The sequence below is a fragment of the Calidris pugnax genome, unplaced genomic scaffold (assembly GCF_001431845.1).
Source record: "Calidris pugnax isolate Ruff unplaced genomic scaffold, ASM143184v1 scaffold21, whole genome shotgun sequence".
NCBI lineage: Eukaryota > Metazoa > Chordata > Aves > Charadriiformes > Scolopacidae > Calidris > Calidris pugnax.
The window spans coordinates 2020116-2089200 of record NW_015090770.1 but is presented as its reverse complement, the minus strand read 5'-3'; the positions used below and the strand labels follow the sequence as shown (position 1 = coordinate 2089200).

Sequence of the window (69085 nt, the reverse complement as noted above, 5' to 3'; positions counted from 1 at the left end):
GCGGCCGCCGAGGGGAGGTCCGTCCGCAGGAGAGGCGGCAGTGGTTATGCGTGACACCTCCGCTGCTGGCAGGTGGAGGTGCGAGGGGCAGGGCCGTAAAGGCCGTGGCCCGCCCTGGACGGGGCGGCGGGGCGGGGGGGGGGGGGGGGGGCGGTCAGCGGGGGAGGGGAGGGGAGGCCGAGGGGAAGTTGGTCGGCGGCGGCGGCGGCTTCTTCCTGCTCCGGCGGGGCGAGCGGCGCCTTCCCTCAGCCTCCTGCTGGCGGTGACAGCGACAGCCCGGCCAGAGCGCCGCCGCGCCGCGGTGCAGCATGGGAAACACGCCCGGAGGACCGGCGGGCGCCCGGGCGCGGCGGGCCGGGCAGGGGAAGCGGGGAGAAGGGGGAAACCGGGCCGGGGCGGGCGGTACCGGGTTATGCGGGGGTCAAGGGGCAGGCGCTGCCCCCCGTGCCGGCGCTGAGGGGAGGTGAGGTGGGGCGGGCAGGGGGCCGTGGTGCCGGCTGAGGGGCCTCCTCGTCCCGCTGTCCCTCCGGCGGCTCCATCGCCAGGTCGGGCCTGGGTGCCGGGGAGGAGGCTGAAGGAACCCCCGGTCCCCCGCACTGGGCCCGGTTCCCCTCTCGCCGGTCCCCTCACGGACCCTTCTTCCCCCCCTCGGTGAGGCCGGGGCGGAGGGGTGCGGGCCCGCTGCAGGAGGCCCCAGGACACCCGTGTGCCCACGGAGGTGGTGGCTGTGGGACCCCGAGGGCCTCCCGGTCCATCCAGGAGTCCCGAGATGGAGGTTTCCGCCGTGTCATCGCCACGGTCGTGATGTCCTCCGCGACCCCACCATTTGGAGGATCGCTGGGGACCAAGTCTGGTTCCTTGGAGCAGCCTCTCCACCCAAACCGCGCCTTGACAGCTTGGGCTGTGCCTCTCGCATCCCTCCGCTGCACCTCTCTGAGGGGTTACCAACATGTCCACCTCTCTTCTAAATAAAGCCTGGCGCCCAGCAGCGCGCTGAAACACGTGCTTCACCAAATTGCTTTGTGTATGTCACTTGCGTATAATTAAGCACGTGCTGAAGTGCTCGGCTGGATCGAAGCCAAAATCTGCCTAAGTTCTATCGGTGTAAAATTTACCAGCTTCATGGGGCTTGGCTTTGTGAGTCATTCCAGCAGCAGCAGCAGCCCAAAGCCTTGTGCGACGGGCTCAGTTGTTCCCAGGTTGTCCTACGGGATCACCCTGTCTCCACGACAAGGCTTATGCCCTTCGCTCGGGACCTGCTAGAAGTAAGATGCATCTGCCTGGTGAGTCAGCTTCACCTAGGGTTTCTAGTTCCCTTAATGAGATGCATTAATAAGGTTCTGCATCCTTATGCGGGTCACAGATTGTGCCATCCAGTTACAGTGTAATAAATTGCACTAAGAAGAAAATATTAATGACATTAAGACCCGGTTTCAAGGCCTGCCCTGACCTTATGCAATGTGTGTATTTCAAAATAATTGCATTGAGTGCTTGATCTGTATGAACAGAGGAAGGAGTTAATAAAATGTGGCTGCATTTCATGCAGTCATCTACAGTTTTACATACATACAAGAAGTGTCATTAACCTGCCTGCTGAATAAAATGGGAAACTTTTATTTTCCAAAAATAGAGTTTTAGAAACTGAAGGAAGATGTACATTTATGCAGCTTTGATATTTTTTTTTTTCCTTCAAAGACAATTAATTTGGTGACTCTATTCATTTTTACCTGTCAAAAAAAAAAATCTTTTGAATTTCATTAAGTCTGAGTCAGGAAGCTCAGCACTAAAACCTTATTTTAAAATACACTGAGGAATTAAAGCTTTCTGCAGGGTGAGCACAAGTCTTTCTCCAAGGACACATCAATTGGAACCTGCTTTTCGAAAAATTTTGTTTGGCAATTAACAGTGTAATATGAAGAAAGATTGTCTTGTGTTTAAAGCAAAGAAGTAAGACTCAGCATATTTGGGCTCTGTTCGTTAGTCTCCTACCATTCTTCTGTGACCTGAATCAAGGCATGCTCCAGTTTTCAAATGTCAGTTTGGGTTAGGGTGGAGGTTTCTGTTGTTGTTTTAAGAGGAACTCAGCACCTACAAATTGTCAAGTTCACTGAGGATCTTGCAGGGCTTTGTTCCTCTGGAAGTCTCCCCCAACGGTGGCACGAGTAGTAAAGGAACACGTCAGACCTTGGGCCTTTACCTCTTTGCCACCCGTATTTTCAAAGGATGGTAATTCCTCACCGAGTCACAGAGCTCCAGCACCGTCATCATTCCTATTAGTGTTTTGACACACATTTAATACTGCAGTGTTTATTTATTAATATTAGTGTTTTGACATAGCAAAATATAAAAGTAGTATGTAAAGTCAGTAGCTTGAGAAGCTTAAAAGAGCACTTGCATTTTGACCTATTTTTTTTTTCCTTACGCTGCTCTGTAAATAGCAGACAAACTCTGCTTTTCCCTAGGGACAAAATTTAATAGTCTTTAATATAGTCTTCCCTCTCCCTTCTGAATTCCAGAAGTTGCCCACCCATGAGAAACCCTCTAAAAGGCAACATATGCACAGCGTGGAGCTGAGTATGTTTCAGTTTTCTTTTTTTAGAAGGGCTAAATAATGGAAAGTAAAGGCACCTTTTTTTCCCCCTCCTTTTTCTGTATAAATCCAGAAAATGAGAAAAGCAGGAAGCACAAGCGGGCTATATATTGAAACAAGTGGCTTTGGGGAATTGTTGGAGAATATATGTGTGTTTTAAAAGTTCTTAAACAGGACATGGCCTCAGAAATAACTGTGCAGCACAAGCAGAACTGTCTTATTTGGTGTCCTGTATGAGAAACTCAAGGACTTCATTCAAGAGTTTCTGCGTCAGGCCCGTAACCTCTAGTCAAGCAGCAGCTTGATCTGGAAAAATTCAAGATCAAGCTGGAATTGATCTCAAATCTTGGAATTTGAGAGAGAAGTGCACAAGTTAGGTAGGTTTTTGAGATGGCCTCTTAGCCTAATTCTTAAAGTTACGCCTTTGTATTTGTCTGAATTCATCTGGCCTCAGCTTAGTATTCTTAGTTCTTCAAAAACACACAATTGACTTTTCTAGAGTTAAAAAAAATAATAATCTGTTGAACTATTCACGTCTGTATGTGGTTACAGGATCAGGCCAAAGGAAATGTGAAAAGCAATCAGCACATCAAGTATCAGTATTTTTACTGAGTGTTTTATAACAATGCTTCATCTTAAAAGAAACACACTTGAAAACTATCAGTGAAGAATTCATGACAGTAATGTATAGATAGAGAACACTGCCTGAAAAATCTTTATGTTCTCAAAAAAAGGTATTTACAAACAGAAAGTTCAAACCCAAGGTAAATCCAAGAGAAAGCATGGGGCATTAAGGTGTGAAAATACACAATTCATCTTCCCAAACAATGCTCAACCACCATTTTTTGTGCCTGTGGAATCATCAAATAATCAAAGTTAGTAACTTTGGTGCAGGGTGAGATTTAACTTGATTTTCAGAGATAACAGATGTGTTCTCCCCCACCCACTTGAGTTACTCTTCTCTCGTGAATGTTAGTTTAAGTTTCATTATCCATGTGTCTCACCAGGCTACACACTGGGCATCACCTGCAATTTTGCCTGGAAACCCTGTGACAAAAATGAGCACCAAATTACAACTGCATAAAGGAACGGTAATCATCATTGGGACTAAGCCCAGGATGGAGAGTGAGAAATAAATATAAACTGGTTTATGGTAAATGGCTTGTCGCCACAGAAGTGGAAATAAACACTACTTAGTCCTCGTAGCAGATTTATGTCTCATTCCCTGTTCAGCAACAGAGCCAAACACATTTGTAGCTTCAAAAATGCAAATACCCCATTGAATTAAATGGAGCCATCAGATATTGAATCAGAAAAAAACCTAAATGCCTTCTTCAATTTCTCTCCTCCCCTCCTTTCTGGGACCACTGAGATCGCTGTAAGCATCGTTAATACTAGTACGTGCCAGTGATACAATGAACGATGGTTCAGAAATGCCTAGATGAATGCCTGGCATTTCAACAGTGGATGCAGTCGGGGAATGATTGCTATGGAAAGCTAGAAAATCTCCTTCCATCCATTTTTCTTCCCAATTCAACTATTTCACCAGGGCTTTAACAAGCACAAATATTCAATGCAGAAAATTAAATGAGTCCATTGTCTGAGCACCCACACACATTGTCTGTAAATTGCTCCTCTTCATTTCAGCATCCCTGATTGAATTTGTGTTTTAATTATATTTTTTTTCCCTCTCATAGCAGGCTTTCAATTCATGGTCCCACATAAGCCCTGCTCGATTGAGTCTGCGTTGCCCTGAAGTGAATTAATCATAATGCTCTCAGTCACGTCGTACGGTACGCTTGTCCTGACACTAACTGATGTAGGGAAGTGTGATGTTATGGTATGTCTCAAAATACCCATGCATCTGATGCATGGAAACAAAAAGAATTAATTATGGAAAATATCGGTCAGAAGGAGAGGGTGCGTGAGCTCTGTTCCAAAATCTTTTCCGCTCCCAAATCTATTTAGAGGAGAACACTGTTCAGCTTCCACCTGAGCCCTGAAGAAGTCTTCTTATCAGATTAGTTTCTAATGCCACAAACGCGCCTGACTTGACTCATTCATTTATTTTTTACAATAATACAGTAGCTTGAAGTGCTTTAAAACTTGAGCTGAAGACATCACAAAAATCCCAGAGAAAATGAGAAGTAATGGCTTGATGAGAGATATACCTGTCTGAAAAAAAAAAAAGAAAGATAGCAAGTCAGTGTCAGTCAAGACAGCTTTGTGTAGACACAAGACATTCAGATATCTGTAATATGTTTGACTCAGTCCCACACAGCATTCCTATAAAATTAGCATTATAAATCTTCAGATTAGAAGAAAAGAGGATGTTTAATGTCCCATGCTGAGATGCCTAATAGGCAGAAAAAGCAACAAAAATGATGATAATGTAGTACTCTAAGATAAATTGTCAAATGTCACAATGAGCCAGAATTTAGAGAACCAGTTCTCTGCTTTAAAACACAAGCAGAGCAGCAAAACATCCCCTCACTCTTACCTTAGATTGGCTGCCTACCTAAGACATTTAAGTTGAATTAACTGCAGATGAGAATGTAAGAGGGCCTTAAACCCCAGCATGAACATTTTAGAATTAGGAATTTCAGAATTCAGTGTAAAGGAAACTAGGGATATTTTCTCTGTAAAAGAGAAAGCATCCAACAGGGATTTGGTGGGCTTTAACTAATGCAATTTAATGTCACACCTTCACTTAATTCGTCTTAATCTTTCCCGAGTGTCCCACTGCAGCTGAGCTCTTTCTTTTGAAGTATTACGGTGGATCTAATTTGAAGGATAACATTGGCGGAACCATTAGCTAAAGGTTTGTCCATACAGGGAGGTTACTCAGTGCAGAGTAACCAGCTACTTCACAGCTGCTTTGTGTCAATGCTCTTAGTTTCCATCCAAGTGCTACATCACACCACCTAATATGCACGGAGAGGTTGTTCAAAGCAACTACTGTATTTTAAGTTCAGATTCACACCTCTTCATGAGTTTGACTTGTACCAGATTAAAAACCAGACTCAAACTTTTGAAGAGCAGGTAGGACACCAAACTGGGATGCAGTGATAATGATGGGAGACTGATATTAACCAAAAGTTCAAAGTTAAAACAAGAACACTTAAAAAAAAAAAAAAAAAAGGATTTGAAAAAAAAAAAAAAGCCTTTTGGATAGGACATTCATACTGCTGAAAACAACGAAGCCCAGGAGGATGCACATTCCCAGGGTGACAAGGATCAAGCCATTATGCTAAATGGGACGTTTCCATATGTTATTTGGGCCAATAGGAAAGCCAACAGAGTATAGAAATCTGAATCTATGAAAGCCAGTAAAAAAGAAAATCTCAAATTTCAGTTGGCAGAGAAGACAGGGAAAATGAGAAGAGTACAAATGGACCTTGAAGACTAAACAGGGAAAGATTATTGAAGTGAAGAAATAAAAAAATCCTTAAAAGGTTGGAATTTGAACTCTATAAATAAATCACACAATGCAACAAAAAATGAAGTGTTTAGGGTTTTGCAGTCGCATAATAAAAAACTTCATAGAACTGCCCTCCATTTGCTGGTCTCCTCTGGTAGCATTCTCAAAAATTACATCAAAATAATAAATTTTGGAACAGGATGGGCTGTTAACCCTTCTCCAAATGACATAAGAGGGCATCTATAACTCTTGGAAACTGACACAACCGGGCTGCCAGTGAAACCGTGCAGCCACACATCTTCACCTGCAAACCGGTCAGAATGGTCTTTCAAAACATCGGTAAGACCATGTCTTGGCAAGTAAGGTTTTGTAAATGAGAGTCAGACCTCACTAATCTCTTAGAATTATAGATTGTATCACTAATCTCTTAGAATTATAGATTGTATCAGTAACGAATAAGGAAAAACATACGTTTACTTTCTTTTCCAAAATATATTGAACAGTTTCTGATGTCAGAATTTGCCCAGGAGACAGCAAGCAGAGAGGAGGGTTAGGTGGTCACTTTTCGTCAGGTCAACAGCAAAGGCCTCAGCCTTCCATCCTAAATCCATTTCACGATTAGGAAAAGATGAACGCTCAATATGTGATAGGTATAAATAGAAAACCTATGTGTGAATTTATTAAGTTAACCAGGCCCCACAGAGGACTAAAGGCAACTTCAGAGACCTTCCAAAAAGCTAGGTGAACAGAGAGCATAATGGCCAAGGATTTCATTATATCTGCATGCAGTTATGCATTTAGGAGAAAAGGCAAACCACTAAAATACCTTGCAAATGAAAAATGGCTAAGGTACAGCTTCAGGTGGGGGATTCTTCCTGGCAGAGAAAGGCAAGAAGGTAAAGCTGTTGATAAGTAATTTTCTCACACGCCTCAGCCTTCTCATAACAGGAGAAGTGGACTAGCTGGAATTTCTCTAAGGCCAGTGCAAAGCTAATTAGTAAACCTGTCTTGAAAGCTGTTATAACATTGAAAGGAACTGCTCGGGACTTGTACCAGACTATTCAGTGCTTCAGCTGGAGGATGAAGACTGCTAAATTTTCAGATTGCACCAAGCTGGAGATGGCTGCAAGAACAGGTTTTTCCTCCCTTCGGGTTCACCCTCCCCTTGGTAATCTCAGAGTAAGCTGGAGAAGATGGACCTCAGCTCAGTAAGGACAGAGGAAATGACTTGCACTGAATCTACAGCCGAGCTACAGGACAGCACTGTTTCAGAAGATGGTTCAGTAGAGCAGGATGGTTGTTCACAAGCTGGACAGGAACTGATACCATGCAGTTATAAAAAAATGTGTACATCATGCTGCCAGGTATGAAACTGCCTGATGCCTTGTAAGTCTACACAGCGTTGTTAAAATTTCGGCTAGAAGTATTGTGTCTGGTTTGGGAAAGACACAGGCCAGTCAGAGAGGACAGTGAGAATGATGAGATGTAGAAAACATGACCAAAAAGGCCTAAAGGAACTGCATTTGTTCCTGAGGTGAACGGCGAAGGGGAAACATGATGAGAGCTTTCAAATATGTAAGAGGCCACTGCACAGAGAAGTGGAAAAAGCTGTTTTCCTTGCCCATGGGAAATATACAAGATGCAAATTGCAGCAAGGAAGCTTTAGGTTAGGTATTTTTTTGCATTACTAATAGCAAAGGTCACAAAACACTGGGATGGTCTATAGGGCTGTGGATTCACTAAAGGTCGTTAGGAACAGTTGGAACATACATACAAGGTAGGCTTCAAGAAGTAACCTGGATCATTGCCTTGGCCCAAAGTGCCACCCAGCCTTGTTTTCTGCTCTGCAACAGAAAGTTCAACAACTCCATCTTTTTAGTGGGCAGCTAAAATAAGCAAGCAGATAAAACAGGGTGCAGAACAAAAGAAAAATGGAATATCTTGACATAGATCTGTGGTACAACCTCAAGCAGACTGCTCTGGTCCAGCCATCTCAAAGAGACTGGGAACTTCAGAGGATTCAAAGAGGAGCAACAAGTACAATCAAGGGCATGGCAATTCACAGAAGATTGAAAAGATCTGGATTATTATCTTCAGAGAAAAACAAGGGAGACAGAATAAAAGTACATGAAGTAATGTCTGGTACGGACTGATCAGGAACTTCTGTTCTTCCTGTCTTATACTGCAGAATAAAGGGACCTTCTCTGAACTATCAAACTAAAGGTGGGACATTCAAAACTGAAAAAAATCCAAACCAAAACAACCTAAAAAAGAAACAAAGAAAGTACACAACAGGAGATGAAAATGGGGAACTTCTCTGCTATGGTATATACTAAGCATTGATGCTAAAACCAAAACGGTTCAGAAAGGAAATGGCTCACCACCATAGGTATAGGAGACACTTTAAAATCTATGAAAAAAAGGCTGCTTCAGCTTGCCTGACATCAACACTTTGCACCCCTCTGTGCTGTCCCCCATGGGCCCTTTACAGCTGCGCTCCATCCCTCTAGAGCTGTTCCTTCACAAAACCAGACGAGTCACTGAAGGAAGGACACGAGGACTTCTGTCACCAGCTGCAGTGCTCCCACCAGCCCAAGGACCGAGGCAAGAACCACCAAACCCACCCTGGGTTTGCAGCCCCTAAACCACAGGGAAGCCACATCAGAAGCTCAGCATGCAATGAGGGAAAGCAGCCAAAAAGCCTAAGTTTCAGATATTGCTCTTTTAAAAGACAGAAAAAAACCCAAGCAGTCCTCCTTTACGGCTCTTTAAGAGGATTCTGTTGGTCCCAGTAGGCTAAGGACTGGCTGGTCATACTTGTACATCGCTGAAGGAATGGAGGACAGGTCTGATCCAAGCACTGTCTGTCTGAGATACATAACGCATCCTGAGCCAAAAAGACTGCTTTGCCCCAAAAGCAGTAACTTGAACAGAGTTTGCAAACAGAGAACAGAGTCTGTGGCCTTCTTATTATCCTAAGAAAACTGAGCGTGTGTATCAAGGAGGTGTATCCAGCTGTTTCTGTGTGTCTGGTTTATCTAACAATGAACAAACAGTGACAAATGGTCTCCAACCCGGATGAACAGCATTGACAGAACCTATAAACTAAAGGGCAAAGGTCTACTTTGCAAAGTCTTACCCAAAGTTAACTTAACAAACCTATTTATTACTGAATAACTCCAACCATTAAATTTTCAATTATTTATACATTTCAGCCAGTGCCTATGAAGGACTGAACTTGAAGGGAGATCAATTTAGGAACACGTCTCAGAGACATACCAGACATTTTGCCAGAAATTTGTTTGAAACACAAAGCAAACATCAAGAGACCAATTCTTGGACGGGATGTGGTGCTGTGTGTGGGCATTAAGAAAAATGTGATATTTTTTTTAATGCTGATACATCACAGTATTTCACACAGGGAGAAGGTCCCTCCTCAGCTTCTCTCAGTGGGTCCACTTTGGTAAGGAAGGGGTGCTGTATATGGAATGATCTCTCCATAGATGATCTCACTAGTGGCAGCAGTTGTTTTTTAACATTTAACATTTTTTAACATTTTATCATTAACATTTTTCACATTTAACACCAGACTGTTTTCAGCTAACAGCACTGATGTGGTTTTTCAAACCATACACAACTTCCAACGGGCTTGATGGAAGAGCACCACCTCTCCTGGTGTCCTAGAGCTTACAGGCTCTAGAGCATCACACTTGGGACAGCATTTGTGAAGTCCCTTTCACCCTGGCATAAGCCTCTAGAAGGCTTTGTTGAGGAGTAAGGAGGGCCAACTGCTTCCTGCGGGTGAGACCCTGGGGAAGGACAGCATACCTTCACATTTCATGCCCAAGCAGGTTCAAAAAGCCTCAGAGGTCGGTCAGGAGGCTGGACCATATGACACCAGCTCAGGAAGACTCCAGAATACCAGCTACCACCTGCCTGGGAAATCCAGGGAGCCTGGCTGAGCTTTAGGGAGACAAAGTAAAATGAAAGAGGTCAGAAGAACATCAAAACAGTTTGACTGTGGGCTGGGGATATCCCAGACAATAAAGGCTCTTTGGGAAGTGTTGTTTTCCATCTGCAAAGCAGATGAGGGTTCAATGCTGAGAGAATAATTTAAAAGTCAAATAAATGATTTAAAATGGCTTGTAAAAAATAAAACCGTGTTTCTTTGTAAATTGAACTGGCCTTGTTTGCTGGCTGGATGCGTGCACACCAAACCAGACAAGCAGATGAAGAGAAACCAGTCCCTGGGTGGAAGGAGGGACTCTTGCCCAGCCTGAGAGGAGCTGCAGTAAATGGTGGAAGAAAATACCCCAGCACTGCTACAAAGGGGAGGAGGAAAAGGAGCTGGTTGGGGGTGAAAGCACATAACTGGAGAGGACAAATGGTGACAGTAGACTGAAAAGTTACAGACTAGACTTTTTTCTGGGTCAAAGCTTAGGGAAAAGCCTCTTCCCAAGGTAAGAGGCAGCTTCCTTTTCCTGCAGCCCCTCTGGTGGGCTGAGGAGCATTGTGGAGCTGCCAGCAGTTGAGCAGTTGGTCTTAACTTCCAGGCAAAGTTAACTCTCCATTTACAGAAGCCAGGGGCAGGGAGATAACAGACTCTGATAAAATATCTAGCTGATAAGCTTGCCAAAATGGCACAAAAAATAAAAAAAATAGGGGCATGAAATTTTGGGCCACTCACTGAATACAAAAGGGCAAACCCAACAAGGTGACCCAAAATCCATATATCTCTGGGGGGGAAAAGTAGCTTTATTTTAAAAAAATATTTAAAAAAAAAAAAATCAACATATTATCAAAGACTCCTTATCAACACCAGAAGATGCAAGCAGACAGGATGAAATCAATGCCAGCTATTGGAATATGAAAGCACGATAAGCTATGACTTCCTTTGAAAAAAATGTATATTTAGATGTAGATCAAGGATACTTTCATTTCGTCAGCTTGGCCATTTTTTATCCACTCACTTAACATATTTAATTAAAGATACGGTAGTCAATCTCATTCCTAATTGCATGCAAAGTGGCAATATTTTGCAGATTGGTTTCTGCTTGGGAAATGTGTCTGTTTGTAGTACAGCCCACTTATGTACTAAAATGGCTGCTTTTTCCCCACAGTTTACAGAGAAGTTTACAAAGCTGGAGCTGTCAAAAAATAAAACATCCTGTGCTATAGCTGTGCATACTAATGAGTAGTCTTAATGCTAGTGAATTTTTCATGTAGAAATTAGTAAGTCAATGTCTTTAAAAAGGGAGAAAAGCAGGTCTTATTTAGTGCCAAAGCTGAGAAATAAAGTCATTTGCGGTGAGGATGGTGAAAAAACACAAAATGAGTTCAAAACATCGTTTTTCTTTTAAATAAAATGTGTTCTCGAAGTAAATTATGTTGGGAATACAAAAGTTATCTGGATCACAAATGAAAGAACTAGAAGAGGAGGGTGTAGCATAGGGTGAGACCACGTTAAAATATTGAATGCAAAAATAGCAAGTTGGGCTGGGTTAAACCAGAGAGAGGACATCACCGTGTCTTCACCACAGAAACACCGACCATAGGCTTATAAAATGGTTCATATTGCAGCTTCAAAGTTTAGTCTAGTGAAAGATGGTTTTCATAATACTTTGGAGCTAGAAGAACGTGTCCTTTGAAGCTAAAATAGAAAGAAAGGCAAAGGTACAGTAATTTCACTTGACCTCGCAGGAGCGGTCTCCTGAAGGCGGTGAGGAACATCAGCTGCTCGCAGTTACACCAGACCCAGATTCCTACAGGTAGGGGCTGGGGGTGGTACAGCCCTCTAAAACAACACAGAGCAAAGAAACCACAGATGCCACTTGCTGCTGGAAAGGGTTAATAAGTCAAATCAAATATTTTATTACATAAAAATAATTCCTAACAAATTGGTGTTGTGCTACCACCTGACAGGTTCGAAGATCTGCTTGTGCTGGACACAACCATCAAAAGAATGTGATGTCTTTCTATCCTCAAGTCTGCTATAACACGTAAAGACACAACCACCAACAGGAATATGATGTTCTCAGTCTCTTGTTGCTGAATTTGCACATTCCCTGTAAGACGTCTGGCTTTTTATAGCTACAACTAAATTAATGAAGGAAGGAACATTAACCTCAAGTCACCTACCGCAGCCAGGGAATCCAGGGAGGAGGGAGGGATGGTGGGCAGGGAGCTGCTTTGTTCCTCCCCTCTGATGTGCCAGACCCCACCAGGAGCTGCTGGTGAAAGCACCACCTTGCACGGTCAGGCTGTCCCGTTGTGTTTGCATAGTTTCTAGCGTGGGTCATGGCTTCAGTATCCAGGAAAAGAAACAAACTCCTTTGCCTGGTGGACACTCTCAGACCTACAGTAAAGCCTGTAGCAGCAGACCAGCACCAACACAGAGCATGCACCTAAATGAATTCATCAATAAGTTCATCTTAGATGAACCATTCCTTTTTCCTCTGAGTACATCTTGAGTTTAAAGAAATTTTCATCAGCGTGAAGGAAAAAAAAAAATCTCGCTCGCCCTCTAGAAAATGAGATACTGGTCATTAAACACTGCACTTCATTTAATTGTCATCCCGTTGTGAGTAAGAGCAGTCATGCTGGCACAAATTGCAGTTTAATTGTTCGCAAAACACTCAAACTACACAACAGGCCCCCATTTGATCCCAGAGCCACAGACGGAGCAGCCAAGCCTTGAAAGGTGCTCTCAAGCCCTGTTTGAGGAGCTGTACCGCTGGAGCTGAATTCGGACCCCTCGGCTGGCCGTTATCCCCTGTACACTGCTGGCTGCGATGTGCCCAGGTCCTGCATCCCCCCGTGTCCTGTCATCTCCCCACCCACAGGTCACCAGTTCACCAGCAGTCCCATCAAACTAGAACTGGTCTCCTGCAATGCTGCCCTTCCCCACAGCCTCCACACAGACAGGTGCTCCCTCATGCAGATGGCTGGGAGTCCTGGCTGTCCCCAGACTCCCCCCACCACCTTAAAGCCCTTAAATCACTCCTTAAACTGCTTCCTCTCATGGGAGGTCTCATTTCAGGTCACACCACAGCCCACCAGAAGCTACCAGCAACCCAGATTTATTCCCCAGGAACTTCTTCCAACCTGGGAAAGGTGGATGAAGATGCTGCCTGCTGTCACACCACTAAGCACCACACCCAGAGAAGCAAAGCACACGTGGTTTTGAAGAGAATAAGAAGAGGCAGTAAGAAAAGCTGGACCATGCTCCCAGGAAAGGAGGCTGCCGTGGCAGCTGGAGGGTGTTCCGATCACTTGCATGCTTACCCTGAGAATTACCATATCTGCTACTGGAGAGCACTGGTTAAACTGCTGGAGGTCTCTGGAAGGACGGGGTGATGAGTCGTTGCCATCTGCAGTCACAGCAGCAGTCGCAGAGCAAGGCAATCGATCCACACGGAGAGCAAGATGCAGGCAGTCTCAGCCCAAAAGAACCTTACCTGCCATCCCATTAATTGCAAGGTAGTCACACGCTTTGTTGCACAACCTGAAGTAGCATCCCACGGCAGGTTTCTCCCACTAAATTCACAGCAGCGGGCACCAGGCACTAAGCTGGTGTGAAATACAAGTTTAGGGGATGAAGAAGGAACTTACCTTCCACTGATTTCCTAAGGTGAGGAGGCTGCGGCAGCCACGGTGCCAGGCAGTCCATCTTTGCATTTCCCCTACCTCCTCCCGTGACTTCTGCAGCCACCCAGCAGGGACAGGCAGGTTCATATCTCCCTGGCCCCGAGGGATGCTCCACTGCATCCCCCACTAGAAGATGCCCAAGGAGCAGCCACCCCAACCTTTGGGTACAGTCCTTACCCCGTGCAGAAAGACTGCCCACAAGGGGTGGAGAGTTTGTGTAAGTCAACTTTGTTGGCAGCACAGTGGGACACAAACCTGGGCCCCTCTTGAAATAGCGTTGAAGGATGCCAGCAAGTCCCAGTGTATCTCAAACTGGCACCAGCTTGCAACCATAAATACCGAGATGCAATCAAAAGCCCGTGGAGGCTGCTGTTGTCCTGTCCAGGGGATGGGCAGAGAAGACACAGCCCAGGGTGCACATGGGAGCAACGTGGCTGTGCAGCTCCACGGGCAGCACAGCCACCATCGGTACCACTCGTGCCCATCTCCCTCGCCCCTGAGCACAGAGACCCCCAGAAGCCTGGGACAGCCTTTGTGGCAGCCCTTCCAGCATTTCATCAAGTGAACTGCCAGCAACTGAAGCCACCTCTCTCCTTTTCCCACTTCGAGCCGTAGACAGCCAAAGAGGAGGATGCAGGTGGCCAATGAGCATGTCCTTGTCTTTCTGCAAGGATTTCCAATTCATCTGTCCCTAACCTGCATCTTGGCAGCCCTACCTAGAGATACATCACAAATTATTTGCACTGAGCAGCCCCACGAGTACGTGGCTGTCGCTCAATGAGCTCCTTCTGAATCTTGGGGCTTATGGCCACATCCCTGCCACTAGTGCCATGGCCAAGATGGCAGGGACTCACCTGCAGCTTAGCTCCTTTAGCTGCTCTGACAAATGGCAGGGATGGTAAGGAGGAGGCAAAGAGCAAGCCACAAGGAGATAAATTATCAAATAATTGGGAAAAAAAATATAATAATTACAAATGCAAAGAAAATGAGGGCCTGATTGTTGCTGACTTCAAGCAAGAAAGGGAGATGAGGAAGCACCTCCAACCAGGCTGGAAGAAGTCAGCACAGAAGAGGGCTGCAGGACAGAGGAGCACCTTGACTGCATACTCTCCACCCTGGGGCGTTTTGTTTGTTTTTTGTAAACAGAAGGTACAAGTCCAGGCTCTGCTCCTGAAGTTCCTGTTGGAGATGGTTGCCAGCCAAGCGGGAGATCACAAACACCTCTCAGAGCAGCTGGAACAAAGCTTTGCATCTGGAGCCACGTATACGACAGAAAAGCTCAAATCTGTCTGCTCCAAACGTTGAGGAAGTTTGGATGGGGGTGGAAGCGTGATGGCCAAGATCTGCCTCTCCTGTGACAGGTTAGCCATAAGCAAAGAAGTTATTTCTCTCCTTTTAACTCTCCAGGGCCAGAAATGGAAATTATTTCTCTCAAAGACACTGTCCAGTAGGAAAAACTTGAGCTGAAGGAGTTTATTTTCACGAGTCTAGCAAAGACGATATATCAGCTTGCAAGGCAAGGCCAACAGTGACTCTGTATTAGACGGCTTCTGTTGGGTTTTAGGTTTTTCGGGGATTTTTTTGGCTGTTTTTTTTTCATTTCTTTCATTAACCGGTCGGTCCAGCAAGCGTCACTTCCCCGTGAGTGCTGGTGAGTGGCAGAGGTGGCTTCCCCTCGCCTGCCCTCCCTGACTGCAACCAAACAGCTGCCGTTGGCAAACGCTCATCCCGTAATGGCAACGGGAAAAGGTCTCCAGATTTATTTCAATTCCCAAAATCCATACTGAGCAGTCTGCTCTTCAGACAAAAACTAAGAAAGCCAAAGAAGAAGAAGAAACCCAGAAACAACCGTTCACCTTGTAAGAAGCACGCCTTAAATCTTTCTCCTTTTTCTTTTTTTCTTTTTTTTTTGGCTTTGTTTAGTCTGGTTTTGGATTTCTCCGCTGGAGCAAAAGGCACTTGTTTGAACAAGGCTCAGCGTGGGTTTGGTCCTCGTGCTCCCTGGCCAGGGCCATGGGCACCATCCACCATCCCCACAGCCCTGCTGGGGGCTCACCCACCCTGGGAGCAGCACAGAAGCCCCATGGTGGCACGGGCCTTTGCACTGAAACTCTGAGATCTGAGAGAAGTCATGAAATGGGCTTGCAGAGGCCCTGGGAGACAAACCAAGGAGGACATGGCCACCAATGACATGTTTGGAAGGAGAGCAGGGATGAGCAGAGGCCGTGGGGGAGGTAAGGAAGCGCCGAGGAACGTGCAAGTGGAGAGAGATCACGTTGTAAAACGACGTATGGGCTGTCCTGCTGCCTTCACACCGACTCCCCCAAGCTGCATCCCGCTCGCAGGAGATCCTCCAGCCCAAGGAGCCACCTTGACGTGGTGCCAGGTGAGAGAGGGGTCCATGCAGGAGCCCACAAGCTGGTCCCGGGGCCAGGCCGACCGGCGGAGCTTGGCTTTGGCTCCATCGGGAGCAAACCAGCACAGGTACGGACAGGATTCATTTTTCCTGTCAGAACACATCCGTCTGCAGATGAGCAGCTGCTCTGCGCACGCCAGCCCAGATACCACCACAGTTAACCCTTCTCCACCAGCCCACAGCCACCCGCCGGGCAGAACACCTAACACAGCAACAGCACCCGGCTCTCCAGACGGCGTCTGGTTCCTCGGGGATCCCTGCCCCCCTGCCTCAAGCCCATAAACACAAACCCAGCTGCCAGAGGCACGCTGCCCTGCAATTTTTAATTTTTTTATTTTTTTTTTAAATTTTTGAGGGAAAGAGAGAGACAAAAAACACCTCTGAGACAGGGCTTCCCTTTCCTAGAGGACGGCAAAGCTGGAGTTTCTGGACCAAATCCAGGAAGGATCTGTAAATTTCCCGGTTTCTAATTTTTACAGCAAAAAAAGAGGCTAAAATCTTCAAAAAGCACACTCACAGCAAACCACTGCAGCTTCAGTGCTTTAGTTTGGGTAGGCTACATCTGAAATCTAATTATCTCTCTGCAACTCCCTGTGCAGTCAAGGCAGACAGAGAGGGATCTCCAGGGAGCAATTCCTTCAACCTACCTTAAACACCTACCTTGGGACGTGACTGATTCCCTCTCACCCCCAGCACCCAGGGAGGCTACACAGAAATAACTCCAGATCCCATCTTCTGCAGCGCACGGGCCAGACTGCCCCTTCACACATTGCAGAGGAGCTCATCTTTCCAAATATTACCCACTTCAAAGACTTGGAGACGAATAAACATCTTCAGCATGTGTTGACCCAAGGGACTAGCAGCAATGGTGAGATGAGTCAGCCAGAGGAGGCAATTTCATGGTTTGCACTTTATTTTCCTCCTGTTTTCTCCGGATTATGGCAATCTCATAGCTGGACTTAGTGTTTCCATGCAGCCACGCAACAGCTTGCTTTTCCATTCCCTTGTTCAGAGGCAGCTGTCAAGACATATGGAGAATACGACACACTCTTAACGGCCGGTCAGGGAAGTCCACCTCTTGCCCGCTGCAGCGTGCCACGTCCCCAACCTGCAGCAGAGGAGGCTTCCTCTGTGAGGAGTGAACGCTGGTCACCACTCTACAAGGAAATCAGTGGTTTGGAAGGCAAGCGTTGACTCAGCATTTGGAGAATTCTTGGTCAACCAAGCCAGAGAGGACTTGCCACACACTCCGTAAGAAAGAAGGGGAAAGTGTCTGCAAGGGACATAGTTCATATCAAGGCTAAGGAGTTTCTGTGGTTTTTAAACACGAGGCAAAAGGACAAAGTGCCATTGACTGGAGACAGAAGAAGAAAGGGCAGAAACACAAATGGTGAGAGGAAAAGCGCTACTGAACATGGCTCCTCAATCCAACCTGGCAGGCAATCCATGCTCTTCAATCAAAACCCATTTCTTTCTGGACAACAGAAGAACATCCTTCAAAGGGGACAGTTCCTGTTTCTCTAGAGCCAATATATAACATGTGATCAGGCTTAAAATTCCAGGGACAGCTGGTTAAGGAGCCACCAGGAAAGAAATAGCACCATCCACACCAAGGTGCCTTCTCACCTCACACAGACCACTCCAACCTGAGCTGGCAACTCTCACCTCTGTCACTCAGGGCCAGGGCTTTTGCATCCCACGTGCTGCTCCTCCGATGGAAAAGGTAACCCCAACTCAGTCCCAGAGCAGGGCCATCTCCTAACCACAGCAGGTTCATGTGAAAGGCAATCCTGGAGGCCAAATTTATAAACTTCCACCACCTGAGCCTGCATTTGCCAAACCCAACCTCATCCAAAACTCCAGCTGGGCTTGCAGACCTCTGTGGCCTCTTTCCCCATGCTTATCTCCAACCCTGCTGCTATTAATAGCTTGTTTCCCCTCTATATCCTTATCTGCCTACTCAAAGTGGGATCTTGCAATGCAGAGGTTATCAGCTCCTGAAGACACTCCTACAGCAGCTCACCACCCTCTCTGCTCACATGAGACGGGACAAAAATTTGCCAACACCCCTAAACCAGGAACCTGCTGCCCTGCCACCCTCCAGGAACATCTCCGTTAGGCCCAGCTCACCAATTCCTGTGTGTTTGCCAGAGTATTTGGTACCACAATGCAAAAGCCATCCCACTCCAGTAACAGGGTGTAGGGAGGAAGGAGAAAATTCACCTGAATTGAGTCAAAAGTTCTCCAGGACCATCTGCTGAGGACCACCACCAAAACATCTGTCCTGCTGCTCACAGGTTTGCTAGCCATACGGCCCCGCTCCCTGGTCTGCCATCTCTTTCATTTAATTCCAGCACAGGAAGCTCCATATTGGACATCAACGTGGGAGAGAAAAAGGAAATGTTTTCAAATTTAAAATAACATGAAACTGAGCAACCACTAAATTGCCTTGTAATCGCAATCATTGTATTTGTTGGAAGGAAACAGAAAAAGACCCAGCTAAGCACTATGTATTTAGCATTTTAAAGCTAAAAATAGCAGTGACTACATCAGCAGAGGGAAGGAGTTTGAACAGAAAGAGAATGATCACCAGCAATTATTTCCAAATATTTTAAGTAAGCGCCCTGGAATTGGAAAAAGCAACACACGTTAAAATCCCTATCCTGGCTTAGAGGAGAAACAGAAACAGGTGAAGCAGTATAGTAGAGGGGAGAGGAAGGGTAAAGCCAACCATAAAGAGAAGTTAGAGGTTAGGAAAGATCAATTATTTGTAAGGAAGCAAGATGTACTTAGGGAAGATTTAACACTGAGAAGGATTTTAGATTTTGAAGGGAGGATTCCTCATCTCCTCTAATAGTTCGGCTTCTCAGACCAAATGGGGTCTCTTGGTCCACAAATAAACCCCCTCCACCTCTGCCAGTGACTATTCCTGACATTTTACATGGTCCAAAGGTTAATTAAGCACTTCAATTCTGAGATGTCAGAGAATTTGGTCAAACTTCAGCAACAGCAAGGAGTTATAACTTAATTACATGAAAACTACATAAGGATATTAATTTCATTTCATTTAGGAGGATGCTAAAACTTAATCATACCCTGTGTGCACTCTTCAACCAGAGCTGTGCGTTACCTCCATCACAAGGAGATAATTTCTCCTGAGTCACACCCAGGGCACAGCACTAGACACGAGCTTCTTAAATTAATGCCTTTATCTGCAGATCCATATAGACTCTTCTCAAGCTTATAGAAGTCCTGACATAAGACATCTCTGAACCATGGACACTGATTTTCAATAAGTCCTGAATTTCAGAAGAAATTCCACAAGGGTGGGAGAAAGCTAATATTTTGCCTATTTGTAAATACATATAATTAGAGAGAGCGGATTATTATAGGCCTGTAAATCTGAAAGAAACCCCTGCGAAAATAATAGTTGGTGTGGAGTTAAAAGACATTAGCACCAATTGACATGTTCATGGAAAACAGATCTTGTCAAATTGATATTATTTTAATAGATTACGGTTCCCTTGGTAGAGCAATAGTATTAATGCAACAATCCACTGTCCCGCAGCTTTCCTCATGCAGGTTGGGCCAGTCCTGCTCTGAATAAGGAAGCAGAGAACCAGCCTAAAGCACCTTAAAGTACATTAAAGTCTGGCCAAAAGCTTCAGGATGTCACTGGAAATGAGAACTCTTTGGGGTCCCGCTGGGGTCTTACATTGGCTCCATGCTGGTTCGTGTCTTTACTAACAGCCTGGGCAGTAAGAACATTACTGAGACTATGGGTGATGGAGGTGAAAAGATATAGGAGCCACCAGAGGAAGAAGAGGCTGTGATGCTGAGAGTGGTGACCAGAGTCACCTGATGGAAGCGAAGGAGGAGCAGCTTGGTGCCAGACCTGGCACGGCTCCATACAGCCCCAGTGTGGTCAGGCTGGGAGAAGACCTGCTCTAAATGACAGCAGGAGCTCCAGAGGTGGCTTGAAATGAGCAGTGGCTTGAATGTGGCTTGAATGAGCAGCCTCAGGGGCTGACGTGATCCATGGAGGAGAGCAGGGAACGCCACACAGGAATGGGAATGCTGCTGGGGCTACTGCAATGCCCACTCCAGTGTGGGAAATGGAAGTGTTCAAGGCCAGGCTGGATGGGGCTTTGAGCAACCTGGTCTAGTGAAAGGTGTCCCTGTCCATGGCAGGGGGGTTGGAACTAGGTGATCTTTAAGGTCCCTTCCAACCCAAACCATTCTATAAATCTTTGAAATGCAGGATGGGAGGGACGTGTGGCTCTGCTGCATGGCGCAGGAGGGATGGTGCTGCTGCACAAGGAAGGAGCCTGTGGCTTTTCCCCATTGTCCCCTGAGCATCCAGCATCTGCAAGGCCATCAGAGGTGAGCAGGCAGGAGCTTACCAACGCTGCTCTTGGAAGATAAAGCAGACAAATGAAACTGGAAATAAACTCTATACTTTTAGCCTCTGGAACAACCATCATGAGATTTGGCCTCTCTGTCACCAGGAGTTCAAAGCTGGGACCAGAGAGCACACACTTCAGAAAAAGCTCATTCAAAGCAGCACTGAGCAAGAGTGACTTTCCCATCTCTTATAGGGATCTACAGTTAACGTAGTCACAGGTCACTCCTTCTGACTAGAAAAACAGCCCTGCTTCCAAGTGGTTATTAAAAAATTAATAAATAAACCCACTGCTAGCTCAAAAACCTGTGTTTCAAGACACAGGTCTGGCGTGAATGGTGCTGGAGGAGCCTGCACACAAGCTGCAAATCACAGCGTAACACAGGGTATTACTAAGAGCAACCTACAGCAAGATAGGAACTCATCACTACACCCTGCATGGACACCAGGATCACCACCCCTTTGGGTTCAGGCACCCATGAGGCTTTGGCTAACGCACCGGGCCCCGCGGCAAGAAGAGAGGAGGTGGCATTTGCCTCCCTCCTGCCGCAGAGTTTTATTCGGGCCCCTGCGAGCCCGAGCTGGGGACCCACAAGAGGGCGGTCGGGGCTGCCTTTTCCCTTCCACTGCACCATTCCCCACCTTCGCATCCCGGGGAGGCTCTCCACAAAGTCACTCCTCGTCCTCTGCGGCCACTTGCAGCTATTTCCTGTAGAGAACGTAATTGGTGGTGTTATCGTACGCCGTGATACATACCGATACCCCAAGATGTTTGCTGCAGACGGAGCAGCTATTTATTACTCGCGGTCCCAGGGCTGTTTGTGGTATGTGGCACAGCCCAGTTTAGAGCTGCACCACGGCCAGCAGGCCCCCGGATCACAAGGCGGATCACGCTGGTGTTTGTAGGATCGGGGCGTCCGCAACACTTACGTCGGGTTTTTGAAGGCCGCAGCTGCTTCTCCTACTTTATTTATTCAGAAAATTCAAAGAAAATTAAAGATAGGTACAAAATATTAAATCTGTCTGACTTCAAGAGAAATGTTACACCATTATCAGTGTTGAACATTGCCTTAAGACCGCGGTCACCACCACAAGTTTCATTCAGACCTAGAATCTATCATTATATTAACATTAGTATTATATACTCGTGTCTTTGACAGCTCTGGAAATTTTGCTGTCTCCTGTTTCCACCTGCCTCACTTCTTCCCTCCCCTCTCCACAAGAAAGGCCGGGCAGTGTTGCTTTTCCCTTCCCCTGCACAGCACAGCCCGCAGGTACAGCAGCTTTCCATCTGTTCTCCTCTCCAGTTCCTCCACCCATCCCATCCCTGCTCTCCCTCCAGCCTGTTTGCTTTCTTTTCTCTCCTCCTTACCTCCTCACCCTCTTCTTTGTCTCTCCTCGAAGCCATGTCTTCCCTCAAGTGCATGCAGCTCAACCCCCCCTTGCCTCTCCCAGCATGGTGCCATCTCCCCTTACCACCAAATACTCCACACTTTCACCATCCAGAGATGTTTTCCTCCAAATCTACCCAAATCCTTTCCCATGTGGCTTTGCTCTATGGTTTAGACACCTTCTACCACCAGTCAAAGCAAAATTATTTTTTGGTTTTTGAAAGAAAATACAGTATTGGGGAAGGCAACCCTATGCCAGACATTCATAGAATCATTCAGGTTGGAAAAGACCCTTGGGATCATCGAGTCCAACCATCAATCCTACTCTACAAAGTTCTCCCCTACACCATATCCCCCAACACCACATCTAAATGACTCTTAAACACATTCAGGGATGGTGACTCAACCACCTCCCTCATTCAAAAGCAACTAAAAGGCAGCAAAAAAACCCAGCCAAACAACAGAAAAGGTTTATCCCCTGCATTGGGCCTTACAGAAGTCAAAATCCTTTCAAGAACCCTGTATCATGTGAAGAGGCATCAGAAAACAGTAGCCAGAGAGTCACAGCCCTTTGCTTACGTGGGCACTCAAGGCTCTACAGACTGCCCAAAGCAGGAGATACTCGCTGTAGCCACCCCGCAGAGGGGCCATCTGTACAAGGGATACATGTAAAACCTTCCTGTCTCAGCTGGTGGGACGTTGAATCCTCTGCTATTTACATAGAGACATTTCTCTGGCTACCACAGCCGCAGAGAGCATCCTACCCTCCCCGGTGGCCACCCACTAGAGGGAAGCAGCTCACGCAAGTTTTTCTCCTGCAGTGCCAAGGTCTCCACAGGAGCTGGCTCGAGAGTGTGCATCCTCCCAGAGGTACCCCTTGCCCAGAGAAACCCCAGAACCCACCAGGCAGGAGGGCTCCAACTGCAGGGTTTAGAGCAGACCTAAGGTCTGCTGCAATGGCAGCAAAGGGACTGCTCAGAAAGGTCAGTTCTCAGAAAGGTGACCACTTTTGGTGGCGATACTCGGATTTGGTACTGAGCCCTGTGCTCCCGTTGTACCAGCTCTCACTGAATTTCACTGAATTTTTAGAATTGGAAGGGACCATAGAGATCATCTAGTCCAACTCCCCTGCTGAAGCAGGATTGCCTAGAGCTAGAGCATGTTACTCAGGACTGCATCCAGGCGGGTCTTGAAAATCTCCAAAGGGGACTCCATGACCTCCCTGGGCAGCCTGTTCCAGGGCTCTGGCACCCTCACCAGGAAGAAGTTTTTTGTCATATTTGAGTGGAACCTCTTATATTCCAGCTTGTGCTTGTTGCCCCTCATCCTCTCACTGGGAACCGCTGAAGAGTCCGGCTCCCTCCTCCTTCAACCCACCCTTGAGATACTTGTAAGCGCATTAATAAGGTCTCCCCTCAGCCTTCTCTTCTCCAGGCTAAAGAGTCCCAGCTCTCCCAGCCTTTCTTCATAAGGGAGATGCTCCAATCCTCTCATTCCGCCCGCTTCCGTTGTGTTATTTCTAGGGGGATTCTCACTACACAGACCGTGCCACCCCGCAGAGCTGGAGGAGCAGATACAGGACGCTGGGACCAGGGACACACCAGAGGACACATGGAAACACAGATTAGAGCCCTGCTGTGCCACTGCAGGGCAAGTGTTGGGGTGCGGGGAACTCAGAGAACTTCCTTCCCTGAAAACCTTTAGAGGACATCAGAAACTGTTTCTCCTCTCTTCAACAAAAGTGTACAAAAGAATTTTGGTGGTAGGGAGAGTCACAGAGCAGTTTGGGTTGGAAGGGACCTCACAGATCATAGAGTTCTAATCTCCCTGCGATGGGCAGGGACACCTCCTACTAAACCAAGTTGCTCAAAGCCCCCTCCAGCCTGGCCTTGAACACCTCCAGGGATGGGGCAGCCACAACTTCTCTGGGCAGCCTCTTCAGCATCTCCCCACCCCACAGCAACATCAAGGTCTCTCCAAGGATGCAGCGCACGCAGCTCAGCCAGCCACGCTGGGACCTCAGCCTCACCCCGCAGGCTCTGCCATGTCTTTGGCCACGGCCACCACTTTCCTCTGGCTCACCTGCACGAGGAGAGCTCCTCGGTGTGGACCTCAGCTCCAAGAACTGCTCTGCGCTTGCCAAGGCAGTCCCTGCACACAGCTGCTGGGTTAACTCTGCTTTGGCTGACTTGCCAGATACTGAAATAATAAAACACTTAAAAAAAAAATAAAAATAGACTTAATAAAAATACTTTCTCTTTCCATTTCAGCTGGCTCCCTCACCCTAGCTACGCTTCAGGAGCAGACAATGGTAGCAAATAAAATGTACTGAGAAGTCAAGGTGCTGCTGGTAGTGGAGAAGGTCAGGGATGGCATGAACAGCGATACTCCACCCAAAGCTGCCTGGGACAAAGTGACAGCTCCAGCAGCAACTCAGATGCACTTTTTTTTTTTTTGAGACTGAGTTAAAATGGTCTACCTACCTGCTATTATCCTCGAGGCCTTCCACCAATTTTTGGCGTGTACTGGGATAATTGAAGGAAGCTCATGGAGGCAAAGTGGATCGAGTTGCCCAAGTTAAACCTGCGCTGTAACCAGAAAAAATGCAGGCTTCACAAGCATGTGTTTGTCATGTGGACTCCATTAACCACGTGGAAACAGCCATTAACTAGATGATTTCCCCTTAACAAGTTAAAAAGCTAGAAGAGGGGGAGAAGCTTTCTCTGCTTGCTAACATCCACAACCACATGCAGTACTTCTCTGCAAACAGAAAAAACCAAGTTATTCAGAATATCCTTACCCTGCCTTTCACCCAACGTCCATCAGACAACGCAAACCCTCTTCGATCGCATCTGTCTCTTACCCAGATGAAGACATGCATGAAATTCAGATGGCTAGTTCTGCTTGGGCAAAACCAAAGCAGGGAACAAAGCTGGCTTCTGGGAAGCATCCAAATTGGGCCTTAAAACTATGTTCTTCACCTAAAAGGCCTGGTTGGTCAATTCGGTCAAAACCACGACAAAGCAGGTTGTGGAAAATTTACCTCTTAAATTATAAACCCACGTTTGGAGGCCATTGAAGAGCTAAAATGGACAAGAACCAATTTCAAGAAATTGAACGGCAGTTGTCACAATTGGGAAGACACCATTATTTTTTTTAGAAAAAACAACATAACAAAAATATCAAAGAGCAATTTTATTTAGCTTATTTGGCACAAAACTTACAAGAACCGTTTTGTTCCCTTTCTTAAATTTAGTACAACTAGCAAGGAAAAAAAGGCATACTAATACATTTAATAAGCTGTACAGCAAGTGAAATGTGGAAAGAGGCACCAGAAAGATCTACCAAAAATCAAAGTGCATGAAAAATACCTACTCTGAGCGCCTCACGGTATTGTATTAAGGCACCACTCCTTTAGAAGGTTTACTGAATACATCAAGTGTGCAACTTCTTGGTTTGGAATGTAAGAGTCCTTCAGCCTGTCTCGGAACTGGATACCGTGACCTCTGAATGCAACAACGCTTCTCCTCCTCAAGGTTACACGGAGAGACCTCTCTCTGCTCCACATCATCTCTCAGCCAGGAGTGTCACTGTCACATTGCTTTGAAAAAGCCAACAAAGGTTATCAGAGCCACCAGCATTTTACTGCAGAGCTTTAAGCTGTAGTGTACACCAGGCCTACAAATTCTTTACAATGGTTTTATAGAAAAGAAATGCTGCAGAGACAAAAGTGACATGGGACATCATCAGTGACTGCATTATTGACAATTTATCAAAGGAACTTTTAAGGACTTCCTGGAGTATCTCTTAAAAAAATCAAAATCTGAGTAGTGTTATAATCCAGAATAATTAAATACACTTTTCAACAGACTATTACAAGCTTTCTTTAGGACTAGCAATCAAGTCTGACAAATTCCACAAGACTTCAGGAACTTCAAGTATGTAGAAAAATCCCAATATCAGACAGTGGTAAGTGTTCTTCATAATTGGAAACATTTAATGCAAGTACCTGTAACTGCAAATCATGTTTTACTGGTGTATATATATATATACACACATATATATACACACACTGAAACAGACACATACGCACACCGAAACATCATTACAAGAGCCAAACAGACACCTTGGTTCCTTGTGGATTCTGCACATCACTGCTCTTAAGTACTACAGAAGTTGCACCAGGTTTTGTTTTTTTTTTTTTAGTTCAGCATCTTCATTAAGAACTATTCTTTAAAAGAAGCAAAGGGCTTCAGTTACAAGAAGAGGTACCACAGGCCAGATTCACATCTAGTGTAAACAGGTTCCAACCAACCAAACAGAAGTTGCATCCGCTTCTTACCAGCTTTGACTTTGGTTTTGCTGCTCAGCTGGATCACCAGTTGCCTTTACTTGTAGGAAGAAGTCTGATAAGAAATCAATGCCCATATCAAAACTTAAGTGGGAACCAGTAAATGCAGAATATTGGATCAAACCATTGTACAACACCTCTACTGTAGAGAGTTTCAAACATCTCAGGAGCGTTGAGACTGCTTAACCCAAACTCTGAAAAAGCACATTTCTCTACGGACATGCAAAGGCATTTAAATATGAACCCTGGGTGTTACAATATTTCAGTTTTTTGTCCCATTTTTGGTGTAGACCTCGAGAATACAACTGCGTGTCCCATTATAAAACCAAAGCACCCTTGAGCATTACAAATTCTAAACAGCAAGGGCTGAAAAGAAGGGCATCTGGAAGTGATCTACACATTACAGAGCATGGTGTTTCACAAGTCTCAGAACAGTTCAGTTCATACTTTCTGGGATAACTTTCCCTATACCTTTGGCCCAATACAGAGCTGTAGTTTTCAGTAACTCTTTTACCCCTGAATTATTTGCTACCACATATAAAACACGCCACAGAAGTGGCAGTCAGGGCTAAACATTTAATAACATGTCCTTTTTGTCCTTTATTAACAATTACAATCAGCAGAAAGAAAAACTATTCACTCAACTCATTTATTTCATGATTTATATGTAAGTCATGTAGCAACTTAACATTGGTGTTATACATTTGTGCTTCCGTTCTCTGGCACTTGGAGGAGGAATTCATTTCCAGAAAATCACATCTTGCTGAAGCATTCCTTTGCATTCGTCCAAACTTGAATTCCCTTTAAGAAAACAGTAAAAAGAAAAAAAATCGATAGGTGGAAGCATACTTTGCTTGCAAACCTCATTAACAGACTTTCTTCCACAAAAGACTCTACAAAAAAAGTCGTACAGAACTTGACACAAGAAGGAGGCAGAGACCACACTGGAATTGGACCCCACTACCTATTATATATCAACGTGAACACGTGACAGAGTGGGACAGAATACGTGGGAGGTTTTACGCTAGTGACTTCCAACCTTCTGTGACCGCAGTGTTCCTCCTTACTGGAAGTTTGCATCTGCTCCCCTGCTGCTACGACACATGCACCAGCCTGGCCTTCCACAAACATACCTTTTTGCACATGCTAATCTGCATAACAGCATAGCTTATAAGTGCCTCCTTCAAATCATGATTCTTCTGTTCTTTAAACCGTTCAATGTCAGCCCAGGCACTTTTCACAAAGTCTCTGGAATTAAAAGCAACATTTCTGTTAGTAAATGTTTTACATGTTCCACCCTGAGCTGATTTTCCTTCCTCAGAACCCTCAGCAGAGAAGCTACGTATGACAAAGCGCTCCATTTTTCAGTCAGTAAACCAAATTCTGTAGTTGTTCTGCATCCCAAAGTGTCCTCGTTTTATAATTGGCACTACTGTCCAATTCTCCATCTTCTTCTTAAAGGTTCTTCATCTAGAGGATTAGTTTCACAGGATGTGTTGGGTTGTTTGTTTTGGGGTATTTTTTCCCAGTAAGCATCACCGCCGTAGAACCAGCATAATTCAGAATACACTTTTCTCCTCAGATTCTGTCAGGACAACTAAGTATCTTTGTGCTAACATTCAGCACACAACATTGCACATTTCTTTGTCAATTGCCAAGTCAGAATCTTGGTCTTTCCAACGTGAAAACTCACTTGTCATCAGGATTTGAGATACTCACGTACAAACAAACATTTGCAATGTAAATTTGACTTGGACAATTAACTTCAGGAATTAATTTTATTGGTTTGGTGACGTGTCTTAGCTCTCCTTAACTAAAATGGGGGTAGATTTCTATAATTCATAGCTTTTGCTTCTGCTGGACTATACATACAAGGCAAGTATTCACTTGAAAATTCCTTCCAGAGCTACAAAAGCAGATCTCCAGTACTTCTGTCAAAATGATTAAGAAACTGCATTTGCTGAGCATCTTGTTGTTTTGAACTATTCATGAACTAGTCTTATCTTTCCTGCTCTAATCCTAACCTATCAGGAGATACCACGTTTGCCCCTTGTGTTATACGATGAATGTGTTCTGAGACAATCCCGTTGCTTTAGGAATGTTATTTCCTATTTTTCATGTTTGCATTCCTGAAGAAAATTTCATTAAAGCAACGAGAAGCAGCTACTCAAACACAACTCACCAGAACCTCTCATCTATTTCAAACAGGAGTCAGTTGTCCCCCACGTAAGAAGTTGCAGAATATGAGCTCAGGTCCCGTACACATAAACCAAACTAAATACTGTATTTGAAGCAAATCAGCTTTTGAGTCTTAGGCTATTCAGCTGCAGACCTACAAGCCCACCTGCTAAACATATTACTAGCTGAACATAAAAGCATGCAAGTCAGCCATTAGAGTGGGCTCAGTAACTGGGAAAGTCATCAGGTTTTACATAAGCCATACGCTCAGACCAGAAGCTAACTGCATGTACTGTACTTTATTTCACAACTTGCAGCTGACAGGAGCTTTTATAGACAGCTCATAAACACCAGGAATATATTAAAAACACTTATAAAATGCAAACACCTTCAAGAGCATCCAGTCAAGGACTTTTGCTAAGACAAGCCCTGTGTTTTCTTTGAAAAAGTCGAGCCCATTTACCTGCCTTCCAGATTTTTAGACTTAAGTTGTTCTTCTCCTTCCTGTATCTGCTCTTCTAGAACCTTTATCTTTGCTTCCCTCTGCTCAGGGGTTTCCTGCCCGAAGAGCTTGCTGGTCATCCCTTTCAGGGAGAATGTTCTCACAGTCTACAAAACAAAAACACTCTAGGTTTGGGATTCTCAAGCACAGCCACAAGTCATTACATGATTTTTACCAGCATTTGGGCTTTTTCTTATTATTCAACTCAATTTTGGCTTTAGCTTCCATTTTATGAATGTCCTATTGTTAAGTAGCTATAGAAGGTACAGTGGTTTACGTTAGACTGAGCAAAGTGGGGAGGAAGCAGTTTCATCTTGGAAAGTCTTAAGGCTGGTCTGTGGATTGGACTATAAGCGAGTCATTCCACTGACATGGGTAACCTTTTCTTACTGAAGTAGGAAAAAACACAAGTCTTGTGTTCTGTATGAGAAACAAAAGCCATAAAGCAGTTCCATATAGAGCATCAATAGACCCAACAGGAATATTAAGAGTTTTAAATACTTATTTTGAAGTTACCACTTCAGTATAAAAGGGACTAGCCACATATCAGTAACAGCCAGCTTTCAAAAGGCGGAGGAAGCCTTTCAGAATTTTGATCTTCAGGACAGTTGTTTGTGTTATTCTGCTCAAGTTGTATTTCCTGCAACCCTTTACGTGCTCAGTATTCACTTAAAGAAGTTTGGTACAAACAGCTTATATCACAAAGAACTAAGTTACTTTAAGGCTTAGATGCCTACAGCTCGTATGATACTGCTTCTCATAAACAGTAGCCAGCATGTTAGTACCATTTAAGTGTCATTCTAAGTTACTTGGCTCAAAAAAAAAAAAAATTAGAAAAGAGGCATCTTGGAGAATAAAGTGGAAAGACTCACTCCTGTTGCCAGCTCCTCACACTGCTGTTTCTTAGATGTTAGGTCCTGTGCAGCCATTTCCAAGTCATATTGCATTAGTTCGTGTTTCCTACAAACTGCCCTGAAAAGTAAGCAATGAAAGATCCGTCACATAATGCCTTGTTTTGCTACGTTTCCCTCCATTTAAACTTTACAAACGGAACCATGATTTTTTTTTTGACAGGCAGCACATTCAGTTATTTATCTAACTCGAATTCAACTGCCTTATCACAGAATGCATTAACTCTGCAAATACTGTAGTGAAGCAAACTTGGATCAAAGCATACAGAAAGTTCTTAGTGCATGCAGCATTCTGCTCTTCTGCTCCTCTCTTTAGGCTCACTCCGAGACACTCTCAGCAACACGAGCCCTACCACCTACTTACGGACACCACTGTGAAATAGTTTTATTTAAAATCACAACTAAGACAAAAGGTACCTGGAGATGGTACCTGTCACAGCACCGATGTATCAGTCAATCAAAATTCTTCACGTTTTGTTTTTTTTAAACAATGAAACGAGTAACTGTGCTCCTAGATTCATCTAGCGCCTTTCATCTGGAAAAGAGGAGAGTTTCCTCTGGCCACCTGCAGTAAGTCCCAGTCCTGTGTGGGCTGATGATGCTACATCCGTACTCCGCTGCCGGATGCACGGTCGTCTCCCAGGAGAGGCTACTCTTGCTCTGGGTTCCCACACAGCCCCCGTCACACTCCCCAACACGACTCCCTACAGCACCACCAAACCTCTCCGAGAGCTTCAGAGCCAGCCCGTGGAGAGCACAACAGCTTTAGGTGAAATCTTATAGCATAAAGCAATTTGCTTTTGTATCCTCAGTTGTAAGGGAGGACCGCCCTATAAAGGCTAGTGTGAAAAAAAAAAAACCCACACAAAAAAATAAAAAAAATCAGTATTTAGATGCTCAACACTGTACAGCAAAATTAAGTTATATAGGGTGCTTTGAAACTTCCCAGAATTTGTAATGGCTGTAGCAGTTCTGTTTGGCCTATCTCATTTGAAAGCTGAACACTTCAGCACATTTGGGACATTATTATACCAGAAGCCAAGGAAACAGTGTAACCAGAGGAATAAACAGCATTACCTTCCACAGCACACCAAATTTAACATTTCTGCCATTTCACTATTGATCAGCCACCCACATGGCAATCAAATATGAGTAAGCAAAGTAAGAGGTGAGAACATGGAGATTCTGCAACATTGACATTTCCACTTCTCAGAGGACAGAAGAGGATACCAACCTAAATTTAACATCAACACAATGTTAGAGGAAAGGACTGCAGCTTCCATTTGAGCTACATGGCTCTGTACATACCGTAGTGCTTCTGCATAGAAGAGATATTCTTTCAGCTGATCTGCATAATGTTCCTCCTCTTCCAGTATGTCATCAATAGAAGCTGCATATCTGGTGAAAAACATAAATATAAAGTTCCTTCATTTAACCTTTAAGGACTACACATACAGTAACGAGGGAGGACACTTGTTTGACAGGAACACCAATCACAAAGTAAAACAGCAAAAGGCACTTCCAAAAGGGGTTTTACCTTTCTTTGTAACTAAAGTCTGAATCAGCTAATATAAACACTCCTGCAGGCCAGTTTCTTTGGTTGCTACTACAATTAATCTTTTGACAAGTACAAGATCTATCCTAAGTTTCCTGCTGAAGATGAGGCAGCTTTTATTACAGAAAGGGAAAAAAAAAATTTCCTTTTTCCTTTTCTTTAGTAGGCTGTCAATAGGCAGCACCAAGACAAAAAATACACAAAGCAGAAGGTGGCTTGCAAGGCTTAAAGCATTAAGGCACAGGAATGTGAACATCGTACCTTTTGAAAAGCAAAGAGGCAGCATTTAAAAGGCTATTTTCATTGTTCATTATTCAGCCTGAGTACAACAGAGCTCACAGTGGTGCTCTGAACACCGTAAAGTTAAGTCCTTCAGCTCCTTCAAAGCGTGTTGCCTGGTCTGCACTGTAAGTCAGGCACATCAATTCTGAGCAACAAGAAGTTTAAACCTGCCTTTTAGGGAGAAATCTGAAGTACGAGGGCTTGGACCAACTCTGCAGCTCCTGCATTCAGTAAGAGTTTTACCATATAGGCTGACAACCCCTAAAAATGGCCAAAAAAGCACTTTCTTTTTCTAGTTTCTATTGCTTATTGGACAGTATTTAATAGGTTCTCACTAACCAAGATGCTGTGCTTGGACACACTTCCAGGGACAGGCCAAGAGCAAAGAGGTAACTGCACATCTTACTTGGCCCAGTGACAGAAACAGCCAGCAACACAGGGCGTGTGCTGCTGGAGAACCCATCACAAATGCTCTCCGATAATCACAAATCTAGTCTGCCAACTCAGTCAGGATTCTCAAGTATGTGGCAATCCCTCGCACAGCTACAGGCTCTCTGAAGCGAGCATATGTCCATGCTTGTCCAGTGACCAGCACAATGTAACCCAAAGGTTAATTACAGCACCTCTTGGCTTTAAAGTTTTTGCAAAGTCTGAGTTTTTCCTTTTCTTCCTGTGCCTCTCCAGTAACTGGCTCTATGAAAGAGGAGTATCAAGCTGAAAGGGAACTTGGGAATGGACAAGAAATCCCTCCTGCAAGCTTGAAAAGAAACAACATCATCACTTAGACCCCTGGGAATATAAGGGAGAAGCTCCTTCTGAACATTACCATCCTCCTCAGGGCTGCTCAGAGGGCATCCAAACTAAGGCTCTTCAAAGAGGGAGCAACTACTTGCAGAATAACTGGAAGAATGCAGAGCCCGAAGAAAAGTTGTAGACATGCCCACCTGCTCAGGTATGAATTTCTTAAGCTTCCAAACAAGACAAGTTTTTTTGATGCTCTGCAAAATTAAAGACATGGCACACCCAGGAAAAGCCCCACCAAGGCTACTGGTGATAAATAAGCATAACATACTAAGTGACGAGCGACAGCAGATCGGTTTAAGTAGAAGGGATAAAAGAATAGGCAGAACAAGAGTTCACATTATGAATCAAAGCCAGGAAGAAATCCAAACTGTTGAAAACTGTACTTGTTCTGAAAAAATCCTGCAGCCACACAGGTCACAAGTGGCTTGCCCTCTCTATTTTTAAGTTCTGAAGTGCATTAATTTTAGTACAGTGGTTCGATTTCTCAGGGCAGCAGATGGACCACATTTCAGTTTCAAGTAAGTTCTAAGTTTAGAGCACTGCTAGAGCTCATCTGCAGCAGAACAACTCTCCAAAAAACCAAGCAAAAAAAACCACAGAACAAAAACCCACCTCACATAGACAGGGTTTTTAAAATTACACTTAAGTTTAATTTGAAAAAAAAAAAAAGTGAGACAAGCTGACCTCTGACTGCTTAAGCTGAAATTTAAACAATGGTTCATCCTAAGCAGGTAAGCAGACCAGGGAAAATCTTAAGGAGAAACACTGCAGTAAAGATTCCTAAGATGTTCCCACTTTTCGTGGGAATCATCAGCTAAAACCCCTGTTTTAGTTTAAGCTGCTTCCACCTGTAATGACAGTCTAGTTGATACAGAGATAAAAGATCACTCATTAGTAGCACGAAGGACAGAAGTCAAAGGTCTGACTCTTTTTTCTCTTTCATCTTTTAAATGATAGAATTACAGCCACTTATGCTTTCTCAGCATACTCTCTTGTTTCTGTCACTTCAGTAAGCCTCATTCTGTTATACAACATACACTCAGAGGTGCTTTGGGATGTATTCTCCAAATATTAAGCAGTTTTAGATCATACTAAACAATAACAACTCAAAAGTTTAAGTAAACATCTGGTAAAGACTACAGCATATGGGGTAGATAGAGAATAATTAAATTACCCTTGAAGTTTAACATCTAAGGCAACCTTCTTGAAGAAGCTTTCTTCTGCAATAAACTTCTCTCTAATATTATGGGAACAGTAACTGGACTGGTAAGTTACACTTCTAAGAGATCATAGGTATGATCCTTACTGGTAGGAGACCACATGGGTCACTGAACGAGTTCCTGAATCTCACAGCTGCTGCTTCTTGCTTGATTGTCACCAAAAGATTATTGTTGTACAAGGGTGCCATAGTACAAGAGATGACAGACAATGAGAGCTACCTCAGACTCCATGCAGTGATTAAAGTTACCCAGAAACTCGCTGCCATTACTCTGGGTCTGTAACCCTAACTGTGTCACAGTCAGAAACATTAAACATATCGGATGTGTGGAGAGGGTTTGAGCCTCTCAACTGAGAGGTGAGACCCATTTCTTTCAGTTGGTTACACATTTCTAGGTGTTTGACATCTTTGTGTGGTGTATCTGAACTACTGAAAACCTACCTGTGCCTCCTTAACTCCCCTATATTACACCATGTTTTCGTAGTCTCTTCAATTTCTGCATACTGTAGTAGGTGCTTAACACCATATTTCACCTCTACTTCAATTATTTCTTTCTGAAAACAGAATGCGATCTCCATTTCTTTATTCTCACCAGAGCCCTCTGCCTAAAAAATATTACAGCTTTTTTTTGGGTGCAAGCTACGTGTTAGCCAAAACACAGAAGTGTGAATAGATTATTCAAATGGGTTCAAATTCTTAAAGACCTGATAAAACCAGAATTATTCTGGAAAAGCTGAGGGCAGAGCATGGAATGGCTCTTCAAACCCTTCCACTCGAGGAGGTGTAACACCAATTCCAACCCGGCAGTAGTACACATGCAAAGCTGCACTATAAACCCAAACTGGTAACTCCCACACAAATTACGCTTTAATAGTAAAAATACTATATGAAGAAGTGTCGAACAGCTTCCACCTCTTGCTGAAATTGTTACTTATCTGTACTGTGTGATTACAGGGCAATCGGAGCAATGAGAAACTATACTGTTTCACTCACTATATATGAGGACCTGAAAAGCAGGATGTGTGAGCCCAGAACACTGCTTTTGTGAGCACTCTGAACTGCTAGACTCTTATTTTGAAGACAGTGTTTTGTATACTCTGCCAACTGACTCTGAAGATGCAAAGAGGGAGGATTCTCTACTTTATTACATCCAGCCAGTATTTGTTTCAAGAATCCATTAGAGTTTTGGTGCTGATTAATTAAATTTCTTAACTTTCTGTAATTAAGTCCAAATCTGTGTACCATCTACTGCATGGTACGAAAGGCCGTATCAAAACCAAATGGATCTCATCAGGTCTGCAGTACATTAAAGTTGCACTCCACCAGTTTCTGGCATAGTAGCTTAAAAGAAAAACTGGAAGAATTCCAAACACTTCTACAATTTCAAAATAATAATAAAAAAAGAAACCCCTCTGGTTTCTCCTGAGACCTTTTGAGCTACTTAATACAGTACATGGATGCTAAAATTCTGCCTGCATCCAAGTCAGAGAAACACCATACACCTAAAAACAACGCACCCCCAACTTTCTCAGTACTCTACCCCTATGCACTTTGGGGTTGAGGTAAAAGAGAGGAAAGAGGGAGAGTTCTACATCTGGCTTACATCAAACTATCAGATATTCAGTCAGTACTTACACATCCATGTGGTGGCCAGCACTCTGCAACCCATCCCCCATCTCCTTTTCTATTGCACTCCACTCACTGTAGAAAAAACAAACGAGAAACAACATCACACATGAAGGGTAAGGGAAGTTAATAAGCTGCATCCTGTATATAGTTTCTTTCCAGGTGACACCTGAATAGAAACTGCCTCAAAGTTAGACTTGGCCAAAGAGTTTTCTTCCTCTAAGCAGCAACGCTGACAATGTGGCAAAGCTACTTACGGCACTCTGTTAAACAATCGTCCCTGCCACCTAAACTCATCCTCACAAATGCACTTATTTGAACAGAACAAGTCTAGTTTAAATAGCCAAGGCTCAATTTAAAAAAATTTTTAAAAAAGCAAAGATACTAGAACGTAAAAGAAATGGGGGAAAAAAAGAAGGGAATTTTCTAAAACAGAATTTCATCTAATATGCTCATCAAGAAGAAACCAAGTTTTCCAGACTCACAACACATCAGATAGAAGCCTCTCATTCCAAAAACCAGAAGGTGGGATATGACATTTGCAAGCATTTTACCGCTCCTGAAACCATTTGCTGAGAGTTGTTTTCTGTTTTCATAATAGACTGCTGTTTAGTTCTCTTCATTAAAAAAAAAAAATATATATATATTAACTCACAACTGCCTCATTACTGCAACTACCTATGCACATTAGGGAGTTCATTTAGATAAAGAAGGAAACAGAGCTACAAGATAGCAAGAGACTTGTTCTGGACATCCAAGTATGTACACTGCTATTTTAATTGTATTCTCAGCTTTGTGAAACCTTATGAGATTTCTTAGTTGCAAGAAATACATCCACAACTTTTTTTACAAGAAAAAAGGAGGGGGTCCCCTTATATTTCACATAATTTATGTCTAATGCATCTATTCTGTCTTTCACTTTTTCATAAACATTCCACTCCGCTGATGTTGACATTTGTTTGTCTTTGTGTTATTACAGAACTACACCTAATTTCACTTTAAAACCCCCAATGAGAAAGACATCTGCAATCCATTAACCCAGAGAATTAAATTTAGCACTTGAACAGTGTGTAGAAGCAGGAGGTTTCCCTTAACCAGAAGTTTAGATTCTTTAATTCTCCAGTGAGATGGAAAACTTGAGCATGCAATTCACTCATATAAATCAAAAAACGATTGGCAAATTCACTTAGAGGTACTAAAATTGGATAGATATAGTTGTTGATTTTTAACCCTTAAAAGGACCTTGAAGCTCTTCAGAGAAAGCTTCATGAAAATAGGTAGTAAGTTGCCTTCTGAATAAACAGAATGCCAACGCAACAACAAAAGCCCCAAAGGTCTGGAACACAAAACAAAAAGCTAAAGTCCTCCACTTGAGACTAAACTCAGCAGATCCAGAGATCACTATATCCAACACAGAAGTCTCTTTAGAACTGCAACGTGAAGTTTTTCAAGGCAGACATTTAAATATTTTGGGTATACTTTTCAAAAGCATAAGAACATAACCATCAAATTCCTTACAGTCTCTCTCCATATATATATATACACACACATCTCTCTTTCTACATACATACTTAAAAAAAATGGATGAACTCTTACCTGAATACTCTTCCATAGTTGCCATGGACTTTATAGACACCATATAGTCGGTCTGCCACCCTCTAAAACATTAGAGTCAACTTTTGGTCATAAACATTATGTGCAATTGCTTTGTAAACACCCACATACAAACTTCAAGATAAAGGCTTGATTGAGGTAAACAAGATTAGGCCTAAATCTAATCTAAGACACTATTGAAGGAAAAAATCAACAGCATTAAGTCTTTGAAGACTGAAGTCACAGTCAAAGCTGTATTGAAAAAGTAACATTCCAAGTATTTCTTTGGAAGCACCCATGTAGGATATGCCTATGGAGACCACAAATAACTGAGTGCCTCTAGTTTTTGATAACCAGGTGTAAGGCATAGCCTCCTTTACCCAAATAATGCAAAGCTTATATACACACTTGCTTATTTAACATAAAGATAGCAAGACAGAAGTCCACCCTGTAACCAAGACCACAGGGAAAGCTACAGTAAAATTCAAACAAGTGACTTGATTTTTCCATCCAGCTCAGTAAAACAAAGGGAAGGAAATGAGCTATTCCTTGCAGAACTTGCTGACATATCTAGCTTGAGCAGTATCTCAGCTGCTTGGAGAGTCAGTACCTGCTGTAGCCAGCACTACAACGCCGGCAACAACCTCAGAAAAGACCACATGTGCACTCCAAAGTGTGACTTGTAATCCAGATAATGCCCTTGTAATTGTGACATACCAATGACTGAGACTGAGGTTCAGTAAGAGTTACCGTTACTGGTCCATTAAAGCAGTAAAAAGGAAACACAAGCAAATTGCCCAAGAGATCTCACGCGCGTACAGCCCTGAGAAACAGGCACTGTCAGGAGAACACCAGTGATTAATCCTCTCAAGAACCTCAGCTCAACAGGGCAATCAATTACTGTCCTCTCTGCAGCACAGTTCCCATCAAAAACTAAATCCCTGTTGAACACACTAAAAAGCAGTATCATGCTCCTCATTATTGAAATTGTAATTTCCTATTTCCTTTTTGTGACTTTTTAGGAAAAAAACCAAACTCTTCCATTCTCAATCCATAGAGTATCTTGATGCATGACATAATTAGAAAGAACATTATTCATTACAGATGGAAGAACAAGCCAAAAAAAAAAAAAAAAAAAAAAAAAAGGGGGGGGGAAAAAAACACCAGATATATTTTTTTTTTTTTAAAAAAAAAAAAAAAAAAAAAAAAAGAAAGTGTGCTGGGAAGCATACACGATTCATACAACCAGCTCTGGAAAACAAAGTATTATATGTCTGACCAGAAAACGGCGTTTTGGGGCCCTTCCCAGCCCAGACATCCAGCAAGAGCAACTTGTCTGCTGAGCAGAGAGAAGCAGACATCTCGATCCTCTTTAAAACACCTCCCTCTGATATGTGACCATCAGGGGAGAGGGCAGATTAGCAACAGGCATGTGTTTGCTCCTCCAGCGACTGCCAAACTCAACCACCACTCTTGGAACTCTTCCCCCTGCAAATCTGTGCTAAGTCAGCGCCTCCCTCCTTGCCATCTCCTGCCCCACGCTCCAGAGCCAGAGTCTCTCAGGCAAAACTACCCTAATTCTAGAGCACATATACCAGTTCTCTTGACTAAACAAGAAACACTGCCTTATAAATAAATTATACTATTTGTCACGACGCACATGGGAAATACTTACAGCTCTGACTCGCAGAAGGTGTGATATGACAGACTGCAGTTCATCGCTATAGTGTTTGAGCTCAGTGAATCTCCTGGGAGCAGGAAACAGATAGTACATCATTAGCCATCATGAAAGCAAGCTTTCACAGAATGCAAGATAGAGCCACAAAAGCTACAGCCAGCAGGACAGAGCCTGGATTACGTTGAGGTGGAATTAGCTGAAGACTCCTAAAGCACTGACCGCAGAGTTTAATTCCTCTGAAGCAAGCAACCCAACACTTGCATAACTGTTATTTTTTATTAGTGTAAATAATGAAGGTTCAGAACAATGTAAGAAATCATTTTGTTTTTCTGAAATCTAAGTAGCTAACTTGAATTACTAAATCACTGTGTTGTTTTTTTCTTTTAAATGGGATTCAAAGCAAGCAAGATAGAATAGGAAAGCTTCAAATAAGTACAAAGCCAAAAATCTGTTGAAGCACACGTACTTCCTAATAAAAATGTGTTCACACTTCTTGACCTGACAAAGATACTTTACTTTCAAGCTGCCATCTGGCCAGTTTTGAGTACAGCCTTTCAGAAGTTCAAGGAAGCATTCACAATTATCACAATTCCTCCAAACTAAGCCTCGAGGTAACTGCAGGTAGTTACAAACGGCACCCTATAGAGACCTGTACCTGCACAGGAGTCACACAAGGCTAAAAGCAATTAAGTCATTACAGCTTAGCAAGGTACCAGTCAGGTAACCCGCTGCAAGTGGCCGTGTATACACTGCTGGCCTGCCACTACTGAAGGACAGAGGCATTTAATCAGCCACCCCAGTTAAGCCTTGGTGGCAGTTTAAGTGGATACATTTAGCTCATGCTAATGACGAAGCTGAATCAGTTGCCACAGCTTTGCTAGCGACAGGTAACCAATTAAGCCACAGCAACAGCCACTTCTGTACACACAAACCCTCCCTACCACACACAAGTCTAACTCATGACCTACTTTGGTACACAAGAATGTATGTCATCCAGATGGGAAGCCAAAAAACAGCTTTCCCTAAATTACTAAACAATGATCTGAAAATAAACAAACACAGAAGAACGCAATTAGAATTAAGGAACAGGAGACCAAGGTTAGCCTTGCAGGTTGATGTTGCAGCATTAAAACCTTCACCCCTCCTCACACCACAGCACACAGTCAGGCTTTGTATTTCAGAATAGTTTGTACCCAGGAGACCTCACTGAAGTGAGTCAGGTCACTTGTTTTGGGTGATCAAATATGTAATTCCAGCGGTTTTCGTTTAACACCTCTTCTTTCCCTGCCAGGAAGTCTTCCTCTAAAATATCCTCCTCCCTACACTCAGGAAGTAGGAGCTTTATTACCATTTCTAATATTTTTGATCTCCAAGGAGTATCTTTTATAAGATTATGATACACAGAGGGTTAAAGTACATAAAAAGATTTAAAAGCCAGCAGAGAAACTGTATGGGAAAAATAAATACAGTCATTGATCTGCACAGTGGGGTTTAGAGAGCAATCTTTTCAGTTTACACTTTATAAAATATGCACCAGGGCTGCATGTCAGACAGCTGCAGACACGTACAGTGAAGATATTTGAAATAATTGAACTAAAAACAAAAGATTAAAAAGCATGCCTTCAGCTCAGGAAGACTCCCCTTTCCACTCCAGAAATTTATAATGAAAAGTTTTATTTATCCAGCTTTTTAGGAATGCTGTACTCCCTAAAGCCAAAAGTCAGGAACCTAAAAGGAGTTCCAGTATCCAGGACTCCACCAGTAATACATCTTCTCCCATGCAGATTCCTCCTCCATTAAAAAAAAATAAAAAAAATAATAAAATACTACTTCATAACCAAGTTGTCTTCTTTTCATTGTCTCAGAAAAGCATAAACCAAAGCGATGCTACTTTTTGACCAATCTTCTGTGAAGGTTGAAAATCTGACAAATACAATTTTTCAAGGAAAAAAAAACCCTGGTTTTAAGAGACTGGTGGTGTTGCAGATCAAAGGTTTATTTCTCAAGTCTTTGCTTGAGTCCTATTCATTGCTCATGTAAGAAAAAATACATATAGTAATTTCAAAACTGAGTTCGGTAAGTGTGAAACAAGACACAGATTTGGCACTCAGTAGCTGAGGCATTTTTATCTAGTGCTTCTCACTTGGTTTTACTACATTTTAGATATCTAATTGAGCTATTAAGTAGAACTTCAGACACAAACGAAGAACAGGTCACATTTCTGTAGGAGCACCACTGAGTTTCTTCTCAAAAATATCATAGTAATGATGCCATGGTAATGGCAAAGAAGAAAATTTGATTTGCAGTAGACAGTTACTTACTTTTATGTGTTTTACTCTGACTCCTCCCTACATCAAGGAGGGCAAAAGAAAATTTGATTTGCAGTAGACAGTTACTTACTTTTATGTGTTTTACTCTGACTCCTCCCTACATCAAGGAGGGCAAAAGAAAATTTGATTTGCAGTAGACAGTTACTTACTTTTATGTGTTTTACTCTGACTCCTCCCTACATCAAGGAGGGCAATGCCATTTTCCACTTTTGTGAAGGAAGATACTACAAGAACAGAACCGTTCACTAAAGAACAAGCCACTTGTCCAACTAGCCAGACAAGGAAAGGAGAGTTACTTCTCTAAAAAAACCCCCAAAAACTCCCTTAGGAAAGGATTTAGTGTTTTCTAAAGAAAACTTTCACCAATAAGAAATGTACTGTTTTGATTAAAGCACAGAAAAAGAACAAGAGGATGAGTGCCATGAGGCCAAATTACAGAGGTCTGCAGGAGACACAGATTTGCCTCTGCGTATCACAATACATTTTTATCACCATAAAATTCCATCATTAAAGATATGAATTGCTTCCCACAGGAGGAGTTTTAGTTTCCAGCCTACACATGAACTCCTCGAGCAGTACCGTCTCAGCTGTGTAAAGCTCCTCACCTTGCTCTAAGCTGAAGGCTGCAGCTCCACAGCACCACAAGGCAACCTGGACTGCGAGTTTTAGCTATTCTTCACCCAAACCCTTCCTGCTCCAGGAACCTGAAAGCCTACACTCTGCACAGCAGCCAGATCTTTGGTTTCAGCAAGGTGAGCTTGCTGAACCCACTTTACCACCCAGTCATGCAAGCATCAGAGGTAGAGGGGTAAGGTGTCAGACTCCAGGCAGCTCAAGTTTAAGTGCACCAGGCTAATACTGAAAGGCTCTCCTTCAGCTAAAAAAAAAAACCTTATGCCCATCAGTTATTTATTAAACGACTTGTCTCCAAAAGTTGGATATGAAAGCTATCTAGCTGGCAGAATACAACAGAAAGCAAGTGCCATGTCTCTTAAGTGCTGTGAAGTCTCTATTGAGTCAAACAGGGACTGGTTTTGTTACAAGCCCTTCCTCACTTTCTCCTTGTATTATCTCTTTTCCTGCTTTCCACCAAGCCACTTCTCACAACAGCTTTGCTTTCTGAGCCATTAAGTTACCTCAAAAGATAACAGTATATTCCTCATCTCAGCTTTAAGCAATCTTGCCCGTCTATGCCTACAGGAAGGCTACGGGCAAGGACTCCCTGCTGGCCACAGATCAAGACGACAGAAGATGAAGTATGCAAATGAGGGGCCAATTTCACCGGTAGGTACTGAGGGAACTGTTGTCTTTCCATCTCATGCATGAATGTTATCTTTCCTATTAAACCCTAGCCAAAAGCTTCCTTGCTGCCACAGAAGGCTGCAAAACCAAACACAATAAAGAAAGGAGGGACTCCACCAATCCACAGAGAAGTCTATAAAGAGGTTCAGAAAGGTATGTACCCCCTAACATCCTTAGCACAATACCCATAGATGCTGGGGAAGCACGAAGAGAACAGACAACAGAAAGCAGCCAGGCACATGGGCTGTCCCTACATGGCATCTCCACTACTGGCCAGTGGATGAACCCAGAAGGGCACCGTTTACAGGTCTCTATTGCTAATTAATGGCAAACAGCGGCATCTCTTGACCCTGCCGCTGCACACTGGTGTTTCTTCCTACTTCTGCAGTATTTACTCTCGTTTTACCCTTCTCACATCACCCAGGGTGTGCTGAGCCTCCCACTATGTACCCTGACGATTCTGACAGGTTTTTCTATCCAGCAGATTGCTCTAGTGCGCGTCCCAGAGCTTCCTAAACTGCAACAGAGCTGAACTGACCTCCGGACTTCCAAAAGCATCTGTGAAAACTGGCAGCTTGAAGAGAGCTATGAACTGCAACACCAGGGTGCATGTATCCAGGACTGCACACTAGCAGATTTTTGGAAAGACCAACTATCAATCTGTATTCTGTTCAGGCTTGGAAAGATTTCTCTGCAAAAAAAATATTAAGAGATTCTTTTTCTGAGTCTTTTTTTTTGTCCCTTCCTTTTAATCTAGCTAAAATGAAAGAATCGTTTTGCATAAAGCGATAGCATTTTTCTGAATGTTTCCTGCTCCTAGAAACAGTATTTATCAACCCTTTTCACACTACCTCCTTACTGGGCTTCTGTTAAGATTTGAAGTGCAGAAAGATATTTTTTCTTTTCTGAATTTATTCTAAGGAGACAGAATATTCTGTCATCTGAAGTTACAGTTGTAACTGAAAAAGAGAAAGAGATGGAAGAAGGATGTGGAATCTTACTTGTCTGGGTTTTTCACTCTGAATGTTGCATTAAGAGCTTTTAATCTGGAATCTGCCTGAAAAAAAAAGGGGGAAAAAAGCTTTGTTAATTTAATGCAATTAAATTCCAGTGACAAAGAAAGTTTCAGCCTTCTGGCAGCACCATTAGAAAAAAAGCCTGCCTTCCTGGCACATTTAGAAGTTCAAACATTGAATAAGTTGACACTAGCTGCTCTGCATGTCAGATTTTTTTTATTAAAAAGTCAAAAAACTAAGCTATTTTTGTCAACTACGATGTGTACAGTATCCACTAAAATTAAGGTGGTATAATCCAAATCCCACAAAAATAGTCCCTTCTTAAAATGTTACACAAATCATGAAGTTAAGATACACAACCCTACATTCTTTTTAGATGAAGCAAGTAGGTAACATAAGACCATATGGACAAACTATTTTATATTTTTCAAACCAAATAAAACCCGTAGTAGAGTGACCTCTATATGCTCTTTATTACTAGGAACAGTTCCCCAGTGAAATCAAATTCTTGTATATCGTGTTCTCTTATTTTATGACTGGCTTCACAGAAAATATGTAATTTGTATATCAGAATAGAGGCATTTTTAATGCTATGCTCTTTTCCAAAATAGAGCATATATAAATCTCTACAGAGGAAAGTTCAATACCTAATTAAAAAGGTAACTGACTACTTTACTTTGAGATGTTGGTTTACCAATGACTGCAACAGCAATACAGAATCTCTCTAAGGAGGGTTTTCAGGTGGTTTTTTTTCAGTTTAATTGAACATTAAACTATGCAATGAGTGTTTACTCTTAATAGAACACCAATAAAGATGAGATATCCCAGTCTCATTCAAAGAGGACCCACATCACCCCAGCATTTCACGATATTTTACATACAGCTCACTCAGGGCTCATCTATACTGTATGAAAACTCCAACTCAGATTAAAATGGCTGGAGTTTGCTTTTCATCAAAGCATCCCTCTTACTATTGAAAGAGCAATAAATAACACATCTTGTGAGGCATATGAATTTCCTTTACTGTACTCTTTTAGCTCACTTTAGATTGTGCCACAACTGCTACCAGCAAGTTACTTCAGCAGTACTTGTTGGTGCTGGCATATGACACAGGAATACTTTGTGCTGTTACAGTCAGCTCAGAGCTTAAAGAGCTATATTGACTTTGACAGTAAAATGAAAACAATGTTTTCCCAAACTGAGAATGGGGTCCTTCCTTTAGGGCCCTTTCAGTAACTTCTACAAATGAGACAGAAGCAGTTTGAGATTGTTCCACCTCCCACTGCATTGGGGCTGAGCAGAAGATACCTGTATTTGAATATCACCACAAGTTCCTCTCACCTAGAACCACCTCTGCATCTGGAGGACACTTAGACCAGCATCCAAGTTGAGGGAAAATCAGTTTGTTTATTCAAACTAGGATGCAAGGTACTGATAGAAGTCTTGCTAACTTTAGCTATCCTTATTCCAACCACAAAACATAGTCCACAAACCAAAAGGTAAGCGAATGAAACCTGCAGAACTAAGACTGACCGATTTTGGAGGAAAACAGGTTAATTGTCCCCGCTACACGCAGTGCTCCTCTAAGAATACACCAAGCACTAGGAAGCATGTCTAAGATAGCACAAGAAACACAAAGCACTGCATAAAGCTCAGGCTTTGTGTTTATTCAGAGCGCTCCACAGGCTTGTACAGCCTTGGACCTCCACTACTCTGTCCCCCACAAGTCATTACACAAGCCAGTTGGATTTCAGGTCATTCAGACACACCTACATGTCCCCCTCACACATCCTCTCGCAGTACAACCACCACCCAGGTACACTGGCCTTAAATCACACTCCTTCCCTCTAACCAGCTATTTCACAAAATACTGCATTAATGTCCAAACAGCAGGGACCAAAGCTGTTTGAGTTTGCTGGGACAGCATATACATTCAACAGGTTTACACTTGAAAAGAATCGCTTCCTACTTTACAGTTATAGGCAATTTTTTGCCCATATAGTGCTCTGAAGGAAGAATTCAGTAAGTACACAGGCAGTTATCAGGCAGGAACCAAGACTCTGCCAATGCTCAGCCATCTAAGTAGGGTTATTTCCTTCTTGCCATTAACAGCAGAGGAACTCCCACACACTGCTTTTGAGCATTTGTGCCCCACAGAGTTATGGTGATAGAAAGATGGCTGTTCAGTCTTAAACTTCATTTAAAATTAATATCCTCATTTTATCCTCATAATATCCTCATTTAATCCGCATTTTAGACATTAACTCCCCATCAAATGAGGTACAGTCGAGGAGTTTTCAGACATTTAATTCCTACTATGATGCTATAATCATTTAAGCAAGCCAAAGAGAGAGGGGAATTTTGTTCTTCCTAAAGGAAGAGTTAAAATCCCAACTGACAAATCCCTTAAAGAACAAAATTAAGTGCTGGAGGTGGGAGGGAGGAAAGGCATGATTTAATGATACAGTTGGCAGTGTAAACAAAGTCTCCAACATCAACATTCAACTATAACATGCTACACTGCATTAATGCCTAATTTAAAGTTTAGTTCGCCTGGTTCAAACCCTTTGGGACAAAAGACACATCCTGCTTCAATGCATCAGCAGCAGACACAGCAGCAGCACATAAACCAGTGCTCTGATTCTAGTCTAAGACATGTATTGAACAGAGGTTTGTCCTGCAGAATAGTTCTAAATAACCTCCAATCTTGAGGGGTTTATACTTTAGATGTTGAATAAAGGAAGGATGCTTTTCCCCAGGCTTTTGCAAAAGGTTATTTTTCTTTCTCTAAGGAAACAGGAAGTGTAAAAGGGAAACTCTACACACAATCAAATCCAGAAGGGAAATGGGACTCGCTCATCTCTCATTTAATCTACAATATGGTTTCATGTAGGCAAATATTCTCAGCATTCTGCTATGGGTTTTCTTTCACACATACCACTGTGTGTGCTCCTGAACATACCCTTCCAGTACAAACTTTCTGAACTCCTGTAAGCTGAAGTAAAGACGTGTTGACTAGGAGAACACAGCTTGAAAGCTTTACTTTTTTGGCTTTATGAGTACTAGCGAAATGCAAGCCCTACCATGATGGAAGAGAATTATGAGCAACTTAAGTTACCAACATAAATGTCAGTACCAAAGCCCCTTGGATACTAAGGATAAGAGCACCAGTGGTTTCCTTCGGCTCTCGCTATTCAGACTAATTCCTCATAATCCACCCAGTTTTCAGCTGTAATTTCATAAGAGTTGATCATGTTACAATGAAACAGCAGCTCAGGATTTGTCCCCATACAGTAACTTTTCCAGGCACAGCCCAGCAATCTATCAGCTTCTCACACCTTCTCCTTCTGTACAGACATGCAACCCTTCATCATTTATTCCTCCAAGTCTTCCACCAGTTCTCCCCGCCACCAACTCAGCAATACCACTGGGGATACTATTACTTCAAGACACATTGTTAAACAGGGGCACCAAATCCACCTGTCTTAGTCCTTTTCAGCAATTTATCTTTGTAAATAATTCAGAACCATTTGCTTGCTCTTCTGGTGGTTTTTTGACATCTTGCACCTCTTAGCAGGCTAAATCTGACACCCATCTTTAAAATGATACTAAACTAAATTGACAACATACGAAAGCACTGCTATGAACTCAACTTCATTAGTTTTAAAGCTTAAAAGGATCATAAATTTATACTACTAGCAGAATTACAAGGTTAAGTATCAAACATAGGCGCACACTAAGAAGCCTGCTAAAGAACTTAACAACTGAAGTCTTACCTATTACACGCTAAGAACCCTGCTGTATTTTGTAGTTACAAGTATACATAAAGCAATCCCTTTAGCTCATTCTAACAGCCAAAAGCCTTTCATAAATAGCCTAAAACACATTTGTTGGGAGTATTTCTGTGTCACAGCAGTCAAGAGACAAAACAACTACAGTAATTACCTTTAACTGAAATCCAGTCTCATTCACCATTTCTTTCCATCCACCTTCCTAAAAACAGAGGAAAAGAAGGTTTTGTTAGAGTGACTTAACAGTGCCACAGCTTTTGCAAGGCCCTATATCTGAATCACATCAGAGCTGAAAGGGGAAGAGCTTCTCCAGTAAACCAAGGCTCCGCCTCAGCTACCCTCTCTATTTCATTTCAAAAATCTGGGTTAAGAATAACATACCATGTTGTGCTTGCACACTAACGTCCCCAAGAAGCTCTCTCTCCTCTTCACTGCGTGTCAGTGTGCTCAATTCCCTCAATCTATCAGCTGGAGGCAGGAGCCACGCAGCTTTGTTGAAGGAAGTAGCTCAGCTCTTGAGAAAGAAGAGCAGTCATCTATTGTCTATCAGGTTATCAGCAGCTCCGAGGACCTGTGCCACTTGAGGCAGGGTGCAGACAGGGAACACGCAGGCAAGAACTGATGTGATCAGTTTCCAGTGCACACACAGTCACCTCACTCACATGCAAACCCCAACACTAAAGAAGCTGTGGCTATCCAGAGAGCGAACTGGAAGCCAGTGCTGTCTCTGGAGCCAGAAGTACAGCTAACTATTTCAGGATTAGGTCCTAGAGAAGCTTTCCGAACCAACACACGTTAAACTCTCAATATGCTGTTACAAAGAGGTGGAAAATCTCTCTTAGGAGCCTTAAAACTAGACTGGAAAGAAGTCATGAGGTACACTAAAAGGCCAGCTGTACCACTGCAGTGGGCTGTTAAGAAGCTTTTACAGGGACAAGCCTTTTTCACCTTAAGTTTATTCATGTTGCACCCCTTTTCCTAAACACAGAGCAAGCTACAGGTCAATGGGGGGGTGGAAAAGAACAAAGGACATTATCTTAAAAAAAATAATTACTAAAGAATGCATTTAGAAAGCATGTCACTTCACTATACCTGTGTTAAAAATGAATAGAAGATTTTGTCTTGGCAAAGAACAGGATGTGAAGCCACACGTAACAAGAAGTTTTCCAAACCAATTCTTCTTCTTTCCACAAAATCTGGATCCATATTATCTGCCGATAGCTTATGCCAAACAAAATCAGCCTATTTAAACAGAAGAATGTTAATAGTAAATAAATAACAAACAGCACAAAGCAAGTTGCAGCCTCAGCTTCCTTACCCTTTTTTCTGGCAAAGGTGGAACAACAATATGGGGATAGGTAACTGACAAATAATTCCTCAACAACTCAAATTCACTGTAACGTCGCCACAAGGAGTCCACTGGGGCACACTGTCCCTCACCCTGGGACTCAACGGCTCTGAAAGATAAAATAGCAAATGTGAACATTAGTAAGCTGTTGCCTTCTCCCTCGTACCTTCAGTGCAATTAGAGCAAAGGCCCTAAAAATATTTCCTCAGTAATGATTACTGCATAACTTGCCCATAATCTAAACTAACCCTAATTAATTTCATGTCTACATACTTAATTTAAAAACGTTTAAAATTTCTGCCTGATAGCACTCAAATTTTCTGCACGTGCCAGGCACACAAGAAAAGTCAACGCATTTTCATCACACCACAAACAGGCAGGTCACAGTCAAGTAAACAGTCACACAAGTGACTTAGTTCACATCACTACAGAATTAGACATATTTCTCTTGGAAGAGTGTTAGGCTCCAAGCCAGCATGATTTCACAAGCAGCTGAAGGACAGAGTATTACAAGAAGGAATTTACTATTCAATGGGAAAGTCTTCACTTCAAAGGATAAAAATTGTCTTGCCTGCAACAGCTAGAATAGTTAAAAATATAACTTTAAAAATATTAAGAATTTATAAAGGATATTTTTAGAAAACCAGCAAATTTCAAAGCACTTCCATTTTTTTTTCATTCAAAATAGTATCTTTTTATATTTAAAGGCTAAGGATATGTAGTCTAGTAAAGTAGCTAAAGATAGGCTAAGCAGGTACAAAATTGACGCATCTGAAAAAATTGTTGAAAACTTGAAGCCAACATCACCTTGCAAGGGCTTAAAGGACTTTACATTACTATAAAAGGAGAAATCACAGATTATAGGATTGAAAAGTAACATAAAAACTTGAAAAGAAAAATCATCCTTCATACAAGACATTTAGAGCAAAATCCTTTGCAATATCATAAAATAAGCATCAGGTCAGTAACACTTCCTGGCAGTCTGCATATGCCAGAATAAACACATAGAGAGAGACTTCAGACAAGGCACTTAACAGAAACCAGTGATGTCTATGTCTACCTTGGTTCTTACATAAAGTGACTAATTAGAATACAAAGCACTGGCATAAATCTACATGAAACAGTATTAACTGTACTAAGAATTATCAAATAGCTGAGGTTGGTGAGGGACTCTGCAGGTCTGTAGTCCAACTGCCATGCTTAAAGCAGGTTGCTCAGAGCAACATCCCGATGGGTTCCGAATACCTCCATGGACAGAGACTACCACCACACTGGGCAACCCATTCCCACGTTTGACCACCCTCACAGTAAAGATTTCTTGCATTTAAATGGCATTTCCTATGTTTGCATTTATGGCCACAGCCTCTCGCCCTCTCTTTTCACAGTAAAGATTTCTTGCATTTAAATGGCCACAGCCTCTCGCCCTCTCTCCGTGCATCACAGAAAGAGTCTACCTCCATCTTCTTTACCTCCCCCACCAGCTAGTGATAAATACACATTGCTAAGATCCCCTGAGTTGCATCTTTCAGATGCAACTGCATCTTTCATGTTGCATCTTTCAGATGCTGAACAACCCCATCTCTCAGCTTCTCCCTACACATCAGACACTCCGGGCCCATAATCATCTTCATGACCCTTCACTGGCCCATGAAGGGCTTCAGTATGTTCCCATGCTTCTTGTTCTGGGAAACCAGAACTGGGCACAATACATTATGAACTACAAGTACTTACTCGTATGATACTCAGTAGAATAGGATACTACATTGTTTCTTCCAGCAGAATCCAGGCTATACAGTTCTTTAATTCAAAACAACTTTCTGGAGTAAAGTTTAAAAAACATCTAAACAGCACACAAATTATTTTTAAGCTATTCTTAAGCTACAAGGTTGGATTTCTAATGACCTTCCTGAAAAAGAAACAAACAATCCCGCTCCAGAGCAGCCCCAATTATTTGCTACACTTAAACAAAATACAAGAAGCCTTTGTCATCCATTTCAGAAATCTCATTAGAGACCAGCCTTGCTATGTCCTCTAGTTTTAAAAACAAAACACCAAAAACGCATGATTACATCTTGAGGTTGAAGTAATATAATACAGAATTATGCAAAAGGATATTTTTTTTTTAATTAGTATGTCAGAACATTTTCTTTATACCTATCCTTGCCTTGTGGAAAGGACATTTATTCCAGGTGACTGAATTTGTAGGGGGAAAAAATTCACAAGGAGGAAGAAAAAAGGATTTATTCATAAACATTCAACACAAACTGCTGCAGATTAAATCTGTTTGAGGCTGAGTTAAGAAAAAAAGGTGAGCACACTGCTGACAGCCACTAAATCGCACTGCAAACATCCCACAGAATTCTTCCCTATTAGAGTATTTTAATTCAATGAAGTTGCAGCCACAGAGTTTTGAAGAGCGTAAGCTCAGCTCAGCGCTGGGCTGACAGGCTGTGCAGCATTCCTCCCTACGCCAACGTTGCACAATTTAAACATTTCAGGAACACTTCAGCTAAAACTAAGTATCTCGTGATTGTACCATTGCTGAGCTGGAGGAAAATTTAAATAGATAAAAAATTAAGCTACTAGGCCCAGGAAGGTTAGTTGTTTAGTTGAAAGCTGAAGGCACAAACCTCACTTTCCTAGAGGAGAAGCTCCCAGCAGGATTTGGTAAACAATCTGGCCATTCAAGACACTCACACAGAGGTACTTTAGAACTAGGGATCCTTTCAATCTCCAGCTTCAGCAGCTATCAACCAGTTTCACTGACACCATGGGTTTTGAGAGCACTACTTCTGCATGGGTAATTATCAACTCTTAAGCAAGACTGCCACCAATACATGACTGTCTGGGAACATCCTGCACAAGCAAACATCATATCAAACAGATATGAGAAAAAGCACAGGCCAGCACTGCCCCGAGAACCCAGCCACATCCCAGGAGGACCCATCAGTGCTGCAGATACAGAGGCTGCTGTGCCAGCAGTAAAGCACCAGAGACTCACCTAGAGCTAGGCAAACACGCTGCGGAGAGCAAAACAGACTGCAGCCACCCTTATTCTAAAGGCAGGAAGATTACAGCCCCAGATCTCAGATCTGGAACAAGAACTTCTCCGTAATACAATGGTTGTTCTACCGGACAAGAGAGAGAGGAAGGAGGAGAAAACCAGCCATGCAGGATGCATTTGGTCCATTGCTGTTAAATGCCTCTGCCACCCCTATGCATACCCATTTCCTGGCCACGGCAAACGCAGCCCTGGGACTGGCACAGGAGTTGGGTTTAACTAGTTCTTCTTTCCAGTTCTGATTTTTCTGTAACCAGAGACTTTCATTATTCATCTTTTTTAGACTATAACGGAAGTTTAAGACTGACTGTGTCACCTCGTAACCAGAGGCAGGCTAGGTGTGCACACACTACTGACGGTTTATGGCAGCCTAACACATTTCAGACATACAGTAGAGTTACAGAGGTTTAAGAAGTTACCACCAAAGGTAAACTGCAAGAAGAACAGTTCACTTTGTTTTTTAAATATTATTCTTATTTTTCTTGTCAATATGAGCCCCTAAGGAAAAGCATTGCTAGCCACAATTATTTTTCATCTCCACTTAACTTGTTCTATGGGCTTACGCTGCCATGGGCAACTTTACATTTGAAGTTTTCCACCTCCTGCATATGAAGTACTTGTAAAAGTTAATTTGGCTGTTTCATTTCAACACAGCGCGTACTTAAGTGCTATCTTCTGCCTCTAACTCAATCAATTCCCCAATGCAGGAGAAATCTGATCTTACATTTATCACTTTCTGAATATAACACCAATGAGGTCAGCACAGAGAAGAATGAAAAGGAGTTTATCTTTCAAGGAACTTTCTGGTCCAGATGTTCCTACTCCATTTTCAAGTGCACTTCTGTAGAAATACAACTTCACAAGCTGTAAGAAAAGAACTATGCCAAACTTTGATAGTATGCATTTCTAAGTGGCCTCAATATAGCACTTCCTACCAAATACAATTACAGTAATATACAGTAGTAGTATAAAGTTAGGTAGCTTGTCTTCCATAGTTGATCTGCATTAATTCATCCTTTTGCCAACATTTTTGCCAACTCAGATTTATTATGTAAAGTTGATCTGTATTTTTCTTAGAACTCCCAATTCTTGCAGTCAAGAGAGTCACATTATCATTTAGTAAGTTTCAATAGTTTTTTCACACCACAAGGGTATGAGAAGAACTAAAGGATAGTGCTTTGCTACAAACCAGCAAGAGGAAAAGAAATTAAATCAAGAGTGACTTCACAACTTCAAATCTGTTTGGGGAGCTACATACAGTCTACTCCCGTAGTATGGGCTGTGGGTTAGAAGAGAATGTACTTACATTTCACATTCCTATCCTACAAATATTGAAGGAAGGCAAATATACCAACAGGATCATCACATATTCTAATAGTGCAGCAGTGCATTTATCATTTGTAAGGGTTCAGGTCAACACACCACTAGTAACTGTCACTGTAAGAGATGACAGCCCTCTGACAAGAGAAGGCTCGAGTGCAAATTATGCTCTTAATACTTCATGACTGTTTTGCAGTTTATTATAAGCTAGAAGCAGCGAAGACCACATGGACCCTTAACTGTCCTAAAAATTTCTCAACACGCCTGCAACATCAGCTTGGTATTTGTCAGAATTATTATATTTAAATATATATTATTATATCTTAAAAAACAAAAAAAAACCCCCAAACACAATCAGAGTAGTGACATCTCAGTCCACAAACACACGCACAAATATCAAGCAGAAAATTAAACAGGAATCAAAATTTGTAAAAGGTCATCTAGGAGTGCAGCACTTCAGCAGAAAAGACCACAGCTTTATAAAGAAGACTAGTCCTACCTCAGAACAAACCACTACTACCCCAAAACAGAGACATAGACACCCTGTTACTTGAAGCTTTATGTCCACAAGGGGCCTCAAGAACTCAAGGAGGAAGCCAGACCAGACCGTGCCACTCACCACAGCTTCCCTGCCCACTCTGAAGAAACTAAGGAAGTTTACTAGCTCTGAGGAGTGCTGCCAATTTGTTCTGACAAAGCAGATCTATGGGCAACAGACGAGGCTTCCCCAAGTCTAAGTTTTACAATCAAGCTTTACAACTCTTGTGAGACACACAAGCCTTACGTTATACCCTGAAGAAAGAAGTTAAATTACTACTAGAGAACCCTGAAGGTCACACCTGTCTGCGTAGTAAATTCTTTTTTAAATAGACAGTATCTGATACAGCCTCCTCAATGTAGTCTGCGTTGAGCAGCCTGATGTTATTTCTCTTCTCAGGTCATACTTAACTTCCTTTATTCTAACATGCGTTTATTATCACTGTCTTAGAAGTGTGAATGATGCCTTTTTAGGTTGAGGTTGTTGCTTTTATCTTTATATAACACAGTCCTTGGCTTGGGTGAAAAGCAGTTAAGAGACAATAGGTAAAGAAAGCAAGTGTGGCAGAAAAAACAGGGAGACACACACTTGTCCAGAGAAATATCTGGATGTTCTTCTTTGCCCAGCATCCCATTGCAAAAAGCTGCACCCTAAGAGTTGCATCTCAGCCAGAGTCTGCCACCACACCATCCCTCCTCTGCAGGATGGACATCCCTCCTACCTCTGCTTCTAGCAGCACCTGTGCTTGTCAGGTTTTTGGTTGGGTTTTTTTGGGGTTTTTTTCCCCAACAGTCTCCAAAACATCAGTTTAGTGACTTTTAATGACTGGAAGGGGAAAACAACATTTCAGGAGGGCAGCTGAGTAGGGCCTAACAAAGAAGCAATGCTTTTCAAGTTAACCTATTTGAATAAATTTAAGACACATTTTGAAATTAATACTAGTTTAAGATTCTCCTTTCCACCCAGGCTTTGATAAAGTAAAAGCAGCCAGATTTTGGTCTCCAGAGAGTGCAAAGCTGTAGTGGGAAAGTACTGTTCTGCCCTCAATTATGAGCCTGCATCCACACTGCTGCCTTTTAAACGAGGTAATAAGGGTTTGAAACTGCATAGATGGATTTGGGACAGGCAAGTAAGATGAGAGAAATAATTTTTTTTAATCACACCAAAAATGTCTCCACCTGGTTACATATGAGACCATAAAATATCACCAATTACAAGAGCATTTCTCCCCAGGAACCCTGTTCCAGAAAGGAAGTAGAAATCCACAAAGGTACTCATTACACTTAATACCTTCATTACCATCTAATTTTTTAGACCACATTATGAACTCCACCATTAAATGCAAGTACTGCAGACCAGTTTCAATTAAGATTATAATCACTTGTTGACATTCAGTCAAACTTCTCAATTTGTTTTGGTTTTAAAAACACAATATAATACTTGTACAGTCTTCAGGCAGGAAAACCATATGTTTCCCCTCTAAGTACAGTTTTAACAATGCACGTTATTCATTGAATGAACCAACCTGCCTGAAAAAAAATTAAAAGACAAAATTGAAACCTTCAGCTTTTACATTCATAACTGATGTTATCATAAGCGATTAGAAGATTGCATTACTCCAAAAGTCACGTTCATTTGCCTTAATTCAAAGTGCCAATGTGAAAACTTTAGTCCATCTAATTAACCTCTTCCCTTTTCCCATTTAAAACTAATTATCTTAAATGAGCCATTAAACAATTCTGAATGCAGTAAAAAGAGGAATGGCTGCAAAATATTAAATCGGACGAGAAGGAAATACATCAGTTCACTTCCTTGTAAAAGCAATCACCTCTTCAATCGCAGCAGCAGTAACTTCACTTTCAGCCTTTGACCTTCCAGTGCAGGAGAAGTGACACTTCCACTCCCCTGCAGCGAACAAGGTTCACTCTCTCTGTAGAGGAACAGCACTTTTAGGGGCTGGGCAACTTTTTCTATTAGCTATTTAGAAACGGTCTCTGTATTTAGGCCTCCCAACAGACAGAAGAGCAATCATTACAGATCGACTACGTACTTTGTAAACCACTAAAAGGTACCTGGCAAACTCTATGACAAAGAGGCAGTTCTCATGTCAGAAAATTTTCACAACCAGGTGATATTTTTTTTTTAAATGCTTTCACCTAAACAGTTTGCTGCATTCAACTAAAACTCACAACCACTAGGCAGGTTAATGATGCAGAGTATGAGTTAAGTTAGTCAGCAGTAAAGTAACTTGTCAACTCTTCGGTCTTTCATCTCCTGATTCTCCCTTGTTTAATGCTCATGCTGCATTCAGGCTTTTCCTTTTTCCCCCCAATACCTCCTTTGGAGGGAGCAGACAAGTCTTTCTGACTCTCAATGACCAAAAATCTGCATTTTGTTGTTTTATGAGAAGACAGCATACCTCTGTGGGCATTTGTTCGTGCCTCTCCCCAGGAAAAGCATGCCTGGGCTCTTCGCCTAGCCCAACGTGGAACTGGAGACTTTGGGAAAAGCACTCAAACAAAACATAACAAAAGAAAAAAAAAACTCCTGAAGTCCCACGGGGCAGCATTGCTACCACTGAACTGCGACCTCGCTGGCTACTGATTTCCAAGTTGATTTCCAAGTTGATTTCTTTCACAGAAACTTTGTTTAGAAGTCTTCACACTTTGGATGGGCAACCCAAGGTCATAAGGGAGAAGTAGGTATTGCTCATGTCACAATTTAACTAACAGAAAACTTTCCAAATACCGAAAGCAGAAATAAGATTAGTAACTCCCCCGGTACGGCTGGGGGAGTAACAAGCAAATACAGTGAGCCAGCCTGTCAAATTACTTCAAAAGGAAGTAAAGACTAGTAAGGCTGGAAACTAGGGATCTTGCTATTAAGTCGTCAGTTACCAGGCCACACAAAATAAAGTTACTTTCTCCTAAAGCCACATTTAAACAAAAAAAATCCCACATTCCAGTCATCATACTGTGTGACCAGCAGGACAGGGATAGAGATCTGAAAATCAGCAGGGACAGAAGCAAAAGTTAACTAAATGGAGCCGTCCTACTACTACAGAAGAAATTGTTTGCTTTGAAGGAGAACAGGAAAACAGACATCCCTCTATGTACTGTAAATAAAAGTCCATCAACACAAAGCACTTAGAAGTGCTCTGCATTCCTATTAACTTTCAGATCTGCCATGGAAAACAAAGGATACCAGACCAATATAAAATGCAGAATTTGACTCCTATCTCAGTTCTTGCAGTTTCATCCAGTCACTGATACAAGACACAGCTGTCTCAATTTCTAAAAAGCAAGCAAATCTGAACTTAAGTGAGGTGCTGTGTATTTGCAATTTCCCTTATAGAAAGCAAGTGATATGCTGAGCACCTACACATCCTAATTAAAAGAACTTGTATTTGCCTTAATGCCAGTTCCCACAAAGAGGTGGAAGTGTTCATCTGTTCTCACAGAGAGAATATAAAACTAAGTTATTTTTAAATAACTGTATAGCTTAATGGAAGCTGTGAAATAAACTGACTCCAAGACTAATTGAACGGAAATAGCTCACCACAAAAACCTACTTAGCTAATGCAGAAAGGTGTAAACCAAGAATAAAAGGAGATGCTTTCAGGAAGCGTGACCCTTGAAATTTGCTGAGTCTCTGCAGTCTACAGCAGCGAAGTTTGTTTTGTCTCAAAGAAAGTTATCTGTGTGGAGGTGTAATATCACTTTAAAAAAAAAAAGTCACATGGAAATCTGAAAATAGTAATACATCTTTTCATGTTGAAAAGGAAAAGGAAGCAACACCATCGCCTGCATTTCGAAAACAGTTTCATCCAGCACTAGCTAAACTGAGGCATTAAAAGTTTAGGTACTCGGCTCCCGTCCTGTAACAAATACACAGTGGTTGTAATTGCATCCATCTTGTGTCTCATTCTCCCAGATGCACACAACTCCTCCGTTCGAACTGAAATTAAATCCTGGATAGCAGTAACGGTGGAACCTCAGTTCACATAACTGTAATGCAGCTATTATTAAGTGGTCTTCCTTTTATATTACTATAAACTGAGTTTTATTCTTCAGCTACAAAATATTCTATTACCCACAGACAAATTGCTGTGAAGCCCACCTACAGCTACAGGCTCGGCAGGAAGCACATTTAATAGCCAGCAATTATATTTATGCAAGAAATTTTGCCTTCTCAGCAAAATGGATAGAGAACCTATTTTATTAAAGATGTGACAAACCCACATTTTCAATAGTTCTGTGACAAACATGTAATTGGCCTTCATATTTGCTGACCACAGAATAAAATAAATCTTAACGAAAGAAAGCAATCTGAGCAGCAAAATACATTTTTACCAGTACGAAAGAACCACTGGGAAAGACCAGCAGGAGTGAGTCTAAAGTAATGTAAGGAAGACTAGGGAAGGCGATGCAGTCAGCATATTCTGGGGCTGCATAAAGATGCCCCCAGAGTACACTTCACATCACAGTTAGACACCAATGATTTCTTCTTTTTTCCTTCAGAAATATCATTAAAAGAAAAATAACACATGAGAAGATGTGATCTTTAATATCAATACACTGTAGAAGTGGGGTTTTTTTAAACATCTGAGCAACTACCAAAGAACTACAATATTTGAAAAATATAATGTACATCTATTTTGGATTTTATTCTTAAAGTTTAGCAAAATATAGTAAACTTATCCCAGTAGGTCCACAGTTAATGTGACTGGTCCCTTCAGTAGTGAAACAAGAAGCCTTTCGACTAGTAACTAGAAGACTTATGTGATAGTATTACAATCTGAACTTTTCAGTGCCTTTGCAAAAATGCAACTGCTTTGTTTCAGAAGGTTTTATCCGTACGGCAGATCATTCCCATGGCAGGCCCCAAAGGTTAAAACTGTTAATATAAAGAAGAGAGAGACAGCACTCCTAATAAAGTCTAATTTTGAAATCCTTGCTTCAGCTGAGTAACGTGATCCTGCATAATAGGAGTCATCTGTGACTGTTTGGGAAGTAACTAAGTTAGAAGAGATTTTAAAGCTTTGTTCACTACTCAATACTGAAAGTTGCAAGTTGTCTTTGTGGGACCAAGTGTGTTTACCATACTTGTGTTATTAATCTTGCTAACACAAGATGACTGAAAGCAGTAAGTTCTCCAGTGAAAGTTCAAGCTAGTGTGAAGGAAGGAAATAGTTAATTAACCCTAACCCTTAGAGCATCTATAACGAGTATGTGGTGATCAGATCAAGCAAAACAGTTCACATATTAGTAGAGCAGTAAATTTTGACCACATGACATAAGTCATGAGGCTTCCTTATTTTCTTGTGATCCCAAGCAAGCCTAACCATTACTGTAGACCACAATGCACAACCTCTCTCACGCACAAGCTGTGCATACAACCTCATATGTATGTATATAAGTTTATCCAACCCATGTCTAAGAAATAATCAAATTTGGTTGCTGACACCATACTAAAGCAGCATCTTTCAAGCACACATTTTTCCACCTAGCGCCAAATGAAGAATTACGGTACACAGTTACACACCACCAGCCTTAATACTGAATTGGAGTTCAGATGCCAAGCTTTTGTGGGGAAAGATTCTCCAGAGTAGGCTGATAATCACGTAACAAATCATAAACAAAGTAAATCCTCTCATCAACTGCACCTGAATATTTCCGGGGGGAAAGAGAGAGACTCTGTTTAGAATGGCACACCCACCTACTCTTGAAAGTAACCTCTCATCACCCACCTTGTCTCAATGAGGTAAGCAGTGTATGTTTCTTGCATGTTCATGGCATTCCTCCCAGTCCGTTTCTCAGCTTCCGAAACAGTGATTTCCATTTTTTTTGCCAAACAGTCTTCCATCTTTTTAGAGAAGGAAAATAAAGATTCATGTAACATTAGCCACACAAGGCAAAGGCTACTAACCCTGCCTCCCCTTCTCTCACACCACATTTGTTCAAATAAGACCGGTCTCTGTAGGATAAAGGCTTTGGCAGGGCTTCATTTTATACCCATGTTCTGTATCACATTTGCAAATGAAAACAGAAAACCTGCTTTTGGGGAAAAAAACCCTAAAGTCCACAGACAACTTTGGATACCAAAAGCCATCATGAGCCAGGAAGATACAGAAAGGAGAAATATTTTCCCTTACAGGTCACAAAGTAACTTTTTTTAAAAACAAACAAACAAACAAAACCCTTGCACTTTCTACCCAAACATTTCCCAAGTAGCCGAGAATTCCTCCTCAGGACACCCGGGACACGCGTAACCACCTCTCCCCTTCCACAGGAAACTGAATACATCCGGATCGAGATGTTTTTCTTTTAATCTCTCCGAAGAGGATCGTTATCTTTTAACACGTTGGCGGGCAGGAGTCGGGCAGGACCACACGCCCACCCTGGAAAGGCAGAGCTCTGGGAACCTCCGGCTGAAACCCAGCAGGGAGGGGGATTTACTTGTGAAACTTGGGGAGGGGGCGAGGGGGAGAAGAAACACCAAACTGAGGAACGAAAAATATAATAATACTTCTACTAATAATAATAATAACAGCCTGGCACAAGGGATGAGGGTAGACGGCACACAAAGCCCTCCCAACAGCGACCAGAGAGGGGCTGGAAGGAGGAGAACCCCACTGCTCAAGGGGACGGGCTGCACAGCCCAACCCCGAGCTCCCCCCGGGCAGGGGGCTCAGCCCCGGGCAGGCAGAGGGAAGGCTCGTCCCACCTGTAGCCCCTTCCCCGCTACCGCCCGGTCCCAGTCTCCCCGCGCCCCTCCCCGTCTGCCCCGGGCCGGCGGCGCGGCGGCCGGGCAGCGCGCTCAGGAAAGCCCGGTGCTCGGCCCCGGCGGAGTAGGCCGTACCGAGGCCGGCGGCCCGCCGGAGGGAAGCCGCCCACACCGCCGCCCCCCCCATACCCTCACCGTGACCGCCGCGGCTACGGGCTGCTCCGGAGGCGGGAAGCCGCTGCAGGGCGCGGCGTCGTCCTCCTCCGGGCGGCTATCGCTCGGCTCGGCCTCGGCGTTCTCCATGGGTATAAGGGGCTCGGCCGCCTCCCGACGCGCAGGCGCTGAGACCGGCTCCGGCGGGCAAACTCATCGCAGGTCCTAGAGAGAGCGGCCGGGCCGGGCCGGGGCGGGGGGATGTGTGTTTGCCCGCCCGGCGCTGGGCGCTGGCTGAGGCGAGGCGAGGCGAGGCGGGCCTCTGCCGGCCCCTCCGATCTTCCTTCCTCGGCTCCTCCGCTGCCGCCCGCCTCGGCCGGGGCGCCTCGGTGGACTTGATGGAAGCCCTGTCTCGGCTGCTGGCCTCCTGACCGCCTTTTCGGCCAAAAATTGGCCCGGCGGTGGGCACCCCTTCGCCAACACGGGGAGGGGTGAAGCCACCCCTCCTTGGTCTAAAGCCCCCCGGCAGCGTTAGCCTCCTGCCCGGGGGAGGGACAGACCTTCCACCGTCCCCTGGGCGCTCAGCATCACTCAGACAGTTGTAAATGTTTATTCCTGAGATTTATTTTTGCTGTTGTCGTTGTTCCTCTCTCAGTTCTCGGGTCACTGAAGAGTTTCTGATGTGCCTGTGCTGTGTCTTGTCCTCCCTCTGTGGCAGGACTTGTCATTTTGCTTTATGGGCTCTCTTTTCAGCAGCTATTAACTTTCCCACAGGATGTTTGTTAACATTAGGCAGCTCGAGTTATTTTTTTTTAAAGCCCACCAGCCCGTTACTTCTGAGCTCTCAGGCAGCCATGGGCTCGGTGGGGCTGTGTTCGCTTTTATTTACCCTCCCGTCTGCTCTGCCTTCTCCATCAGCTCCCTCCCAGCCATGGTAGGACATCCAGAAGGGTGTTCTTCTGCCCACCATCTCTGCTGGTCAATACTGCACTGTGTCCTGGCCCTGCCACGCTTCCCCAGGAGGTACCCGAGTAGTTAAAATGCCCCAAGTTCAGCTCTGGAGAAGCCCCTGGTGTTTATTTAATAAATCATAGACTCATAGAATGGTTCAGGTTGGAAGGGACCTTAAAGATCATAGAGTTCCAACCCCCCTGCCATGGGCAGGGACACCTCCCACCAGACCAGGTTGCTCAAAGCCCCATCCAGCCTGGCCTTGAACACCTCCAGGGATGGGGCATCCACAACTTCCCTGGGCAACCTGTTCCAGTGCCTCACCACCCTCACAGTAAAGAATTTCTTTCTGGTATCCAATCTAAATCTCCCCTCTTCCAGTTTAAAACCGTTACCCCTTGTCCTGTCACTGCACTTCCTGACAAAGAGTCCCTCTCCAGCTCTCCTGTAGCTCCCTTCAGATATTGGAAGGCCACTATAAGGTCTCCCCAGAGCCTAATAAAAACCCCATCTATCCCTTTTCTCCTTCTCCGTGTTGAGCAGGAAGAAACCCTTACTGTGCTTTCCTGTGATTCCAGTTCTTTTCGGAGAGACATTCAGCAAGTTTGCCTTGCAGCTCCTACTGAACATCAGTCAGTTAATATATTACACACTATATATGTGTGTGTGTATATATATGTATCTATACACATCTTCATTATTGCAGCCTTTGGGTTTATACCCTAATGACACCCCGATGCCCACACACACAGTCCTGGTGGGACCAGTAAAATGGACATAGAAGTTCTTCCTATTTATTCGTCGTACTCCAAACACTGTATCAGACACTCAGGAGCAGCCCTACCATTCTCAAAACAGGACAATGTATCATGTTGTCCCCTTGACATTTCCCATTTTTGCACCAGATTCATGTCCTTTGGTTCAGGCACTACATTTTTTATTATTCTCATGTAGCTTTTTTTTTTTTTTTCCTTTTGTTTTCCTGCCTTTTCAAACCCAGGTTAAAGGCCATCTCAGAGGATTAAAGAGTTGATATTTCGGGTTGCTTTGCTTTGCTTTTTTCTGCTTTGAGTAGGAAACTTTTTTTTTAGTGTTGACCACAGCTGAATTTGCATACATTTTTCATCCAAAAATTAATCTTTTTCTCTCAACAACAATTAAAATAAATCTCAAAATCCCCTTTGAAGACCCCATGAATTAATATTTGGCGTCTGGTTTCTATTCTGTTGTCTTCAATGTTTATTCAACTTTTCCCTCAGATTGTTTGAACTGATACCTCGATCCCTCCTTTCCCACCCCTCCACCACTGTAGCTGGATGGAGTTTTCCCAAGCTTTTCCACAAAAGGCTTTCCTAGAACAAAAGTTTTTTACAAGTATGTGAACTGTGATTTGTCCTCTGAATAGGACTGATTTAAGATTTGTTTTCTAAACCCAAAGTCCAGTTCAGATGTAAAAGCATGATTGCACATTGTAAGACAAAGTCTGTTTTCCATTAGGGTATGGTTTTCTTATGTTTACTCAAGATGTACATTAAGATACATACCTTGTATCAATTACACTTGCATTTGCAGGATGTGCATACTGAAATTTTTCTGATCCGTATCAGCGATACAATGGAAATATTTATGTGAAGCCCATGCAGAATATCATACTTTGTGTTAAATATTTTTATTATGGAAACAACATTAGCAATAAAGTACAGTAATATTTTGCAGGTCTAACATTCAGTCATTTCATAAACTATTTTCAGCTTTGAATTTTCTTAATAGAGATGTGGAGAAGAGTTAAAACACTATGTATGGAGGAGGAGAATAATGATAGAAGTGCCCAAATGAAGATCACCAACATCCTGGGTAGCCCTCATGGACATCATAGCCTGAGGAGCTTTAGAGGAGAGCGTGGTGTCCTGACAAACCACTGTGCAATTAAGCGGTCTTCACCAGGCACCAAAGTCTCCAACAAAGTGCTCTTCCTGAGCCCCGTTTCCCCACCTCAGCCTGCAAACTGGGCTGACAGTATTTTCTCCCAGAAGAATTGTCCCAGCAGAGTACTGCTTTCGGCCGTACCTCCAGGACTTGTGCTACATTGGTCAAAATAAGCTTTGGTGTTTCCCCCCCTTAGCTGGGCACGGTCACTGGTGCAGTCAGGCTCTCTTTGGACTCCCTCATGTCGGGATGCGCATCTGGTTTCCTACAGGTTCCTCCTGATTTCCTACAGGTTCCTCTAACCAGGACACTCTTCTGCTCTTCAGCATCTTCGCTAGGCAGCATGTCCCAACTTGTTCAACCATAGGAAGGCAAGCTCAACTCAACTTACCCACACATCCCGTCAGTTTCTGAAGCTGTCATCCAAGAGGTAGATTTTCTCAAAAACAACCTTTTCACATCAAAATGCTATTGACTTCCATACCAGAGAGTTACATATCATCTCTCTTACAAGGAAAGGCTGAAGGTCTTGGGGCTTTTTAGTCTGGAGAAGAGAAGACTGAGGGGGAATCTGATCAACACCTATAAATACTTAAAGGGTGTGTTTCAAGAGAATGGGGCCAGTCTTTTTTCAGTGGTGCCCAGTGACAGGACAAGAGGAAATGGGCACAAGCTTGAACATAAGAAGTTCCATCTAAACATGAGGAGGAACTTCTTTACTTTGAGGGTGGCAGAGCCCTGGAAGAGGCTGCCCAGAGAGGTGGTGGAGTCTCCTTCTCTGGAGACATTCAAAACCCGCCTGGACATGTTCCTGTGCAACCTGCCCTGGGTGGACCTGCTTTGGCAGGGGGGTTGGACTAGATGATCTCCAGAGGTCCCTTCCAACCCCATATCATTCTGTGATTCTGTGGTCTTATAGGAGAGAAAGTTCACCAAACACTGGTGCTGCTTTTTCCAAGTTTTAGTATGCTTTCTGTAAGCCGTATGCAGAAACAGCAGCTTTCTGTAACCATATGCAGAAGCAGCAGCCTGCCCTAATGCCCTTTCTCAGCTGTTCCTGACTCCTGGTGCAGTCTCTGGCCAACAGAAAAACATCTTTTTCTAGTCTGTAAGTCCATTCTTTTTAATCCTACTGGTACTGTGGATAAATGGCTTTTTGAGTGAAGAAAGCCATTGACTGGTCAAGGTATATTACCTTATAACCAGCTCCCTGATGCTTTTTGTAAGGTTCTGTGTGTTACCTTTCCTGCTTGGATTTTTGACAGTCTTTTATATAGCAAATCACATACCTTAAACAAAAACTGTCTGCCATATAAATGGGAAATATTTCAGATCATTTGCCCTTTGTCACAACGCTAATTTTCAGTAATGTCATTTAGAGTTCCTCCCCCCTTCAACTTCTTAGAAGTAGTTAAAACTAAGTGATAATACAACCACCACCAACAACAACCACCACTTTGCTATTGAGAACTTAAATGAAAACCTCTAAAGCAGTCGCTATGCTTTGCATCTACCTGTAGCACCCATGGCCTTTCAGGAACCTCGGGAAGAGAGAGTTAACTAGCCAACACTCCTGCTGAATATTAATCCTGCTCCCAGGGAATGGCCACCCTTCACACCTCCCAGTTTACTTGCTACTTAAAACAAATCCAGCCTGTGTGTGCCCTAAGATTGCCTTGTAGCACAAGCAAGAGCGGGATGACCGGGAGCTTCCCTTCAAAAGCACATTCCTGAGCCATGGTTCAAGCTCCTGGATCCTGTCATAATTTCACTACCAGTAATAGTAACGCAAAGATCATGAGTCAGGCTGTCAAACTGCTTGTGCCTCCCTCTGCAGGCTAATTCCTTCAGACCCTAAGGTGCTTGCTGACCAAAGCAATGCCAGCTTGTGCTTCTGGTCTTCAAAGGCTGACCCTCACTGAAAGCCCTGGCATCTGTCTGCATCCCGTGCCATTGGTACGACGGATATCTCAGAAAACAGTACTGAGGTTCCCTAAGAAAAGACAGTGGAGGAATGAATGTCAAGGAAGAGTCAGTAAAATGCTCGAGTAGCTGCTTCAGCGTGGAAGAGTGCAGGAGGAAAAGTAGGTTTGAAAAGAATAAATGGGAAATACTCTCCTCCCACGAGTCCTGGCTCCTCATAGATGTATTTCTATTATCTAAATGGCTGTGTGAAATGGCCACTAAACAATAGAAATGAGAGCAATGGGCACCCTCAGCGCCCACCAGGCAACAGTGTTTGGATTTATTTGACCCTCCCAGGCCTTGTGTGAGCCAGTGTCCTTGTGATGTACAGGATGGAGACAGCAGCTGGATCAGGTCCCCAGTGCAGAAGGATTTCTTAAACGACTGTTGCTGATGACATGGTGAAAGAAAGACCATACTTATAAGATGCAGAAGTGTTGACACCGAAATTCCTGGCGCCAGGATAACTTGAGAGTAGTTCAATCCAACCGCACAATACAATATATGCCCATAAATTAAGAGTATGGATTTGTGCTCACTAATAGAGGCTAAATCCTGATCCTATCAGGTAACCATTTTCCTTAGACCCAGCTTTTAAAACTTCAAAGTATTAAACAAACCCTCTTCACAACAGAAACCCTTGTGGACCTACTCAGAAGCCCAACATCACTAGTGCTATCAACAGATTAAAAAAGAACAGAGCAGATGCAACAGATAGTAGTCCAGACGTGTAAGGTGCAAGCAATCAAGAGGGCCAAGGGAACATCTTCTGATTGCAGAAGTCAACCCACCACCTTTTGTCGTAGTCAATTGTTTTAAACCCAGTGCCCCTGCTATGATCTCGGGGGTCTAGCGGGCATGGAGGAGGTCCAGGGAAGCTCAGGAGCATTGCCCTTGCATTAGCATTGTCCAGGGCATGGCTATGTGGTTCTCTTCTTCCCCTTCTCTCCCTTCATGTCCCCTGTCGCACAAAGGTGATGGTTCCCCCTGGGAAGAATAAGAGATTTAGCTCACCTGGGGTCTGGCACGTGTCCATTGTGATGTTACCTTGCACAAGGGTATTTAGTGCCTATGTTGGGAGCTTCAAACCTATTGATTGATTGCAGAGCCTTCCCTCCCATGCTGGAAACACAGGCTGTTTGAAAGCTTCGTTTAAATACATGCTATATTGTTTCAGGTGTCCAAAGTTTTATTTTACTTCTCTAGTAAATATCATCCAATTTAGTGCCTATGTTGGGAGCTTCAAACCTATTGATTGATTGCAGAGCCTTCCCTCCCATGCTGGAAACACAGGCTGTTTGAAAGCTTCGTTTAAATACATGCTATATTGTTTCAGGTGTCCAAAGTTTTATTTTACTTCTCTAGTAAATATCATCCAGCTCCTAAACGAGAACTTTGGGGAAACTGCTCCCACAATGCAACTTAAAAATCACCCTGCAGAGACCTTATGTTCCTCAGCCTAAATCCAGCCTTCAGTGTGTGTTGAGTTACGAGGTTGTCCAGACCACTAATAGAGGAGCAGGGGAATTTACACCAAAAAGGAATAAACAAGCCAACAATAAAAATAACCATTTATCTCTTCTTCCTCCCCAATGTCTTACTCGAAAGGTCACTGTGTTCTCTCGTGGAAGCAAAGCTCTATAATGTGAGCTTAGATACTTCAGGCTAAATCCCAGAGTTCTTACTCACTTTCCCCTGAGTAACTTCTGTGAGGTTTTAGTTTGCATTTTTTACTTACATAAGGTCTGAGAAATAAGCAGGGGCTCCAGAACAGAGAAAAGCCCAGGTCAGTGGGGCACTTGCAGCATGGCTCCCCACTTAACCCAGGGTGACTCACACCAGAGAGGTGTGAAACAAGCTCCCAGCCTCATGTTCTTCCTATTTTGCAGATGAGGTTTGCTTACAATAGTGCTCAGTGGACCGAAAATGGAGGTTACAGCAGGGTAGATCAGCAGCAAGGGCTGGAGGGACAGGTTTCCTCTGTGCAGAAAGCAGCCTGCAGAGCCCATCGGCCAGTTTATGAAAGCAAACCCTTGCCCATGTCACCACGTTTTACCAAGGAACAGGTCTAACACCGTTTAGAAATAAGCAGAGCTGTTTAGGAAGAGGGAGACAAACATTGCTCCCCAAAAGCTTCCCCCTGCAGAGCTTCCCGTAGGAACCCAACTGCCTTGTAAAGATGCCATCGCATGGGGCAGCTACTGCCCTTCCTCTCATTTCAGTGAGCTCTGGCCCCAAAGCTCTCCCTAAGATGATTCTGCAGACAGGATGAAGTATTTTATAGGGTTCAGTTTGGCTCAGAAGTTGTTTGAGATTGCCCAGCTTTTTGGAAAACGCAGCTCCCGCGGCTCAGGGTCCCTGGCTTTGGGGATGTTGTGCAGGCTTCCCGCTGCCTTCCCAGGTTCTGCCACTGAAAAATAATATTCCTTGCTCCCCTTGCACTTCCAAATCATACAGCGTGTTTTGTCAATGTCCACCGTTGTTTAAAGCCCCTCCGGGCTCCTGCTGGGGACATTATTTCTCTCTGAATTTCGCAGGCAGCGGGGGATTCTTCCTGATTTTAAAGAGGGCTCCCATGGATCATGAATAATCTGTGACATTCCTAACAGGAGCCTTACCCAGCTGCCTCGTAACACACAGAAGGGCTCATGTCTGAGAATCCAAGTGGCACTCTGAGGGCTCTGTGGGCATTTTGAAATGCTGTGAATCAGAAAGAGGAGAGCTGGCAGGTCACCCAAAGAAGCCACTGCGCACATGGGAGTTGAAAAATAACGTCTTTCCGAAAGTTTGCTAAACATCTGCTTGTCCTTAGCCCTCAGAGGCCATACCTCAGCTGTCGTAATACAGGCCAACCCATCTCTTCTTGATTAATAGTACAGAGAACGTAGAAAGATGCCCAGTTTGATGTAAAGACCACCAAGCGAAGGAGAGCCATGTTGCACCTTACCTAGGACTCAAGGGCTGTGAGCAAGAGGCAGCTCCCCTGGTCAGACAGACCTTTCTAGACTCCTTCTTCCTGATAGATGTTCCCTGTGTACCCCAGGTGGTATCTGCCTTTAGGGCACCCACCTCAGTTTCTACTCTGTTATCCCAGGGACGTATGGCCATTTCTCTGTGGAGGACAAGCAAGTTGGAGCAGACCAAGCAACTCTCTGCAGAGGCATGCTGGGGTAGCCAAGGTGTAGGAGAGATGCTTTATATTCATTAGCTGTATCTGTACCTCATCTAATACCTCCCCATTTTCCTTTCTAAATACAAAAGAAAGGGAAAGAGATACCATTATTTACCTCCCAAACAGAATAATTTATATAAACAGTTTACAAAACAAGTGGGTGCGGTTTATCACAGAGATTTGTTCAAAGAAAAGATCTTGAAGTTCACAGAGCAAAAAGCTCACCAGTAATGATCACACACACACAAGCAGATACAGATACACCACATATCCAACACATACTGACTGACGAACTAAAAGATGAATTGTGAAATGGGCAAATAAAAAGCTTGAGATTCACTGAATCAGAATGCTGTGTACGCATTAAAAATTAATCGATGTATTTATCAACAACTATAAAAAAATTATCCTCATCTTAGGGCAGGCATTTTGGCTGGAAAAGGCCTTAATAACAACATCTCTTTCTCTGCCACGATCAATTACAATGGTCATTATTTTAACGCAATCCGAAGGGTTGGGGTAGATCATAGGGCAAGAGTTTGAGGATTTTACTCCTCCTTTTGCCACTGATTGATTGCGTTAACAACCAAGGCAAGTCAGATTTCTGCTACGTTTCAGTTTCCCTTTTGTAAGTGGGATAATATTTCTTACAAGTTTTTGTAAAGCAGTTTGAGATCTTGGGGAGAAAGCAGCTATTTAAATGCTCTATGTTATTATTTTAGGCCCCGATTCAGGAAAACATATAAGTATATGTTTAAATCCTGCTGCTTTAATGGGTCAAAAGCACCCACTTTAGGCTAAGCTCATATTGATGTGGTCTTTCTGAAAAAGCTGCCCTAAAACTTCTAATTATCCCTATTAAAAATATCGCCCGTTGAAGCTTACTTAAAAGAATAGAGTTAATTACTAAAAGGCGGGGG

General features: G+C 43.2%; 1 protein-coding gene across 1 annotated transcript; it reads right to left on the bottom strand.

The window, feature by feature from the left end:
- Positions 1-25047: 25047 nt before the first annotated feature.
- SNX4 (sorting nexin 4) lies at positions 25048-60441 on the bottom strand. The gene is made up of 14 exons (XM_014940069.1): positions 60194-60441; positions 59022-59137; positions 48324-48462; positions 48098-48247; positions 47160-47207; positions 43200-43255; positions 38564-38636; positions 36892-36953; positions 35305-35370; positions 31118-31207; positions 29771-29870; positions 28860-29005; positions 27352-27466; positions 25048-27019 (listed from the first exon to the last, which is right to left on the bottom strand). Exons 1-14 carry the CDS (start codon positions 60299-60301, stop codon positions 26972-26974), a joined length of 1317 nt encoding a protein of 438 aa, XP_014795555.1. The 5' UTR covers positions 60302-60441; the 3' UTR covers positions 25048-26971.
- Between the last annotated feature and the right edge of the window lie 8644 nt (positions 60442-69085).

Excerpts from the sequence above, each read along its gene's own strand:
- SNX4 (XM_014940069.1), bottom strand. The coding sequence starts at position 60,301 with ATGGAGAACGCCGAGGCCGAGCCGAGCGATAGCCGCCCGGAGGAGGAC. Across the intron at positions 59,138-60,193 it reads CCGTAGCCGCGGCGGTCACG|ATGGAAGACTGTTTGGCAAA; the intron begins GTGAGGGTATGG and ends TTCTCTAAAAAG. Across the intron at positions 48,248-48,323 it reads CACCTTTGCCAGAAAAAAGG|GCTGATTTTGTTTGGCATAA; the intron begins GTAAGGAAGCTG and ends CTGTTTAAATAG.